Source organism: Cibotium barometz, chromosome 16 (assembly GCF_041138505.1).
Source record: "Cibotium barometz isolate CiBa-2024 chromosome 16, ASM4113850v1, whole genome shotgun sequence".
In the NCBI taxonomy this organism is placed as follows: domain Eukaryota; kingdom Viridiplantae; phylum Streptophyta; class Polypodiopsida; order Cyatheales; family Cibotiaceae; genus Cibotium; species Cibotium barometz.
The window spans coordinates 59,941,115-60,013,203 of NC_141061.1; positions in this window are offsets into that span (position 1 = coordinate 59,941,115).

A 72,089-nucleotide genomic window follows, 5' to 3' on the forward strand; every position below is an offset into this window, starting at 1 on the left:
TTTTGCAAGGGCTCCTTTGTTTATGGGTCCTAAGTTAGTGCATGTTGTACCTTTTGATCCTCTTTTTGATGTAAATAAAAGTTTGAAAGAGTCTATCATATGTGGGTTGTGCTTGTTGGTCTCTCTCCCTAGCTTCAACTGCTGGTGCTTGGGGATTTAGCCAAATCTTTGGGCCCGACTCTATACATTCCTAAAGAAGATGATTCCTCCCAATAGGCGAATAGTGTTTGCGTTTCTTGGAATACCAGGATTAAGACTCCTAAATCTATGGAGGTGTAAAATAGAACTAGCTTTAAAGTTTGATCCCTTTCCTAGTGGTTTTAAGTGTGGTGCCTCTGGCCATGTAGCCAGATTTTGTGGGAATGGGCCTCAGGAGAAAGCCTATGCTAAGGGAAAAGGGACTATTGACTCAGGGGGGAATGAAAGTAGACAAAGTAGTAACTGCTGATAATCAGAAGAAAGAAGATAAGGGGAAAGGTTTGTTGGACCCTTAGGGAAGTGGGACATATAGAAGTGCAGTGGACCAAGGTTATGGAGAAGACAAGGAATAAATCTAGTCTTAGACTAGTCAAGGAAGAAGCTAGGAGATCTCAAAATAAATCCTTAATTAAGGAGATGGGTGCTAACATTTCTCCTAGTGACCCTAGCCCTCTAATTTATTCCAACCCTTTTTAGTCCTCTTGGAAGAGTGGACAATGAGACTTCTTCTATGGAAAGATTTAACTGGTAGGTTGAGACTGCCTGGAAGAACTCCCAGAAACTAATGTGAAAGGTATCAAAGATAGGGAAAAAAAAGAAGTGGGAAGATCTTGGTGGGCAAGATGGGTCTTGTAGATGGGTGGAGCTTAGTGGATTGGGGAATGAACCCTGGACATACCTACTTCAGTTTACAATATTTTGGCTCCTCCTCCAAAATAGACAGGACCTTGTTTAGTCATCAAGCTACCTGGGTCCCTCACACCTTAAAGTTTGAAATTGATAATTCCTCCTCCCTCTCAGATCACATGCCCTTGAAATGGGAGTGGCATGTGAAGGATTGGGAGGAGGAAACGGTTGAGCCGGTTCCCCACTAGGAAATTGAGGGCCAATAATTCCCTGCTCAAAGATGAGCCGTTCATCATCAAGTATACTGAAGATGCAATCAACAGGAGAGGCAATATTCATGGAGCTTGGAGGTCCTTTGACAATGAAATGTAGGGTGTTATTATTAGAAGGGTGGGGAATTTGAGAGCACATGAGAGAAATCAGAGGAGGAAGAGTTGGAGTGAACAATTGGACGTACTACAAAAAAAAGGCAATTGGGAAAGCTTGGTGAGGATGGGATTAGTCTCTATACTAAATGCCAATTGGGAAAGCTTGGTGAGGATGGGATTAGTCTCTATACTAAATGCCAATTAAGCCTCAAAGAGGAAGATGACAAACTTTCAAACTTTAGTCTTGGGACCTTTAGAAGGAGAACCTTTGCCTCTAGAAAGAAGCATGATAGATACTTATTTAAATTAACTGAAGAAAAAGGAAGTAGGGAATTGGTAGGGCTTATTAGTGATGAAAATGGGCAGGAGCTGGGTGAGATTGAATAGGTGACTAGGAAATGGGTAGATTACTTGGGATCCACTTTAAAGCTTGAAAGAGAATGGGTCCAAAAGAAGGCTTTTTGCTGAAAATAACTTGCTAAACTTGGCTAAAAAGCTGGAGAGAGATGTGGAACTTGATGAATGTTGGCTAGCCCTCCTCAATTTGGGCAAGGAAAAATCTGCAAGATGGGATGGTCTCTCAGTGGAATTATTTATCTCCTTTTGGCCCTTCCTCAAGGACATAGTTTGGAACATTTGTAGAGAAGCCTTCAGCTCTGGGTTCTTGGACAAGGGCCTCAAGGAGGGTGTGGTGAAGCTCATCCCCAAGCAAGCGGCATGCATAGTAGGTTCAACCATTGGAGACCCATCACCTTGTTAACTGTTTTATACAAAATCCTTTCCAAAATCATTACCTTGAGGATTTCCCCTGTTCTTTAGGAAGTAGTTTCCAAGAAACAATATGGATTCATAAAGGGAAGATCCATTAATGATAGTATTCTAGCTTCTATGATAGGAAGGGATGTAGCCAAAAGAACTAATAAAAAATGTATCATGCTCCAGTTGGATGACCTGGAAAGGCTTATGATAGGATACATTGCTCCTTTGTGGCAAGGGTTATGGAAAAACTGGGCTTTTGTTTCAGAATAGCCTCTTGTATCTATACCCTCTCTCTTGGGGGATTCTCTAGTCTTCTTTTGAATGGCAGGCTAGTAGGGGGTTTTGAAATCAAAAGGTCAGTAAGACAGGGATGCCCTCTTGCCCCTTTGCTTTTTGCAATTGCTTCTCATCCCCTTATTTTTGGTCCTTGAAGAAGCCAGTGAAAAAGGGAGGATTGTTGGGGACTGAAGTTGAAGAGAGCAGGGAGAAATTGATAATTCAATGTTTTGCTGATGATTCTCTGTTGTTCTTAAGATCATATATTGATAAGGTTAGACAAGCCTTGTCCATAATCCAAGAATTTGCTGATGTCTCAGGTTCCAAATGTAACATTCTAAAATCTAGATTAATTAGCTGAAGACAATGACTTTGATTTGGAAAGATGGGGCTATGAGGTGGTCAGGAGAGGCCAAATTATTAGGCACTTGGGGGCCACCAACAAACAATTATTTGAGTGGGCTACAGAAATATTTCTTCAGAAATTAAAGAAGTGGGAAGGAGTAAGGGTCTCATTTCATGATAGATTAACTATATGTAATACTGTGTTGAATGCCCACATTATGTTTTTGTCTCCAGTCATCAACTTTGGTAAAGCTTAATGGAACAGAATCATAGGTTCTGTTAGGGACTTCTTATGGAGCAACAACAACAATAACAAGAGAGTGGCACCATGGTTAGCTTGGGACAAAGTAAGCTTACCAAAAAAGGATGGAGGCCTAGGGATTTTACATCTTCCTACTCATGTCCTTTCTAGAATTGCTCTTCTTCTCCCCAAATGTTTACTTCAGGAGGAAGTTTGGTTTAGAATGTTCAAAAATGTGGTGGAAGATTCTTTTGTCCCCTAGAAAGGCAGTTGGTTGGGACTTAATTAGAGAAATAAGCTATTCTCTTTTTCTCCCCTCAAGATCTCAAACTCCCCCTTTTGTAGCTTTTTAAGTGGAAAATGGAAGGAAATGTTATACGTGTCCTATTGGGATAGATGCCCCAAAGCCACTAGTAATTCCTTTCTTAGCTTGGGGATCTGGTGGTCCCATAACTTTAACACTCCTCTGGCCCTCCTTGATGTTCCTCTTACAAAGAAACTGAATAACAAAGGACTAAGGAGACTAGCTAACTATTAGGACTGGTCCTTGGCAAGTTGGAAAGAGCTGGATTAGTTAGTCACAGACTTTGGTTTACTATCCAGAGAAAGGCACCTAGCTGGAAAGATAATGGCAGAATTACACAAAGTATGGGTTTCCACTACTTTTGATAACTCATGCTGGATAAGGACTTGATGTGGTTTAATGGTGTGAAATTGGAGAAAGGGTCAGCGAAGGTCCTTTACTTAGAACTAAGGAAAACTGAACTAAACACATAAATACTACAATAGAGTTTGGAAAGTAAACTGGAGAGCAAGAACTTGGAGGAAGAGGTGGAAGCTCATTTGGGAGTCAAACATTCCCTTGAAATTTCAGGTTTTTCTATGGAGAATCTGCTTGCTAGCCCTTCCCATTGGGACTAAACTCCTTCAAAGGGACTTCACTTCAGGTTGTTACCCCAGATGTGCAGATCAGCTCTGGAAGATGAAAGGCATGCTTTTTGGGATTTCCCTGCTATCAGGGGTTTTTAGGCTAGAATTGGAAAATGGGTAGTTGAGTCCTTAGGTGTTCAGGGTCTTGGGTTATGGGAAATATGGGTATCTAGAAATAATATTGTGTTTCGAAAAGGGGGGAATACTAGTCTAAATGTGACTGAATTGATGTATAAATGTACTCATCTTTTCTGGTCTATATACTATGTTAACAAGCTAAATGATGTTAACATTTTCTAGGCAATATACTCTCTGCAGTCTGGGATCAGCTGATCTGGTCATCACTAGACCCTTGTACATACTAGGTTTCCTAATATTTGGTTGCATGCAGGATTACTCTAGATTGATGTGAATACCATGCTCCTAAATTTGGGCCAAAGACCAAAAGATGGTACCTCAAGCAAAAGCACCCCATCTTCACATTTATGGCTTTCATTGAGAACCCCCTGGGTACTAGATTTGTGGTCAAGGTGTGGACTAGTAGATCTGTATTGGAAAGGCTTCCCCCCAAAGGTTGCACCACTAAAGCCATGATGATTTCTTGCATGCAACATGGATATCATGTGTCTTGGAGCCAATCCTCATTTTTGTAGGAAGATGATACATGGGATATGTTATGTAAGCTGCTAAATTTCAATGTAAGAGAGTTGGAATAGTCTCTAGCTCTTAGACTTTGGCCCATGGTCTTTTGTACCTTTTGTAAAGTTTTCTGTGTTAATCTAATAACAATATCTTTCTCCCAAAAAAAAAGAAATCATTTGCTCAATGCTCCACCCTCATGTTGCCGATGTGGGTAACGAATGTACTCTATTTTGTAAGGCCCCCTATATGAGTCATTTGTAGTGAGGACCTGTGCAAGAAAGGGATGTAGGGAGAGAGAATGAGGGATGCACTCATTGGCTAGAGTAGCCACCATGGATCCACTCATCATAGCAAGTAGCACCTCGACATGACATTAGGCGAATTTTGGACTCAACTTTGGGCCTTTTTTCTCTAGAGTGAGAAAGGCTTTCGACCAATAGGAAGAGAGCCACCGTAACGGAACTTTTGATAATTAGACGTTTTTCATATATTCTTTATATGAATATATTGTTATTACAGAAATACGAAATGCATTTGACCACACTTTATAATGTCATTTCTTTAATATATACGAAAAATAGAGTGTTGTCAGCAACACCATATTGGGGAATATGGGAATTTCCCACAAGTTTGGGACACGTGATCAAAAGTTTGGATTAACCATAACTTGAACACCACTAATCCAAAATGAGCGCTTTATAGCTCTTTAGATTCCATTTTTCAAGCGCTTTCCAAGGATAGGTCATATGATAGGGTTTTGAGAAACTTACAAACATGTTATCCATGTCCCCCTTTTTTAAGTATTCAAAAATGGGAATTGGGAAATTCCCAAATTCACTAATATGGTGTTCAGCTCATTTAATAAATCTCAGCTCATTTAATGAATGGTTTTCAATCTAAAAATTTTCCTCATTTAGCTCATTTAATAAAAGTGCTTTTTTTCATCTAAAAATTTGAAATGTTCTCTTCAAAGTTCCTACGTCATTTAATGAATGTATTTCACTCTAAAAATTTCACACGTTTTGGAGGTTATCTCTTCTGACATCTCATCTTCTTCCATCTTCTTACATCTGCTTTTATTTTCTATTTTCTTCCATGGAAACCGAACGTCCTAGGCGTCCCTGCTCCTCTACTAGAGCTATTATAGTATACAACAGTTTTGATATGGATAATCAAAGGTGGATTCCTACCACAATCTCTATTGGTAGTTGGATTATGTTGCAGACTAGGAAGCAAAAAAAAACAAAGAATGAGTTCATCGACACTTACAAAGGCAGAGTTCAAGATTTCAAACTCTCTGACATAGGTAGGAGCATTAAGGAAGTCCTTATACAACATGCCTACATGCACTTAGAATTGCGTATGCAATGTTTGCCTGATGGAATCCCACTCCATAGACCAAACTGTAAGTAAATGTTTTTACAGTATGTTTATGTAATGTGTTTCATTTCTATACTTATGCTTCTCTTGTATTCGTGTGTATAGATATATATCCTTCAAACTTGGTTGACTGGCAGCCTATAGATAGTATTGTGGGAATCTTCGATGTTTTTCATGCATCTATTGGTGAGCAGCTATACAAAGAAACATCCAGCAGGTCTTTGGCAGAGAGAGGAGTTATCTTTTATAATGAATTTTATACGGCACCTCATAGTGTTACAAGTTATGGATCTTTGAAAGCATTACCACTGCTTTCATTCGATAGTCCAGAATGGCCCATACCAATAGCAGAAACAAGTGAGTGCTTTAGATTAAAGATATACCAAGACGTGCAAAGGTGTATAAGACCAAATGTAGCAAATCGTGAGGTGAAAATCATTGTCTTTACGCCATATACTTATACTAAAATTTGGAGAGGTTCGTATAACAGTGGTGGTAGGGGCGATGGAGGACGAGGAATTTGGAGTCTGTTGATGAGGGAGAGCCGCAGGAATCTGTACCATATTTTTCTGATGCTAGATTTTCATAGCCTCATTAGTTAAGTATTTGTTGTTGGAACTCTCGGTCAGCTTTCTCTCTACGGCATTGGTCTTCATCATATTTACGTGTGGCTTCCTTATCCCTTTGTTCCTCTGCATGTCTCAACTCTTTTTCTTCTTTTGCTTTTCTTTTTGCTTCTTCATCTTTTCTTCTTTGTTCTTCATGTTGATCTTCGTCTTTTCTTCTTTGTTCCTCCATATGAAGGACCTTTGCCAAATCTGAGATGCCTTCTTTGGGCTTCTCTTTTTCGGCGGCAAGCTGCATCTTCAGAGAATTTATTTTCTCCTCTCAAGAGCTCTTATGTGCTTGGCAGAAGTGTTTTTTCTATTTGGAAGCTTTGTACCTCCATCTCTTCTTGTTGGCTTTCTTCTTGATGTGATGTCTCTCCCGACATCATGGAGGCCAGGGTGTTTTTTCTGGACCGCAGTCTTACCATCCACCGGATGCTCTCACTTCTTTAGGTAGCCCAGTTGGGTTACCAACCTGATGCTTTGATACCAATGTTACATGCACTCATCTTGACCTTGATAATGCACAACTTGGCCTTCTTTATTCCTTTATGTGGTGAGAATCTTTAGCATCCAATTTAGGGTATATATATATATATATATATATATATATATATATATATATATATATATATATATATATAGAGAGAGAGAGAGAGAGAGAGAGAGAGAGAGAGAGAGAGAGAGAGAGAGAATGAGAATGAGAATGTAGAAGATGACACAGTATTGGGTCCCAATACCCATTGAAGGGCCCCCTACAAGTAGGAGCATTAGGGGAAGGTTGAGGTCTATAGGGGCCCTTTAAGCTGCCATATTATGATTTTAATGACTTTTTGTTAAAACGTTAAGTTTCTTTGACTTTAGATACCTTCTTGTTCTTCAAACGGCTAGAAGTTTGAATTTCAAAGTTTCTCGCCAAAATTGAATTTGAAATTGAGTGAGTAAAACTATATCATGTGACATGTCTATGGAAAGAGCTTGGCGAGTAGATTCTGGATATGTAATCTCCGACAAATTTTGAGCTCATATGTAGAAGTTATGGACGTTCGAAATTTCAAAAACTTTCCCCTCCACTTTTTGGAAATGAAAAGTACAAAAAGGCATCTTCTAGAGAATCTTTTGACCACCTTTAATCATCCAACATTTTTGTATACATGGCATCACACGATTGGCTCTTTTCCTTAATAACCTTTTAATCTCATGGCATCTTAAAGGGCCCCTATAGACCTCAACCTTCCCCTAATGTATTGGGACCTTTTCAATGCTTGAGAAACAAGCAATATGAATGCCCAATGCAAGGATGAGGAAGACCGTACATTGGCTGAGTATCCACATAGTCCGAGGCTCTGCTGAAGACTCTTCTGGCCATTGATGTAAGTCCAGATAGCTGTAGGACTGCGCATATGTTGGCTGAATGTGAAGAGGAGCTTCCTTGATGCTTGGAGTTGACTAGATCCTATCCAAGTTTTGCACTTTCTGTTGATTTACCTGAATGAATGATGTGGGATTGAGGCCATGCTTTTATATGACCTCCTGCAGAGCAGTTGGCTGCCTGTAAGGGCTATCAGCTTGCAAAAATATTCCCACGATTGCATGATGCCAGTGCGCTACATGAGAACCTGGTTGGGTGTTGGAAATGCCTTGTTGGCTGTAGAAAAAGCCCACGAGTGGCAACATGCACAATCGGCTGTTGTAATGCCCACCCAACGACTGGCAACAAAGCCCAGTTAGCGCCTTCTTGTAGGGCTGGTCGAGTGCTGGCCGACTGGCCCCCCAAGCCACAAGCGCTGGTCAAATGCACGGCAAAGGCTTGGATGCCTTTTGCAAGGCTAGCTCATGTTGGGCTACCTTGGGGCTCTAATAATGCCTACTCATGCAACTAAGACTATGGCAAACACCTAAATGCTTCTGTATGATGCTTTCTCCAAGTGGGTTAAGAGGATTGATATCTAACTGACCTCAGGCTCAAAGACTGATCTACGTAGCTCATGCGGCCTGACTATCCTTGGACTGAGGGCTCACAATGCGGTCATGGCGTACGACAAATAATCCTAAAAAAGGTTCTACTTTTGTACAAATGTTACACTGATGATCATGCGAGTGTGTTATTGTGTACCCCAGTGCAGGGTGCACGTGACAACAATAAACCAAGGTGCAGGTGCATACAACACTGGATTTTTCCAAAAAAGCACAAGAAAATCTCTTGCCCAAAAATTTATCCAGTGCCAAGATAAACATAGCACCAAAACGCCATCCGAAAAACTATCTCAAAGTAGTCCCATGAATCCGCTCATGAATAGTCCATAAAACAGCCCGGTATAGAGCCAAAAACACCCCCCCCCCCCCCCCCCGAACTATGCACCAAAATAACCCCAAAATGGAGCCTCAAATCAGCCCTAGAAGAGCTCTCAAAAATGTCTCATATTCTTGCAAAATAGCCCTAGAAGTGTGACTAGAAGATGACTCACGACGACGAAGAAGAAATACCAATAGCTACCATTGGCCAGTACCTGTGCAACCAACAGTGAGGCGAGCGAGAGAACCACGGATCATCAGCAGCCCACTTGTACGACCAACGCAAATTAGCCAGGAGAAGAAGGTAATTGTTGTACGGCTAGCAAGAGAGAGAGAGAGAGAGCAGCTATAGTTGGCTAGATGGTGAAACATCCCTCTCTTGCCTTTTAATAGAGTCGACCAGCCTAATATGAGCCCCATGCTTTTCCTTTAAGCGAAAAATAAGTGAGTTGGCCCAAGATATCAACTTTGTCCTTTTTCCTACCTTGATGCCCAACTTTCATCTAGGCGCCTCCTTCTGTCCAGGGATCCATGCCCAAAATAATAATAAGTCTAGCATGTCTTAACGATCTGTGCACACACTGACTTATAAACATTGTAAGTCACTTTATTGATAAAAAAACCATGGTGCTCATGCTGCATAGCCATCTTTCAGGCCAAAATTTGTTAGTAAATGCTTCAGCTTTCTTCTGTGAAAAAATCCCTGTTCACACCTTGGCTCTCCTCAATGTGTGAAACAATGGTCAAGATTGTTAAGGGACTAAATGGTGACGTCTGGCACCGGTTGTACCTCTTGTACCAGCTGTACACACTGTGATACTTGCAAAATATCCTATTGTACCTATTGTACCACTTGTACCAGCTGTACACACTATGGTACCCCCACTGAATATCCCACTATACCTACTGTACCAATTGCACTTGCAATGAATCAGCTCCGAGAGTACTTGTTTGAGTACTTGCTATTGGTTATCATGTGCTTGTACTTGTTCGTGTACTTGCACCTCTTTGTACACCTATACCTATATTCGTGTACTCGTATGCTTAAGGTCTGAACCATAATCTTTGTGAGGAGGTGAGCCAAGCTCTACTACAAGAGTGCCTATTTGTGCATGGTCTTGGAAGCGACAATTTTCCTTGAGGTGTATGAGACTAGTGGCTTGGCTACTTTGACTCTTTTGATGAGTCTTGCATCATCGACAGTCTACTCTAACACACTTTTGTTTGGGTAACTTGTCTTCATATTTGCACTGCATTGGATTGTTTGGCTAGAAAGCCCTTGGAACTTTGTACACATATTAAATACTCCAATAGTGTACTTCAATATTGAGAGGGGGTGGGTTGTCCCATTCACGGCCCTAGTGGTGGTGTATTGTGGAGATCTTTCCTTTTGCCATTTGCCCTGTGCGGTGATGTATCTTTCGGTTTTCTTGTGCATTTGTAGCTAGTACATTTTAAGTGTTGACAAGCATTTTGTTCACGAGACGGTGCCCACGGACATTCACACCTAGCCGGTGTAGTTACAGTGGTATCAGAGCGTGGTGTAGTTACAGTGGTATCAGAGCATGGTGTTTTCTCTCTTCTCAATGGGGAAACGGTCGATTATGGACAACCATGCACAGAGTGGGCAAGGGCCTAGTTCACATGGCCATCCAAGTGGTAGACATGCTTATGATGCTTTGGGTAAGAGGCATATGCATACAAGTTATGTGGAGAAGCAAACACACGTGGGACAACATTCTCAAAGCAAACAGGGGATGCATGAATGACCCAAATGTGTTGAAAGCCGAGATGGAACATCTAAAGAGGCAATTGAATGCCAAGGAGGAAGACATGAAGATGTTTCATGAGAACCCACAAGTTTATAAGCTAATGAAGGCCGCAAAGGCTGAGTCTATGATTGCACATACTATGAACTCTATGGCCAGGGAATTGGGTGTGAACCCTCGAGTCATAGCTCTCAACTATCTTATAAATAGTGCAGATGTGGTCAAAGGCAAAGCAGGTGAGCTTTCTTGTAGGGATAAGTCCTATGTACACAAGGATGAGGCTTCAATGATTTCCAAGCAAGCCTCCACCCCGCATGGGTCAGGAAAAGAAAGAGATGTATGTGGCAAAGAGAGTGGCACATAATGGAAATGTACATGTGATGCATGCTTCCCATGGGGAAAGTGATAGGCATGTTAGACGTTGTACTTTGCCTATGGAATTGGCTAGGGAAAGCCCCGCCATGGGTTGAAAGTTATGCAAAATGTTGGGACAGTCAAAGGTGAACATGTATTGCGTGTCGCTACTCATGCCATCAAGTATGCCCATGGTGAATGCATTTCATGCATGGATCCTTATGTGAATGCGAGTGCTCGAAGGTCGCCTTTGCATAGGTCACTGGCGCATAGGGTACATGCCTCCGTATTGCATTTTTCTCGCCATGATCCTTTGTATGCACCTATTGTTGCCTTGATGGATATGGGGAAGAGGAAGAAAGATGAGTAGGTTCACCATGCTAAGAGGCTTAAAGAATTCAAGGCAAGTGATAGGTCTATAAAGTTTGAAGCTTATCATGGTGATTATGATGCTAGTAGGGCAATGGCTTTCATAGCCCAATTTGATATTGCCTTTAGTGACGAGTTGTTCTTTGAGAAGTCCAAGATTTGCCATGTGAGCAGGTTTCTAAAGTGCTCATCACATTGGTGGATCACTAAAAAGCTTTCTAGCATCCCAGCTCAGACATGGGAGGACTTCAAAGAGAGGTTTCATGTACAGTTCTTGCCTCCCAAAGTTATGGAGAAGATCATGAGCACGTGGGACAAGATAAAGCAGAAAGATAATGAGTCTGTGTAGACATATGTGAACAAGTTTTGGAAGATCTATTTGGAGGTCTCTTCATTTTTGTTCATGGGTGAACCTCTAAGAAGAAGATTAATATCAAGTCTGGACTTCAACTAGTTTACAAATTGTGCCTTGATACGCATCACAATGCTACTTTACACAAGACTACACAGCAACTACTCTTGCCACCAAAGCATTTGGAACATAAATTGTAGTGTTCTGCAAAGGAGACCATGCAAAGAGATGGCTGGTCATAACATGCAAAAAGGTGGACAACATACTAAATATTTTGTGAAAGATGCCAAAAATGGAGGAAAGGGGAAAGGCTAAAAATATGCAGCCCAAAGATGTCTCTCAAAACACACACACCGAGATGTAAGGCTTGGGGAGGAGAGTGAGCTTGAGCTCTTGTAAACACACACACTCACACAACAATGGATAACACACACACCGAGATGTAAGGCTGAAATCTTCTTCTTTTCTCTCAAAAGAGTGAAACCCAACATAAGTACTAGAGTACAATGTACAAGTAGTCCATAATGTGATGGCAAAATAAGTATGTCATAACTCCACAGGTGGACTATGTAGGTGTGGTCCAGCACTAGAATCATTGGCAAAGATATGTCGTGTCGGCTACCAAATGCGCTAATGATGTAAATGCGGAATGATCACCCAAGCATGTCGTGAGTGTCAGCTCTAGTTGAGCTTGACATCTCAACACTCCCCCTTAAGCTTAATTCCATCTCCAAGACTCCAAGCATGCTACAGAATCTATGAAGCTTCTTAGCTCCCAACGCCTTGGTGAAAATGTCAACAACCTGCTCTTTTGTGAGATGACATACACATGAGATCAATATGTGTTACCAAGACCTCTCTAATGAAGTGATAGTGGATGTCTATGTGTTTGGTCTGCGCATGAAACATTAGGCTCCTGGCCAATTGTATGCTACTAAGATTGTCACAATAAATGATAACCTACCTGTCCACATGCAGCCCCAAATGTCCAATTAAGATGTGTAACCAAGCTACCTCACATGTTGCCATCGTAACACCCCTATACTCTGCCTCTGTATACTTGACAAGGCAAATGCTAGCTACTTCTTACTGATCCAAGTAACAACACCACTCCCAAAGGAAAACATAAATCCGCTAGTAGATCTTGTGTCCAAGATGCTACTAGCCCAATCTGCATCAGTGTATCAATACACCTGCAACTCTATATTAGCCTCATAGAAGAGACCATAATCCATTGTGCACCTCACGTAATGTAGTGTGCACCTCACACCATCCAAATGTGGTTCTGATCCAATGGTACCAAAATGGGCTTACAAGTAGCCATACCATATTTGGACAACATGTCCAATGCATAAGAAAGCATCTCAACTCACCCAGATCCTTTATGTCGAACTTCTTCTTGAAGAGACCCTCACATGCTTAACTTCTTGCTCATTGTCACTCTCCCAACAATCAAGTCATCTACATAGTAAATGTTAATGACCACAATCCCCTTATCACTCTTTTGCACATAGAGTGAATTATTTGCATCTGCCATATGAAAGCCAAGGGTGATGAGATACTCTGTGATTTTGTCATGCCATGCTCTCGACGGCTGTTTCTAACCATACAAGACTTTACGCAACCTCCTGCTGAGGATATCCCACATGAGGAGAGGACATGCACACTATGCATCATAGGAGCAGTAGAGGATGAGGCCCATTATATGCTCACAGTTGCCCGGCTTACTACTATGAGATATGAGGGAGATTCCATTTCCTCTTCCGAGAGGGGTTCGGACCACTCACATGGGTGATATAGTTTGAGGATCAGAGAAGCTTGGGATTTACTTGATGGAACTCAGATGACACAAGGATGTAGTGTTGAGGCAGCATGCTGAGAGAGACAGCCCTGACTCTGATAGGACACCTCACAGAGAGCCGAAACTGATTCTCAAGTGAAGTAGCTAGAGATAGGCCCCCTCTGAGTGTAGAAAACTCCTGTGGGAAGTAAAACACAGCCGAAACACTGCTATCCAACAAAAAATAGCACTCCATCACCAATAGAAGGCAAGGAACATGAAGAAACCGGGAAATTGAGTAGGCTAGGAACAAAACAAAGGTATAGATGCTCCAAAATCAGCAAAACGCTGACTGAAATCAGAAATTCAGAATCCTCCTCAAGTATCAAAGTGCCTCCAAAGCCACAATCCAAACAAGAAACCTCCTCTGCAAGTGATATGTGTCCACTAGAGAAGAAAATGCAGCCAAACAAGGGCTACAAACCTAAAAATTCATGCCAATGAGTGTCCACACCTCCTATGAGGAGAAATGCTTAAGAGGGAGTGAATGTCAGGCCTCTTTGATGGGAGTGTGTCATGTTAGCGAAGAACCTCACGAATCTGTCTCTGTGTGGTGGAGGGTCCTGATGCTCTAGGTCGGGGACGTCTGGCTCACAGAATGGATTGAGCTCTCTCACTAAGAACTCCTCTGGGGCATGGAGCTAGAGTGTGGGTACGGATGGTGGGCTCTGATGTTGTAGTAGAGGAACTGTTGTGGGCAGTGGATTGCGATGTGGATGTGTGTACCACAAAGAAATCTATGATGGCTCTCTGTGAGGTGTCCTCACCGTGTGAGTGGTCCGAATCCCTCTGAGAAGAGGCAGTGGAATCTCTCTTGTATCTCATAGTAAAATGGACAACTGAACATATAATGGGCCTCATCCTCTACTGCTCCTGTGATGCGTACTGTTGATGCGTACTGTGCATGTCCTCTCCTCATGTGGGATATCCTCCGCTCTGCCAATTTCTACTCTGAGGTGGTGAGAGGATACCCTGAGCTGGCCAATTGTGATACGCATAGCATGTGACATGTGTATGTGTATGTATCCTGGGATCACAAAGAATCCATCGTTGGAGAGTCTCAAGAAGTGATCTCTGTAGAACTCACACTTCTTACCAAGCTCTGATGGGGAGACACCCATGTCTGGTGTATGTGTATCCCGAGTAGATCTAACCGGATGATCCGATTAATCTCTTGTCATGAGAGATCAAGGTAGGGCGAATCCAAGCTATACTGAAACCGAGGGAGATGGTCCATCTGTATGCCATGTGCATGAAACCACTCGACTACCTTAGAGTACCATGCATGTGTCGGTAATGGTGGTGGCCGTGTCGCTGAGGAGGAGGGCAGTCCAGCTCTCTCAATTGCTCCCTCTCCCTCTTTTTGTATAATTGCATAGAGGACTCTAGTGCTAGTCGTGGGAGGTGATCTCTATCTCTAAAAAAGGGCATCTGTAAACGAGTGGGGCCACCCCAAACTCTGCATGTAGAATGTTATGTGGTACATATGGCTTACTCCTGATCATGTGTGACAATATCATCAAATGTAGCCTCTCTATTCTCCTCTAGTGATCCTTTCCTAGGCTTGGGCCCCAAGAGGCTGCACCATACATAGCCGCTGGTTGTCTTAGGGTATCAAAGAGCCAACACTTAGTGCTAGGTCCTTGGAAATGTGGCTGGAAACACTGTCTCTCCATATGGGCTAGGGAGGCGTGCCCCCTTATAAGTCAGTTAGTGGCAACTGTGGTCATGTAGAACAAAGGGCCTGTAAAAGTTACTCCTACATACACATACTTCTGCACAATCTCCATTGGGCCATCTCTGTATATGAAAGAAAATCATGAGGTGACTGCATAAGATGTTTTGAAAACCGTAACCTTGGTTTTGCCCAAATTGACCATAAGGTCTCTCCCTGCAAAATCTGTCCAATGCATTTAAGTGTTTTTGTAAACCCTCGGTTGAATTCAAGATCAAGACAATGTTGTCAGCATATAGCAATATGGGCACTATTGTCTGAGAGCCAATGGTGAACCTCTACCTCCAAAACTATCCACAAATACTATGATCTCATCAATGTATAGGCCAAAGAGTGTAGGTGAGAGTGGGAAGCCTTGCTTAACCCCAATAGTGGTACGTATATCTCAGTCGAGTACTGCATTGGATAGTGCCATCACACCCCATATCATCTCATGTGAACTAGAGCTCCTGCAAGCGTCCTATCAGACGAGATCAAGGGACGGAGTCAAAGGCCTTGCAGAAATCCACAAAGCAACAATACACATGTCTCTTTGAGGACCTCGCTTCCTCTCTGATAGCCCGTTAAGTAAAGATACGGTGCAACGTGGGGAAGTTTCTCCTGAAGCCTACCTAGCCTGATGCTTTGTTTCCCATCCTCTATGCCATAGAGCTCTCCCCCAGAGTCAGGATATGATACCCTTTACATTCGAGCACCTCATCAACTCTGCTACGACCCGAGTAAGCAGAGTGAAACTCGCACGTCATTTTGAGAGTCTTTACTTTCCTGACCCTATTGAGCGACGTCGGTATATGTGGTTCTTTGGAGGACAATGTATTAATGTCAGTACTAGTCAGCGTCAGAGGCTCAGGCAAAATATTTCCTTAGCCATGATTCTAATAAGGCTAGGGCTTGTTCAGCATGTTCAACTCTTTGATCATTCACCCAGGAACTTCATAATTTCATGCCGAGTTTTTAGGCTTCTTAGCCGCTTTATCCCTAGATGTAGAATTACAACACCTCTTTCTGTAATGAATCGTGTGTACCATGGTATGTTCCTTCGCAGTTTCTCTTCTTTATGCATACGCGATTGAGGCAGTGACTTTGGAGCTGTGATGCTCTATGTATATATCGAAAACTTTTGATAATAAATGATGTTTTGCAAAAAAATTCCAAATTATTTCCATGATTGTGAATATGGTTCATAAAATTATCAAAGTAAATCTTGTTTCATAAAGTATGATGAAATAATTATATGTTTAAAGAATAAATCGTAAAAATTAAATAATCATAAATGTGTTGTCAAAGTTAAGTTGACGAAAATCTCATTTTGTCAGAATCATGAGGCAGCGCGCGGCTCGTGCAAGGCAATTGGATCCTCTAACCGATGACAAAGAGTTAGATCCGGATGTTCGTAAAGCCTTGCACAGATCCCAACCTGGTCCCTTCAAGGGTGAAAGGGAGCAATTAGGTGAAGTAATGGAAAAGTGGATTGAGGCTATGGAAGAATACTTTGATGTAACTAGCTACAATGGAAAAGTGGATTGAGGCTATGGAAGAATACTTTGATGTAACTGGCTACAATAAGAGAAATAAGATGGCTCTCGCCAGGTTAAAGATTTTGGAAATGGCCAGGGTCTCTTGGAGGAATCACTGTGAGACTAACCGTCTTGACCGGAATACCCAGACTTGGACCGATCTTAAAGCTTACCTCAGAAAGAGGTTTTGTCCTCCGAGCTTCCTTGAAACTAAAATGAATGAGTTCTTGGAACTAAAGCAGGATAGCCAGACAATTGAAGAGTACCATCAAGCTTTTGCCCTTCTCCTCAAATATTCCCCGTAATTGGATGAAGAGTAGCTAATGGCCAGATTCATTCGAGGAATGAACGAGCCATTAGACACCTTAGTGAAGAATGCCAAACCTGTCTCAATGGCCGAAGCTGTAAGAATGGCAAAGGAATTTGCCAAAGCCTTTGTTGTTAAGGTCCCGCCGAAGCCTGCACGCGCCGAAGCCTGCACCCTCTAACTTTAAAAGATTCCAAACCCCAGGAGGTACTTCAAACTTTCCTCCCCCAAAGAGGCAGCAAGGCCCAAATCAGAATCAGGATACTCGGAGATTCAAATGTGAATGAAGACCCTTCCCACAGAACACTTTCTCAGGAGCCCCACCTCTTTCAAGGATTCAGAGGGATGATCTCAGAAGTGAGAACCGGTGTTTTGGATGTCAGGGTTTTGGTCACCAGCTGAAAGACTGCCCGACTCTTGCCATGTCAAGGGGACAGGGAAGTCAAGGACCGAGAGTGCAGAGACCAGCCCCTTCCTATCAGTTAAATCAGGGTCCATCTCGTCCAAATCAGGGCAATCCCAGGAGATTTCCAGCTCAGCCATCTGCCTCTGTGTCCAGAGTAGCCTCAAAACTCCTTCCCAGAACTGGGCAACAAAAGAGAAAGAGTTCCGTCTCAGATTGCAGCAGCCAGAACAGTCACAATAGCAGAAGTAGTGGAAGAGGAAAGAGGACAGATTTATGCAGCAATTGAAAACCAAGGGCCAAATCACCAATTCTCTGTCATTCATACTCCCGCTGAGTATCAGGGTAAGCCTTTTAAGTTTTTGATTGATTCACGCAGTACTCATTCTTTCATTTTCCCAGGATGCTTGCGTAAGCTAGTCTTAGAATAGAAATCAGGGAAACCTATGTAAGTTGAATTAGCCAGTGGGAAGATTCTTTTCACTCACCTTGAGACAGATTCAATTCAGTTCAATCCAGATGGGAATTTAATTGACTTTCAATTCAGAGTAATACCTTTGGGATTTTTCGACGGGATCCTTGGAATGGATTGGCTCCACAAAAATCAAGCTGACATTCACTGTCATAATGGAACCATTTCCTTCCGTGACCTTCACGGAAATAAAGTTCAAGGAACTGAAATTTCAGGATCCCCAAGTCTACAGTTAGTAAAGGCTTCTAAGTTACTGAAAGGACTTAGAAAGAAGCAACTCGTTTATGTTATCAAAATGAATCCAGTAGACTCAAAGTTAAAAGCTAAAGAACCTGAATGGTTAAGTGATTATGATGATTTATTCCTAGTAGAATTAACAAAGATGCCTCCAATTTCGGAAGTAGATCATGTAATAGAATTGACCCCCGGAGCTCAGCCACAGTAGCTCTGCGCACGTACAAAATGCCAGTTCCTAAAGCCATCGAACTCAAGGAACAACTTAGACACCTGTTAGAACAAGGGTTTGTAAGACCCAGTGTTTCACCTTGGGGTGCGCTAGTTCTCTTTCAGAAAAAGAAAGATGGAACGCCAAGACTCTGTGTGGACTACAGAGGCCTCAATCAGCTGAGAGTTAAGAATAAGTATCCTACCCCTAGAATTGATGAGCTTCTAGATAGGTTAAGTGGAGCCCAGATCTTTACAAAGATATATCTCAAATCAAGGTATTATCAGATCAGGATTAATGAGCAAGATATCCCTAAGATAGCCATCAATACTCGGTATGGGCATTATGAATTCACTGTCATGCCGTTTGGATTAACAAATGCCCTAGCTACATTCAATCGCTTAGTGCAAGACATTCTGAGAGATTACTTGCATGATTTTGTTTTTGTTTTCTTTGATGATATTTTGATTGACTCAAAGAATGCAGCTGACCATGAAGCTCATGTCGTCAGAAAAGTTCTTGAGATTCTAAGGAAGCACCAACTCTTTGCAAAAAATAGCAAATGCACTTTCTCTACCGACCATGTTGATTACTTGGGCTTTCTGGTATCCAAAGATGGAATTTCTTTAGATTCCACTAAAGTCCAAGCAGTCATAGATTGGCTTGAACCAAAAACAATGAAAGAAGTCAGGGGATTCTTGGGATTGACTGGTTGGTATAGAATTTTTATACCAAAGTATGCTCTCATAGCTTCCCCCCTGACTAATCTTCTCAAGAAGAATATTCCGTTTCAATGGTCTGCGAGGTGCCAAAGTGCTTTTGATGGTAACTAATCCCGTTCTAAAGCTGCCGGATTTCTCTCTACCCTTTGAGGTAGTAACTGTGATGCCATCGGCGGTTTTACCCTTGGAGGTGCACTCATGCAGGAAGGTCATGTAGTGGCCTATGAATCCTGAGAACGCAGAACGCATGAGAGAAATTATGCTGTCCAAGACCTGGAACTACTTTCAGTAGAATATGCCCTAAAGTTGTGGAGACATTACCTATTGGGTCAAAGATTTACTTTGATGATGACAGATCATCAGAGCTTAAAGTGGATCTTCAATCAGAAGGATCTCAACATGCGCCAAAGAAGGTGAATGCAGACTCTGTAGGAATTTGATTTTGAAATCAAGTACCGCCCAGGCAAAGAAAATGTGGTAGCAGATGCCCTCAGCAGAAAAGCCTCCTTGCTTGCAAATACTGTAGTGTCAAATCCTTTGATTATTGAAGCAAGAGAGAAGATCATGCAGGATAGATTCTTTGGCCCTATTGCTACCCTACTTATGCTGGAAAGCAAAACTCCACAGGACTTGAACCGAGTTCAAGGGTACACCCTGAATGATGGAATTATGTATTATAATCCCAGGCTATGCATTCCCAATGATAAGGGAACTAAGGGTCAAATTCTAAATGAAGCCCATGATAGCCTTATTGCAGGACATCCAGGTTTCATCAGAACTTACATGTCTATGAAGAAAAGCTTCTTTTGGCCTGGTCTAAAAAAGGATGTACTTAATCATGTACGTCAATGTCTGACCCGTCAGAAAGTCAAGGCCGCCGAGAGAGTAAAAATGCCTGGGAAGTTACATCCATTAGACATCCCCCCAGATGAAGTGGGAATGTATCAGTATGGATTTTATTACTAGATTACCTTCAGTGCAATCAAACTACAACTCCATAAAAGTATTACTTTCATCAAAATTGATTTTTATGCATAAATAGATGCATAAAAGAATTTTTTTATTATAAAAGTGTTACTTTCATCAAAATTGATTTTTATGCATAAATAGATGCATAAAAGAATTTTTATTATTATAAAAGTGTTACTTTCATCAAAATTGATTTTTATGCATAAAAGAATTTTTATTATTATTAAAGTATTACTTTCACCAATATTGATTTTTATGCATAAATAGATGCATAAAAGATTTTTTTTAATTATAAAAGTGTTACTTTTATCAAAATTGATTTTTATGCATAAATAGATGCATAAAAGAATTTTTTTATCATAAAAGTGTTACTTTCATCAAAATTGATTTTTATGCATAAAATGATGCATAAAAGAATTTTTTTAATTATTAAAGTATTACTTTCACTAATATTGATTTTTATGCATAAATAGATGCATAAAAGAGTTTTTTTATTATAAAAGTGTTACTTTCATCAAAATTGATTTTTATGCATAAAAGAATTTTTATTATTATAAAAGTGTTACTTTCATCAAAATTATTTTTTTATGCATAAATAGATGCATAAAAGGATTTTCTTTTATATAAAAGTGTTATTTCCATAGAAGTTGGATTTTATGCATAAATAGATGCATACAGAATTTTTATATCAAAATAAGAGTTCTCTTTAATCCTATGTTTAAATCCCATGAATATTGGTAAATGAATAAGTAAATACTTTGTGTGAGAGAAAATTCTACCGTTTTATATTCTCTAGGATGGTAATGAGAAAATTCAGAAAAACTATCGAAGTCAAAATTTTAGATAAATGATTAATTTATTCCTCATAGGAATTCATGATTAGTGTTAAATTCAGTTAAGCAAAATACTCAATGAATGAAATTTAGTAAAGTAGTAATTGAAATATTACCCTTCGAGAAAGTTAGTTCAGGGAGAACCTTTCCAGACTCAAACCCTGAATCAGACTATGACCAAGACTTAATCTCCTTCGTCAGTTTCAAGAAAAGACGATGTGACCAGTTCAGGAAAATTTCACTCAAATCACCCACCGAATTTGAAATCAAGTTAAGACCCTTGATTCTGATCTGAGGATCAAGGTTATAGAATTTAGGAAATTCTATTGGAATTTTAGACTTGTGATCTAGAAGTATTGGGATACGGATTTAAGATATACCCATTGTATTCAAAAGAAAATCACAACTGAAAACTTGCATAGAAACCCTGTTTTCTTAAAGGATTGTTTTACGCCAGAATGCTGGAGGGAGCATTTGGTATATGTGTTTTTCTAAGGGAAGTTCGGTTGCAATAGCTGGGGGCGGGGAGTGTTCAAAGGATGGCTCACACGACAAAAACCTGCCCAGTTCTTGACTAGCTTGGGTATGGTGAAAAATGGTGTGCTTTCGATACGATGGGCGAGGGCCGACGAAGCGGTCCCTGAGTGAAGTGCCAGGACACCTATGGAGGATCCAAGAGGGTTCTGACCAGGTGATGCACGGGCTCGTGGTGCTTAGGACACCCATGCATATGTCATGGAAGATATATATATGTATGATGACGAGAAAATTATTGTAATCTGTTACTGGATCTCGTTGCTTACCTGCTGGTCTCAACGGAGAGTCCAGAGTGATACTGTTTTGTGAGAAACAAGGATTGAATGGAAATTTTGAGTTATGACATCTGTAACCAATAATTGTTTATCAATGGATTATTTTAAAAGTTAAAGTTTAAAGAGGAGTGTGTGCATATCTGTATTCTAAAGCAAAAGTTAAGAAAGGCATTCAATTATGGGTGGGTGAGTACTTCTCTGGTTCTACTACGTCCAGTGATTGGGCGGTGGCTAACCCATGGGCCGGATGGGGTTAGGCTGGAATTAGTAGAATTTAAATTATAAAATTGTTTAATAGGAATACGCTTAGAACTCGAGTAGTTTAATAAAAGCCTCAAGACTTCTCTAATGAATAGATCAATGGCTGTGCTTGATTCAATTAGGAAAAAAGCATTGATTCCTTCAAGTTAAGTCTGTAATAGTTTCCCTTCTATCTGATTTAATCAGATGAAGGTTTGTTTTGTATCTTGACCTCATTAGAAAAACTTGTTAAGAAAATAAAAATGGTGGAATCGTCCCCATTTTTTGGGCATGGAAAATTTTCTCGGTTTCGGTTTTCGGAATGACCACCAGCTTAGTCTCGTGCCCAGACATTCGAGGGCGAGCCCCGAGTGGGAAACCCTGCCTCCCGCGCATGAGGGAGATACTTCCGGTGCTACCATTCGGGAATCCGGTGCGCAGAGGGGGCAGTGGGATCCCACAGGCAATCCAACTCGGCTACCTAAAGAAGTGACAACATCCGGTAAATGGTTAAACTGTTGTCCCAAAAAGAAACCCAGGCCTCCACCATGTCGGGAGAGACATCACATCAAGAAGAAAGCTAGCAAGAAGGAATGGATGCACAAAGCTTCCAAATAGAAATATGCTTCCGCCAAGCATAGAAGAGCTCCTGTATGTCAAGAACAGTATCTCACAACCTCTCTTCTCTTCTCCTCTCTCTTCTACACCACTTACACACCCAAGATGAAATTGCCTTTTACAGATTTAGTTGTCTTTAAAGCAGACTTGAAATGAAACAATAGTATTTCGAATCATAATCCTCCAAAATATCCAGATCCAATTTCCAACTTTTCCACTTTCGAACCATAAAAACCAATTTCATTCATTCCTTCCTTAGCGTACCTATGGCATCATCGACAACCAGAATGCTCATCACCTGCTCACTCAAGGGCCTTTTCAATAGTTCCTAGCCCATAGTGCCTAGGAGTTTAATCACATAAAAGCCATATGGACTCTCAGTTGGAGAACAGCAAGATCAACCAACAATATCCATGTAAAATAGCCATGAACTCATCCGTAAGACCAGCAAGGTCACAATCAACCAGATCCATGCCCGTGTTCAAAAAACACCACCGTCATATGCACCTCTCCAAATTTTATTAAGTATGATGGTAAGTGTGATCATGCTGCAATCACTCAATTTATTCATCAATTTGAAGCACATTTTCCATTAGCTAAAATCACAGATCCACAAGACAAAGTCCATGTGGCAGCACCCCAACTAATTGGGGAGGCCGTCACTTGGTGGCAGCATTGGTCAAAACCTTACACAGACCAGGCCAATTCTATTTTCATTGGAACACCTTTGTGGTTGACCTCAAAGCCCGTTTTCTTCCCCCACAGTACATGACCAAGCTTGAGGATGAGTTTTACAGACTCACTTAGGGTGGTTCCCCTGTTTTGACCTATTCCAATAAGGTCACTACTACAATGGCCCAGCAATTGGGCATATCAGAAGAAGATGAGCTCAAGCAGTTTATTTGAAGTTTAAACATGACCATTAGGTACCCTGTAAGGAATTTTGAGCCCTAGACTTTTGCACAAGCACTGACCCTCACTCAGAATTAGGAGTTGATACTGAATGGAGGTAAGCCCAAGCAGGTATAGTCTACCCCAAAGCCCCAACAACAGTCATCTACCCAGTAGTCATCTACCCACAGTAAGGTGGTTTAGAACATCAAAGACCAAAAGAAAAATTCTATGGGTCCATCGGGCAATAAGAAAGATTCTACGCCCAAGAAGACTCCTAAGGAAAAAGCTAAGGAGGGCATCATTGGAGGTTATCTACAGCCCGATGAATAGACACGGTACATGACACAGAACCGTTGTTTCTTCTGTCACACTGTGGGACACAATAAGAAAGATTGCACTAAGTTCACGGTTGAAAAGTCTGCTAAGGCATCCACTTCCATAGTAGCAACCATAGCATCATCTCATCCACATCTCCACCAGTAGCCTCAAATGCCGTTCAGCTTTTACCCTCTTTGAATTCAGTGCCACCAATGGTATTTGATGTGATAAGCAAGAGGGTGAGGTTGGTGAAAGATCCCTGCCCCCTTTGTGCAACGAATTCGGGGGTACTAGCAGAGCAGAAGTAGCACTTCTTGCATAGCCTCTCACTTGGGACCTCGTCCACGGATATCCGGACAAGAGACTAATCCCTTGGTTTATTCCAAAACCGAACCCAAAAAAACTTCCCTCGCCTAGAAAGCATGGGCGATTCCTCCATGATATTTTTATTCTAACGTAGTTAAGAGCCTTAACTAACCAAACTGATCCGACCAAACCAGTAAGTCACATGGTCAGATCAAGGAAGAGACTTGCACTTGGATCATAGAGACCAACACTTTTTTCTTCGTCAAGAGGCACAGCCCTTGATTCTTTTCCATAGAACAAGGACTATCCGGGATTTACTTCATCTATCGTAACATAATAGAATTGAGTCTCATTTAAGGGATCCATCAGTCCAGCCTAACCCCATCCAGTCCCACGGGTTAGCCAACCGAACCGCCCAACAATTGTAGTGATAGGATCCATTTAAGAATTTGGTTATGTTTTGTCCCGGGTACCAGGGAAAAGAATTCCGAGGCCCCCTAGCCAGCGCTTCAAGCAAACTTCAAGATAGTCACACCACTTACACACCCAATATGAAATTGCCTAATTCACAGATTGAGCTATCTTCAAAACAATCTTTTAATGAAACCATAGTATCATTGATCATAATCCTCCAAAATATCCAGGTTGAATTCTTATTTCCAATCATTCTTTCATCAGTGTACCTATGGCATCATTCGCAACCAGGCTCACCACTTGTTCACTCAGGGGCCTTTTCAATAGTTCCTAGCTCATAGTACCCAGAAATATATTCACTTATAAAAATCCAGATGGACTTTTTGTTGAAGATCAGCAAGATCAACCAACAGATCCATATAAAAGAGCCATGGACTCATCCGTTGACCAGTAAGGTCAATCAACCAAATCCATGCTCAAGTTCAGAAAACAACTCTTAACACCTTGTTCCATTTTCTTCCTCGATGCACGCGTGGGTATCTTTGGCGACCCAAAGCCCAAGCACCGTATGGTTAGCACCCTCTAGGATCCTTCGCAGGTCACCTAGCACTTCACTCATAGGCTGCTTCCTTGGTCCCTCATCCACCGTATCGGAAGCTCACCATTTAAATCGAACCGAGGCTAGTCAAAACCTTGACTGACCTTGCTACGTGGCGAGACGTCCTCCGTTGACTCTCCGTCAGCTATTGCAACTTTATCAATTTGGTCTCCCACGACCTCATGCACAAGATGGTAAAAATGCTTTCCCAACATTCTTGACATAAAACAGTCATTTAAAAACCGGTCATAAATACAGTTTCTATCGAACTCTCACCTTTCTACATTGTTCCACATCATTTCTCGTTATTCCACATTCTTCTACATCAATTCACATTACTTAATCCACATCCAATCATATGTATTCCCATCGTCCTTCACCCATTCTCATCTAGTCACATCATATTACATCTCATCACATCTATCCTCATCATTACATCTCATCCATTCACATCTACCCATATCTATATCACATCACATCACATCCATTCACATTGTATCTCATCCATTCACATCTATCCCGATTCACATCACATCACATCTCATCCATTCACATCTATCTCGATTCATATCACATCACATCACATCTCATTCATTCATATCTATCCCGATTCACATCACATCACATCGATTCACATCACATCTCATCCATTCACATCTATCCATATCCATATCCATATCCATATCACATCACATCACATCCATTCACATTGCATCTCATCCATTCACATCTATCCCGATTCACATCATATCACATCCATTCACATCACATCTCATCCATTCACATCTATTTACATCACATCACATTCACATCCATTCACATCTATTTACATCATATCACGTCATCCATTCACATCTCATCACATCCATTCACATCTCATCGCATCCATTCACATCCATCTCATTCATTACATCCACATCACATCACATACATCCCATCCACATTACATCACGTCCACATCTCATTCTCATCCATTTACATCACATCACATACATCCCATCCACATTACATCACGTCCACATCTCATTCTCATCCATTTACATCACATCCACATCTCATTCTCATCCATTTACATCACATCACTTCCTTTCACATTTCATCACATCTCAATCTCATCTCATCACATTCACATCCACATCCACATCCATTTATATCACATCACATCCCATCCACATCTCTTCACATCCACATCCACATTCATTTACATGACATCACATCACATCCCATCCACATCCATTTACATCACATTCACATCTTATCATATCCACTCTTATCTTATCACATCCACTCACATCCTATCACATTGCATTCACATCTTATCACATCGTATTCTCATCTTATTCACATCGTATTCACATCTATTCACATTTAGCAACATTTTCTACTTTCTCGATACCGATGGGACTTTTTCTAAATTTCTACCAATTGCTTGGCCTAGTTAAACGTACTTTTTCTCGATCGATATTTTCATATTCTTTCTCAAATTTCTCAAGTGAAATATATTCAATATTCTTATTTTAAGTAAAAGATTCATGGGATTTACAAAAATCAATTCTACCCATATTTCCCAATAATGCTCAAAATTTTACTTTTGATAAATACTCATAATTTGAATTATGCTAAAAATTTCTCTTTTTCCATTTAATTTCTTAGATCTCAAATATCATGGAAATTCCTCTTTTATCATAAAATAAATTTATCTAAAATTTCTATTTTCTTTAATAGAAATATCCATTATTTTAAATATGCCAAGAATTCCACTTTTACCATTTAAATGATTGAATTCCAATTGTCATGGGAATTCCTCTTTTATCATTTAAATTTTCTCATGCATAAAATAAATTTATCTAAAATTTCTCTTTAAATTAAATAATCATTATTTTAATATACCAAAATTTTTCTTTTTCCATTTAATTACATGGATCTCCATTATCATGGGAATTTCTCTTTTTGCATAAAAATAAAAATACCAAAAATTTCTCTTTTCTTTAATTAATTATTTATGCATAAATACTAAAAATGAGTTTCCCATGAATTTGATGAAAATCATTCTTTTAGCATAGGATGTCCAATCCTAGAATATGGTAGAAAGTCCTCTTTTCACATTATGCATAAAAATGAGTTATGTATTAGTTTCTAAAAATTTGACCATAGCTTCGGACTAGTTTAGACAAGATTTTTAGACTAGTTTTTAATATTTCTAGAAAAAATACAACTTTGTAATACAATTATGATAGAATACTATCCTTAGACTTAAATCCAATTTATGAAATTAAATCATAAGTTTACCATAATTTTATTAACATAAATGCATAAAAAAGCTATTTTCTTAGCTTAACAAGCTTAGAGATTGATTTTGAATTAAGAATCTATCAATGAGAAGCATTCATTTGCTAAAGAATTAGTCATAGGAATGACTATTCTTTTGGGAGAAAGAGATATATACATAAAAAGCATTATAATTAGGCATAAAGATTAACTTTTTTGTGATCAATCATTATAATTCTTATAGAAAGCTTGATTTGCATTGAAAACAATTAATTTGAAACTTCTCAAGCTTGAGAGGGGTTGAGAAATAAAATCATTGAGAATATTAATGTGAAAACCATGAAATTACTTCTTACCTCTAGATTTAGCTTGCTTCTTTATTTTAAGAAGGAAGCCCCTGACCAATCAATTGGTTTACTATGTTGAGAAGAAAGCTCCAAGAGTTGTTGAAGAGAGAGAGAAGCTCCAATCTCTCCAAAAGTAGAGGATTTTTAAAGGGATAATAGAAAATATCATTATTTTAATGTAATACTGGCATGGTATATTTCACACATTTTTTTACAAAAGACTAAGGATCTATTTATAGGTGAGGGACGCCACTAACCATGTCCAATTGGGTTCTAGAATTTTCCAGGTTTAGTTTGACTCAATTTGGACAAGATTTGGACTAGTTTAGCTCCCATTTTGATCCAGTTTGATCTAGGAGAGAGGAGAGATAAAAATATCACAATTTTTTTGAATTCTTATGTGAGCATTTACTCATTTTTGGGTATTTTCTTTTATTCTTTGGATTTATTCCCAACACTTGGATTAATCCTATTGGCCCATAGGAACCCTAATTGGACCATAATCCAGAAATTTCTAAAAATCTAGACCCTTAGACTAAGGCCTCTTATATCATTTTTAATTGATTCCTAATGCACATTGGAAAGTTCATTTTGAACTTCTGTTTCAGGGGAAACCATTTTAGACACTAGGAGGATTTTTATATCCAAAGATATCTCAATTTTGGATTACCTCTCTCTAGACATTTTCTCTCTCTAGGCCAAAACAGGGTAAAACAAGATCTTTCTTCTATTTTAGAGAGGGGAATAATTACAAGAACAGAAGGGGAGGTTCTTACACTTTTACACCTCAAAAGCTGGAGGGAGGAATCTTACAGGTTGAAGGCAAGACAAAGGCTCTCATCCGTGCTTATACACAGCAAAGGGACAATTGTTCATTGTCCTCTTTGACATGGGCAGTTCTTAGGATGCCATCTCTCCGCAATTGGCTACCAAGATGAGCTGTACCTTGGTTCCTTATGATTTAGATGTGGACTGGTTTACCCTTGGTCTAAACATCACTCACTCATAAAGCTCAGCAATTTGAGTTTCAAGTTCAGTGGGCCACATTCCAATGTGATTTCATTGTCTCCCCTCTTTTAGGGTGTGACATGATCCTCGGGATCTAGTGGTTTCGACAGTATGCACCCATTCCTAATTGGAGGCAGGACACTTTCACCATCATTGAAGGATTTCCTGAGCCTCTCATGATTCACGGGGATCGAAGCATTCCTAGTATTCCACTCATTTCCTACATTCAAGCCCAAAGAGCCATTAGAAAAGGTGCAAAGTGTGCATTGTTATATGTCCGCTCTCAATCTAATGCAATTTAAGTAGCACCCATAGGGGAGCAGTGGATAGCTGGTCTTTTGTCTCAACATAGCAACATCATTCTACAAGACAACCTCCCACCTACGCTCCCACCTAGTAGACCTGAGGACGGACAAATAAATTAAGTGTTTCCTGGTTCAGAACCTCCCAACAAGTTTCCCTACTGCCTTTCTTAGGCATTGGAGAGAGCGAGCTGGAGCGCAGTAATTAGCCCAACTCCTCGGGTCCGGATTTATCCAACCCTCTTCCTCACTTGTTGCCACTCTCATTCTGTTTGTCCAAAAGAAAGATAAGTCCGCATGCTTATGTGTGGATTACAGGGTGCTCAATAGTGAAGAATAGGTTTCCCATGCCTAGAATAGTGTACATCCTAGAACGACTCAATGGTGCACAAATTTTTTCTAAGATAGATCTTAAGAGTGGCTACCATCAGGTTTGGATCTTCAAGGCCGACATTCTAAAAATCTCTTTTAGGACCGAGTGTGGCCACTACGAATTTGTGGTGATGCCCTTTGGTCTCACCAATGCACGAGCGATGTTCAACAAAATGATGTCTCGGGTTTTTCGGGATCTCATTGGCAAATGCGTATGCATCTTCTTATATGACATTCTTATCTTCTCAGGGACTACAACGCAGCAGCATGAGCGAGATGTGGCACAGGCTTTGCAACTGTTGTAGGACAATAAGTTGTTTATCAATGCCAAGAAGAGTGAGTTTGGTGTCAAGTGTATCTTGCACTTGAATGCCATGTGGACATATTTGAACAAGAAGGTACATGACTTGGAGTGAAAAACTAGTCTCATGTGAGCCCAGTCTGGGACGAGTCAGCTAGGGTTGTATTCCATGCGTCCGAGGTTAGGTGTGCATTGTCTTGCACATGAAGTAGTGCCAGTTCGCACTGTGAGTCTCCCTAGCTTCTTCTGCCTCCTCATCTCAAAGTACATAATGTATTTCATGTAAGCCTACTTAAGAAGTATACTTAAGAAGTATGTACCAAACCCAAATCATGTGCTTAATGAGGAACTCTTAACTACTTTAACCCAAGGGCAGATGGAACTCCAACCTGAAGAAATCCTTGATGTTTGAGAGAAGGTTCTCAGGAACAGAATTCTGAGAGAATTATTAGTCAAATGGAAGTGCTATCCTTTTAAAGACGCCACCTGGGAGAAAGAAGCCGAACTGATGCGGGATTACTCCCAGCTTGCGAGATGAGGACATCTCACGTTTTTCAAGTGGGAGAGAGTGTAAGATTCCTCCCCACCCCCTCAAGATGTCCAGTTTCTTCCCTTGTAATCAATCCCCATTTCAGAATAATAAAAGATCTTGTTTCTACCTATTTTGACCTAGAGAGAGAAAATATTCTAGAGAGAGAAAATTCAGTTTTTAGATATCTTTGGATGGAAAAATATCCTTTCTTATTAAAATAAATTTCCTTGAAATAGAAGTTTAAAAAGAAATTCCTAAGGTGCATTAGAAATAAATTATAATCTGCTCTCAACAGACCTTAGCCTAAGGATCCAAATTTTTTGAAAATTTTGGATTAAGGTTTTGATGGGCCAATAAGATTAATCCAAATGTAGGGAGGAGATAAATTGAAGAATAAAAGAAAAACCCCCCAAAAATGAGTAAATGCTCTCATAAGATGAAGAGTGGACTAAGGACCAAAGAAAACATTTAAAAAAATGAATTTTGACACCTTAGAGAGTGGGGATTCCCCCTCATGAAGGAGATGCCTTTTTTCTCATCATTACCCCCCAATTTTAAATCAATTTAATGAGATATTTCATCTCTCCTCTCCCTTTGGCCTCTTTTCTTCATCAAGACAAGATTGAATGACTCCTTCGAGTGTGGGATTAGGTATGTTCTTCAGGGTGGTGACTAAGGTGGGGTACACCTTCTTGACTGCTTTTAGCAAAACAGCCCACTGCATCATCTTCATCCATTCTCGCATTCACTGATGCAAGTTGAGCCATAAGGCCCTTCAAGTGAGAGATGAAAGCTCCAATGCCATCTCCCTCTTTGAGTTCCAAGCTGAAAAATTCAATTTTGAGTGAGATCTTGGAATTCTTACCATGAGCTCCATAGAGCTTATCAAGCTCATCCCATTTCTCCTTTGCAGTCGGAAGCTAGTCCACATGGTGAATGAGAGCCTCATCAAGATGAAGCATGATGATGGCTTGTGCCCTCTCATCATCTTCAATATCTTCAGCCTTTGTTTGAATAGCCAAAAACCTTTGGACATCATCAATAACCTTAGTGCCGGAGATGAATAGCCAAAAACCTTTGGACATCATCTTGTACTTGACAAAGGACTTGCCAAGTGTGGAAGCCCTCTTCCGCGAACTTCTTGATTTGGGTGTTTTCCTTTGACATTGGGGTATTGAAGGAGGTTATTAGAAAGTAATGGGCTGATTTATGAAGAAGAAAAAACCAAAAATTTATAATATTTAGGCTTAATAAGAAAGAGAGAGGCTTATGAGAGTGCAACAACCCTAATCAAGTCAAGGATGTTGCATAAATAGGAGATTAAGATGGTAAATATATATGATTTAGCATTTAGGGTTTGTGTCCAACCATGAATACTGATTTAGAGAGCTTAATTAGTGTAAAGGAACACTTTCTTTGGTGATTAAAATCACCATTAGTGTTTAGCAACTCTATTAGTGCTTAAAAGCACATGATTAGTATCTAATGATACTTGTGTTGGTGATTAGATTCACCACCATTAGCATTCACGAACACACTTAGTGTTTAAAAAAACTCTTAAGAGGCTCTCCTTTGCTGGATTAATAGCATGATTAGTGTTAATCAACACACTTGTTGGTGTTTATAAACACTTTTGACAAAAGCTTGAGCAAGCTTCCATGGAAAAAACTGCAGCCGCCTGGTTTTTTCCTTCCCACGTCCGATTCACGCCTCCATTGCAACTAAAAATCAAGTTGTAGATAGGGGAGAGGGTGGGCTTCAAAAGCCCTAAGGCAATGTTGCCTCTAATGGCCTGTACGCAGTGAAAACATGTACGGCCAGCTGTGCTACAGAAAAAACAGCGCTGGGCTGAACCAGATAGAATGTCGCGGCGAAGAGAAGAGGAATCCATAAATTGATGCTACGAAATTGAACGCCCGGATGTCCTCCACAACTCCCTAGTTGAAAGCACCTCAAGTTATGGCCTCTTCGAATGGCTAGAAGTCCTCCACCAGCAGGGGGTTGAGCTCCACACAAGAGAAGATGAGGATTTTGACCTATTCTACACCACAAATGTGACCTACTCAACCAAAGCTCTAGATACCATGTTAATAAAATATGGTGCTCATGCTAGATCAAGTGTGTGGAGGAGAGGGACTCACAAAATACAAGAAAACTATCTTGCTTATTAAGTTGTTTATGAATACAACTAGGCCTTGCTCAATACAAAATGCCTCCTAGCTCCACCTTTAAATAGATGAGAAGTCCCTTCACACTCACAAGGCTACTCTTCCCCTTCTACATAACCTTAGTCTCTTAATAAGAATAATATAAGAAAATACTCCTGCTTGCAGGGAGGGCCCTTCAGTGGGTATTGGGACCCAATACTGTGTCATCTTCTACATTGTCATTCTTCTCTCTCTTCTCTCTAAAGTTGATGCTAAAGATTCTCACCACATAAAGGTATAAAGGAGGCCCTGTTGTGCGTTATCACAATCAATCTCAGTGCATGTAACAAGTAGCATTCAGGGCATAAACGTTGAGGAAGCCAACGTAGTCCTCACCAATCAGAATGGTAACCCACTGTGCACGTCCTAGAACTACGACTCCTGATCTTGTCTCACCGATAGCCATTCTCTGGCATAGAGGGTATGGAGTGGTAGAAGACTACACATATCCTAATAGGGTCTACAATCTCCTCAAACATATCTGTCCCTTCTGTTGGAAGACAACGGAAGAAACTATAATCCACAGGCTACCCTAAAATTCTCGGGGCCTGCCTGGAGACTCGGGTGGGAGAGCTCTCACTGGGGAGGCCTCAATGGTCATCTCAGCTGGATTTGAGAAGAAACGATGAATCAAGCGACGAACAGAACTCACCGGCCGCCTCCTCTCCAGATTGGGGGCTACAGGGGGCCGATGGGAGTGCTCTGGATAAAGGCACCCGGGGGGGGATGGTAGGCTTGGAAGAAGAGGAAGGGGCAGATGGAGCGGCTGCAAGTAGAGTTGGTGGTGGGGGGGGCGGTGAGGAGGAGTGGGGAGGCGCGAGAGGGACGATGCCGAGAGGCATCCATCAGAGAGGAAGGCTATTGGGGAAGGCTCGACGGAGAGAGGGTGGGGTCAACCCGCCCCACTGAAGGGCTGGAAGAGGAGGAGTCGGATGATGACGACGATGAATCGGCCACGCCAAATCGGTGGGGGGGATTGGATGGGGCCCGCCATCTATGGGTGGGTGCTGAGATAAGTGCTCATAACAGTTCTGTGAGACAGAACTGAATCCTCCTGCATGCTGCCAGCCAGGTGTGCACAGGCGACGAGGCTCAACCTTGGTGCTTGGCCGAGCAGGGGCCAATTGTCACCACTCTCCAGCTGGTGGGTCAGCCATGGTCAGTACCTGGTGCTCCGCTGCTTGTTGTTGGGAAACTACTCCTCCCTTGCCCCCTGGTGCGGATCTAAGTGTGAAGCTTGCGGGGGGGGGACATCGGGGGTGGTCTCCTAGAGTGACGCCAAGGGCTAGCTGACCCATCTGTCTGCAAAATGAAGCATTGGCCTCCTAGAAGGCCGGAATACTCCACTCGCCCCAAAATGGCGTCGCCCCAAAGGCTAGGAGTAGATATCATGTGAGGCATAGAATCCGGCGAGGCAACACACATGTGGAGAGATGGAATCCCGGTTTCTCCTGCGAGGGCTGTGGTGGCAGCGGTGGGGGAGGGATTCCATCACTCTCCTGATGGCACTACCAATCACTGAGAGAAGAGGAAAGTATTCCTTCCTAAGGCCTGGAAAGCAGACTGTCACGACGAGAAAGCCTGAAAATCTAGCTAGAGGGTCGAAGCCGTGCTACCACCATGCAAAGAAGGCATGGGCTGTACGCAATACAACAGGGCTCAGTTGCATGACAAGATCAAATGCCGCTGGTGAGTCAAAATCAACCTGGTAGTAGCCACGCCCCTGAATATCTGCGATCTTAGCAGGTGCACCTAGGAGGCTAGTATGAGTTGGCCACGCGTGGGGCGACTATCGACAATCTTGCATACCAAAGTGGAGGCCTCTACGGATGCAACAGTCATAGTGAGAAGCTGCAGGTCCGCTTCAGAAAATGAAAGGCAAGTACGGCGGCCTCGGTTGGGGGAGATGGAGCGGCTGCCATGGAGTCCTCCTGGGGGCAAAGATCAAAAGAGGCTGAAACTTGCTGAAAATAAAGAAAATCCCACAAGCTGAGGGCGCTACCGATGATGACGGAAGAAGGGGAGGCGACAAGACAAGAGGCAAGATGAGGAGAAAAAGGGGGGGTGAAAGAAGGTGGGAGTAGGGGGGGCAAATGGCCGAAAAAGGGGAGGGGGGCTACAGGCAGGAGTAGGGGAGGCATAGGTGGGAGTGAAGGCGAGGGCAGGGGGAAAGAAGGGGGGTGCAGCGGCGCAGGCAGGCAAGGGTGATGGCGAAAGCAGGGGCATAGGCGGGCAGACAGAGGGGGGCATACGTGCGACAAAGGGAAGGGGGTGCAGGCACGAGCAGATCGGCAAAGGGGGAAGGAGAGGGGGGCACAAGTAGTAACGACAAGCAGGGGGGAAGCACAGCTTTGCTATTCCTCAATAGTCTTCGTGCGATGAATGCTGACTACTGTCTATGACTGTATGCTACCTAGGAATGATGCCCTTTCTCCTCAGGCTAGAAACGCTGAGAATAAGAAGATGGTTGAATGAATGATGCGCTTTTTCTTTATATATATGAGATGATGCTACTGGTCGGGCATAACACTGTTGTCGGCCTATTTGACTGGATCCTCCACAACTCATATATGCCAAAAAAACCTCTTTATTTGTTGTCGACTAGTTCCACAGGCCCCGACCTAATGTGACAAATGTCCTAAATGTTTGGAATGCTTTATGAACTGCTATAGGTGCTATAACAATTGGATTAATGCTTGAATGCCAAGAGTGCTCTGCTTAATGCTTATGAATGCCTAGAATGCGATGTCACCTCCTGTACACCAAAACTAGGTGTGCACATGACACATCCCTTATGGGGTGGCAAAGGATACTGACTGGGGGGGTGGACCTTGAGTGACCTTACCAGTGTGGTTGTTAAGGCTTTATTATGTAATTCTTAGACCTTAGTCAAAGGGCTTGGGGGTTAGTTACGTGTGGATGTACCCTTTGGAATCTGAACCGAGTAGTTATTATCCTGACAGTTGTATCTAGGGATAAGAAGAATGGAACGTTGATTCTGATCGCTAATGAATGAAGGAGAAGATCTGCTATGTCTTTGCGCAGTGTTTTATTATATCTTTCTTGATGTTTGTGCAATCATTATGCTGTCACGATGAATCAGAGTCTGCGCTCTGATGTGCTCTGAGTGGTGTTGAGTGATGTATTATTTATTAATGCCTTGTACACAACCTTAGAGGGCCATGTACACATTGGCGATCCTGCGGGTTCGAATGCCCTAAGTTCTGGTGGGAGGATACGACTTATTCAGAGGACCGCTAGCCTTGGATGTCTGAAGATAATTCGGGGAATTCAAGAAGATATTATACAAGGTCAAGGGCCAGAGATGCTGACGCTGCTTTAACAGGCAGAAATGATGATGAAGAAGGTGATGATTATGATTCAGATTATGAAGTTCCTCCAAGAACAAGTGTAGCATTGGAAACTGTTTTGGAAGAAGATGTAGAGGAGGAAACATTGGATCAAGAAGCAGAGGAGATTGATGATGAGGAAGAAGTACATGATCAGTTTGTGGATGCTGCTCAAGGAGAAGGGATTCTGACAGGTTCGGTACAATCTGAATCTGATTTGGGTATTCCAATTTTAAATAATGATTCAAATGCTAATGCAGAAGCAAGAAGTGTTGAGGATGCTCAAAATCCACCAGTATTCTCAAGCACTTTCAGGACATTTCTTGGGGGAACCTTGTTGAATAGAGTTATTAGGGGAAGTACTAGGACAAGGTTGCAGTTTGAACCATTACCAGTCTTAGCAAGGAGGCCATTTAGAGGGGCAGCAATGAATCCTCAAAATCCACCAGCACAGAACCCAAAGGTGAGATCAACAAAGTTCAGGGGAAAACCCAAGGAGGACCCTGACTGCCATGTAGCCCAATACCAAACAAGGTGGGAGGCTAGTGGCTATGACACACTTTATGGGGGAGAGGTGAAGAAGAGGCAGTTTGCTGCTACCTTAGAAGGCTCAGCAATGGATTGGTTTAGCCAGTATGGTTTGGGACATTTTGGAAACTTCGATGCCTTGAGAGATAGTTTTCTTGCCAGGTTTAGAAGGGAGAAAACAGCCAATGACATCATAAATAAAATTAAAGATCTTCAACAAAAAGAAATGCAAGTAGAGGACTATGCTCAGAAGTTCAGGGTTCTCTCTCGAAGATTGGAAGGAGAAGGAGTGGGGAGCATTTGTGTTCACAGTAATGAGCTTTGGATTAAAAAATGGACCACCAGCTTTCTCAGAGGTGGCAAGTAGAGTGTTTGAGCCCTATTTGTCTTCTTTTATGAGAGTATTTATGGATGATTTCTATGTGTTTGGATCCAAAGAGATGCATTTGGAGCACTTGAGGAAAGGTTTTGAGAGATGCAGGAAGTATGGTATGTCATTGAATCCGTACAAATGTGCAATTGCAGTTAAAAGAGGAGTTTTGTTAGGCCACATAATTTCAGAGGAAGGTATACAGGTGGATCCAAGAAAAATTCAAAGCATCATAAAGTCCAAGAGCCCAGTGAATCTGAAGGAAACATCTAGGTTTGTGGGTCAGATCAAGCGGCACAGCAGACATTTAAGATATTTGTCAGATGTATGTGCACCCTTGTCACATTTAACCAAGAAAGGAGTAGAATTTAGGTGGTCAGAGACCCAAGAAAAGGCATTTCAGACTTTAAAGAAGATGATGGTGGTAGCTCCAATTTTACAGCCTCTTGATTGGTCTTTACCATTCCATGTATTTGTTGATGCTTCAGATATTGCAATAGGAGCTGTTCTTATGCAGGCAAAAATCAAAAATTGGTTCAGACCTGTCTACTATGCAAATAGAATGCTTACTTCAGCTGAGAGGAATTACTCAGTTACAGAGAGAGAAGCTTTGGGCATGGTGTTCTCTTTACAGAAATTTCGACATTATCTCTTTGCTAATAAAGTCTTCTTCCATGTTGACCATCAAGCTCTGTTATTTCTTGTGAAGAAACCACAGTTGACAAGAAGGTTAGCAAGATGGATGTTGTTGTTGCAAGAATTTGACTTTGTGATAGTACATACTCCAGGGAATCAGCATGTTGTGGCAGATTATTTAAGCAGACTTGAAAGTAAAGAAGATGGTGCAGGAGTTAATGATTATTTCCCTGACTCTGATCTGTTTGTTGTTCAGAGCTGGAGCTCTTACTCCTTTTATGATCAAATGTTGCTATTTCTCACTGATGGATTGTTACCAGAAGAGATGAGTGTGGACCAAAAAAGGAAGTTTGTGCTGAAAAGCAAACCATTTTTAGTCATTGCTGGAGCATTGTATAGAAAGGGGGATAGATCAGATAATAAGAAGATTTGTTCTTGATTTTGAACAAGCAGTAGTGGTACAAGAGGCACATGCAGGGTTGTCTGGAGGTCATTTCTCAGGGGAAATAATAGGCAAGAAGATAATCAGGTCTATGGTGGCCAACAGTTTTGAAGGATGCTCACACATATGCCAAGGAATGTTTGGTTTGTCAGCAAGTGGGCCAACTCAATTCTAAAGATAGGATGTCAGACCACCCTGTGCTACCTTTAGATCCATTTCAGAAATGGGGATTAGATTTTGTGGGTCCTATTAAGCCAAAAAGCAAGACAGGTAAGAGTTATGTTCTGGTGGCTACAGATTACTGTACTAAATGGGTGGAAGCAATGGCTCTCAGAGACAATAAAGCAACTAGTGTGGCCAAATTCTTGTATAGTAACATCATGACAAGGTTTGGATGTCCCATTAAGCTTGTCAGTGATCAGGGAACACACTTCTTGAATGATGTTATTAGAGAGCTGACTCAAACCCATATGATTTTGCATAAGAAGTCCACTCCCTATCATCCTCAGGCAAATGGACAGGCTGAGAGTTCAAACAAAATCCTGCTTAAAATCATCAAGAAGATTGTTCAGGACAACAAGTCTGATTAGGCTATGAAATTGGACTCAGCTTTATGGTCATTTCGAACAGCTTTATGGTCATTTCGAACAGCTTTTAAGTAACCACTGGAATGACTCCTTTTAGGCTTGTTTATGGGTTATAAGCAGTAGTACCCATGGAGTTTGTGGTGCCTAGCTTGAGAATTGCTGTAGAAAGTAGACTCCCACTCAGAGAATCTCTGATCTATAGACAGCACAATCTGAATCAGTTGGAGGAAGAAAGAGCAATGAGTGCTTATGTTTCAGAGATTATTCAAAAAAGGAGACAAGCTTGGGTAAATAGGAATGTCAAGTTCAAAGTCTTCAAAGTGGGAGATTGGGTCATGCTTTACAATTCCAAGTTAGGGCCACACCCAGGGAAGTTGAGGCTCAGGTACATTGGGCCCTACAGAATTGAAAAAGACATAGGGCTAGGAACTTTCATGCTTTCAGATGCCTTTGGAACATTGGTACCAAAGGGGGTAAATGGGTTTAGACTTAAGCCATTTGTGGGCACTCCCCCTGTAGTTCAGAGTACATGTTTAGATCAGGGCGGAGTAAAAGATCAGAGAACAGAGAAAATTTAGAGCTTGTGTGTGAATCAGAGTCCGCTTGGATTTTTAAATTTGAACGGTGGGGAATACATTTCGCACGAGTACTATCAATTGGCTTGATTTAACTTTTTGTCCGACATTATTTGCGGTAATGGCCGACATGATGCATGAGAATCCCTATAAACTCGCACCAGTGAGGGGACGGCATGCACGAATTCATCCTATCCGTTCTAGCAGTGTATGGAAGGGAAGATTGCGAGAGGTGACATCTACGTTTCAGAGGCGTCCATTCCAGAAGCCTCATTGTGCTGTGTACTGTGTGCCTCATTCTCCTTCTCTTTGTTCTCCTTATTCCCCTGCTCACATGCCCCGTAGTTCTACCACTAGGCCGGACCTTCTTGCTCTGAATACAATTAGGCAGAGGTTAGCCATGGTGAAGAGGGTAAGCAGCCTATGCAGCAAGGGCGACCTAAGGCAGAGACCATCAGTTCGACGGTCCCTGCGAGAGCATTCAACGCCAAGCAAAGAAGTGGAGCAATGTTTTAGCTCGAATTCTGAAGAGACGGAGCAACAGGAGGAGACTTCTATGAAGGATATTTATACTACTATGGGTAGCCTGATGGAGAACTTTGCACCTCTTAAGTACAGCATGGATTTGGAGAATAATGCAAACATTCAGTGGCTTACTTCAATTGGGTTGATCGAGTATGCAAAGTTAGCCTAGGCTGAGTGGCAAGACAATATATATGCTCCCACACAGCTAGCTTTGCTGAGAAAGACAGAGGGAGTACTCAAAGGAGGTACAAGGATAACCCCAGCTCTGATTTCTCAGGTATTTGAATTACCTTTTAACCCAGGTTTGGAAGCTTTGAATTTAGTTTCTGATGAGGATATGGAGAGAGAATTTGGGAATCCTGTGGGCTCCAAGCATTATTATCATTTGAAGATAGTAGAAGCTGCCAGGAAGCTGCAATTGCGTTGGTTTATGGAGCGTGTTCTTTTACTCCAAAAGGTTGATTATATGTCAAAAGAATCTTATACCCCTTTAGCTGCAGCAGAGGCAGGAGTAGATGTGGATTGGGCCACTGTGGTACATCAGAGGATTATGATTGAAGTGGGAGAGAAGGATAAAAGGAGAGCAGTTAGTAAGAGCAGGTTAGGCCCTTTCCTTAAGGCCTTATTTGATTATGATTCTTTTCAAATAGCTACCCTAGACTATCTTCACATACAGTGGCTCTGACTCTGAAGAGGAAACTTAGGGATAGACAGTTGACAGAGGAGGAGCAGAAAATAGTACGGTGTCTCTTGGAGGCAGGTTATAGTTTGGAAGAGGCTACAACTTATGTGTTGCAATCTAGGATAGATGATGATGATGAACCATTTTTAGGTACAAAAGTCTCTGGGATAGGGCAATCTTCGACTCTTTCTCAAACAAAGTTGGCAAAGACGATGCAGTTGGGTGAAAAGGAATATGTGGCAGGAGGCAGCAAAAGATCTGATCTTTTGAAGATGCAAGGGATGCCTCCAAAGGTGACTCCGCCGTTGGCAACTAAATCTGGTTCAGAGCAGTCTTGCACTGTCACTTCAGAAAATGTGGGAGATACTCTTTAAGTTCTGAAGAAGTTTTGTCTGTAGCAAGTTGAAAAGATTAGGGAATATCAAAATAGAGCTTATGTGGAAGAGAAGTTGTAGAAGGCTAATGATCAATTTAGACATGCTTGTAGAAAAAGCTCAAGAAGTTGAATTGTTGCAGAATCAGATTAAAACTTTGAATGCTGACATGGCTGAGTTGAAAGTTTCTTCAGCTAAGGAGCTTGAAATAGAGAATAGGATGCTTCTAAATAGATTGGAACCCTTAGAACAGATGAAGGAGCAAATATTAAGTGAGCATGAAGAACTGTCTGTAGGAGGTGTTCTCGTCTCTGAAGCAGATGTGGGGAGAATCAAATCAGAAATGATTCAACAGGGATCAGTGATATGGAAAGAGATCAGAGAAAGAATTGGGCAGTTTGTTTTCAAGCCTTATCAGAACCTCAAAGGCGTTGTGAACACAATGGAGCAAGAGGTGAATTTGAAGTGCATTGCTCAACTGGAAGCTGAGGTGGTACAGCTTGTAGCTGAAAGGTCCAAATTTCAGAGCAAGGTGGATGAAACAGAGGATATGCTAGAATATAAGACGCTGAGTGGTTTTGCTTTGAAAAGCACAATCAGACCAGAGGAGTCTCATATGATGGGGATAGAAAGTCCAAGTTCTAATCCTTTTAAGCTTGTTAAGTTGAAATCGTCTGGCAGGGAAGCTGAAGAAGATTAGAGCCCTTTTTCAGACACATGAAGAAGGAGTAGGTGCTGCTGAAGGACAAACATCTGGAGCTGTTGAGACAAAGAGCTCTGATGAGCACATGGGCTTGCTGATGGGTATGGATAAAGCTTTACCAGATGATGAAGACCCTGAGGTGGTGATCAAAATTGCAAAGGAGGTTCAAATGGATGTGGAAGCACAACAGGAGCAGGTCTTAGAGATTCAAACTGACCGATTGGGTCAGGCTTAGTGATGCTCGGAATGTTTCCACAGTGTTTTTCAACACTACTAAAAAAAACACACAAACACTAGGCATTTTCTTTTTTAGGGAAATTTTATTTTGTTCTAGACACTCTCTTTACATGATCAGAGGTCTACTGCAGAACTCAGATTTTGCTGATCAGGGATTGATGGGTTCATGTCAAATTTTTGGAAAAATTTTAGCCACCAGGCTGTGCCAAGTGTTAAGGCTTTATTATGTAATTCTTAGACCTTAGTCAAAGGGCTTGGGGGTTAGTTACGTGTGGATGTACCCTTTGGAATCTGAACCGAGTAGTTATTACCCTGACAGTTGTATCTAGGGATAAGAAGAATGGAACGTTGATTCTGATCCGCTAATGAATGAAGGAGAAGATCTGCTATGTCTTTGCGCAGTGTTTTATTATGTCTTTCTTGATGTTTGTGCAATCATTATGCTGTCACGATGAATAAGAGTCTGCGCTCTGATGTGCTCTGAGTGGTGTTGAGTGATGTATTATTTATTAATGCCTTGTACAGAACCTTTTAGAGGGCCATGTACAGTGGTATGCCACTCAGAAGATCTAGGCCAATTCGTACTAGTACCTTGTTCATAGTCACCAAAAAACCTGTTTTGGTTTAACAAAACTTGTGAAATGTTTTGTGACAAAGCGTTTCTACAAAACATTTTGTTCACTCTTAAAAAGTCAGTTTTGTTTTTGTTTTTTTTCTCCCAAAAAATGCGTGCGACTATCGACTACCCCCGATTTTCCCGTTTTGCGCGCTTCTGTCACCACCTCACCTTCGCAAAGTCTGTTGTGCACCCAAGCCCCACATCTCCCACACTGGAGACCCCAACGCCCCACATTTGTGCCCTCCTGTGCCCCTTGTTGTTGCTGACTGTTGTCCCCCTGTGCCCTCTAAAAGCAATGAGCACTTGCCACTGCTGCCCCCTTTTTTCCTCCTCCTCCTCCTCCCCCTCTTTGTCCTCCTTACCCCGATCTTCTCTTTCCTCTCTCTTCCCTCTACTATGTATATATAAATTAAAATTTCACACACACACACACACACACACACAGATATTTCCAAAACTTGCAGTTTTGTAGGTGATGGACGAAACCTTTTGAAAACAAAAACCTTCAAAACTCGAAAAACATTTCAAAACTTGAAACGTTTCTAGTGACTATGACCTTGTTGCTAGTTCCCTTGTGGGGAAGCTATAGAGTAGGTGTTGGAGTATTACCCCCTCTCGACCGCCAATTTGGGACATTGCTATCACCTTTGTTGTTGTGGCCATTCGAGTTGTTGGTGTTGGGGTGGGAATCTTTGTTTTCCCTAGCTTTGATGCTGCACTCATCATCAACATGTCCAGACATCTGACAATGAGTGTAGTATCTATTCTTTTTAGGAATATTCTACCCCAATAGGGAGTGGGTGCCAAGGCAGGGTTTGTGGGATCGGTGTTGTTGCCTTGTGGTTTGCCTTGATTACCTAGGTTGTTTTTCCCCTTCCGTTGTTGCCCTTTGTGGGTAGAGGTGGTATTGGAAACAAGGGCCCCCTCTTGGGTAGAGGAGGAAGAAGATGGCTTCTTGGGGTGAACTGGTCATGCAACTGGAGCGAAGAACAGGAGTTGGCACTTACACTCATACAGATTAGGCACAGGTTCTAAACTAACGGTTTGTGTGACAAAAGTAAAGAAACTAGGTGGCAACTTCTTTAATGTGATGACCTGGTCTTCTCAAGACTTGGTGGAGCCAGTGGTGGTGGCATGCTCCACGTTAAGGCACCGGTACTTAGCTACCTTGACTTTCAGGACATCCCTCTCTTTAATACAATGGGGTCACGCGACGTACGACAAATAATCCTAGAAAAGGTTCTACTTCTAAAAAATGTTGCACTGATGATCATGCCAGTGTGTCACTGTGTACCCTAGTGCAAGGTGCATGTGACACTCTCCCTCTGGAATGATGTCAGGTGATCTAAGTATCTGGTCTACGACCAGGTGTCGGACATCTGTGTCGGCATGTAGGTTGCATGTAAAGAAGTGGCCAGCCCATAGGGGCTACCCCAGATCAGATGTGTAGAGTTGTAGGAGTGGGCAAGGGGTAGCTTAGAGCCACCTGAAGGGGCTAGGAAGGCCCCACGTTATGCCCACCAGCCCTTGCTTGGGCTGGGCAGGCAGTCCACCATCTCTGTGGACCCTGGCCAAGCAACCGACAGGGTTATATGCCTTACCCAGCATGTCGGCCAGGTGTGGGGGGGCAGTCCCACACCCTTGCACAAGGCTGCCCAGTAGCCTGGGCACTGTCCTTAGCCTTTGCGTAGGATGGCCAGCCACTTATGTGGTGTGAAAACATTTAAAAGCATAATTTTGCAATTTGCTAGTCCATGAGCCTATTTGCTACTACTACTGGCAAACTCCAGTAGAGGTAGGCAACTAGAGGGCTAAGGGGGTACAAATACTCCAAATCCATTAATTCAATATGCCAAGAATTCCACTTTTACTATTTAAATGATTGAATTCCAAATGTCATGGGAATTCTTCTTTTATTATTTAAATATTTCTCATGCATAAAATAAATTTATCTAAAATTTTTCTTTGAATTTTAATAAAAATATCCATTAATTCAATATGCTAAGAATTCCACTTTTCCCATTTAAATGATTGAATTTAAAATTTCATGGGAATTCCTCTTTTATCATTTAAATAAAATTACCATAATTTTCTCTTTTCTTAATTATTTAATTATGCATAAACCTTAAAAATTAGTTTTCCATTGAATGTGATGAAAATCATTCTTTTAGGATAGGATGACCAATCCTAGAATATGGTGGGTATACGAACTTTTGAAAATCACGTTATACCCGTCGGTATATCCATCGGTATATCCATCGGTATATGCATCGGTATATCCATCGATATATCCATCGGTATATGCATCGATAAATCCATCGGTATATGCATCGGTATACCCGTCGATATAAGCGTCGGTATACGAACTTTTGAAAATCACATTATGCATAAGAATGAATTATGTATCAATTTCTTAAAAATTTTACCATAGCTCCGTTGCTATTACTGATAATTTTTAATATTTTTAAAAAGAATAAACTTAGTAATGCAATTATGATAGTATAACTATCTTCTAAACTGAAATCCAATTTATTGATTTAACACTACTAGAGGTTTAGGGCATACCGACGTTAGAACACCGACGCAAATGTCGAACGTCGGTATGTACGTCCTAAACTTGGAGGCGAAAAGTCGGTATGTACGTCCTAAACTTGGAGGCCAAAAGTCGGGTGGGTAATTTTCAAAAGTTCGTATACTGACGCTTATACCGACGGGTATACCGATGCATATACCGATGGATTTATCGATGCATATACCGATGGATATACCGATGGATATACTGATGCCTGTAAGTTTTTTACAGCCGAGAACCTATTGTTCTCTGTTTTGCACGACGTCGAACTGCATCCAGAGAAGGTATGCATCCATCTCCCTCAAGCGTTCACCTTCTTACATTCAACCCACTCTTGTTGTGTGTGTGTGTGTATGTGTGTGTGTGTGTGGAGAGACTTAGTGAAGTGTGTGTGTAGATCTCCCTCTCTCTCTCTCTCTCCTTGGGCGGTTTGCCTCTCCCCATCTCCTCATCTTCTTATGGCGTTTTGCCTCTCCCTCTCTCCTCATCTTCTTATGTGTGTGTGTGTGTGTGTGTGGAGAGATTAGGGTGAATGGAGATTAGGTTAAATGTGTGATGTGTGTGTATATCTCATTCCCCTCTCTCCATCCTTCTTCTTACCTTCTTAATTATGTATGGAGAGAAGATTTGTATGTGTGTGTTATGAGAGATGTAGAGAGTGAGAGAGCTTGTGTATGTGAATCTATTACTAATGTATGTAATGTGTGTGTAGGTTTGTTTCTTCCACATGTGTCCTATCTTGTAGATCTGCTTCGAACACACACTATCCAATCCACATTTGAGAGGTAAGCATATTACCAATTATGTTATTTTATTACTTCTCTTTTTGTTCTCAATTTGTAATTTTTAATTGAAATTGAGTATGCAAGCTTGTTGTTTTTAATTTGTTCTCAATTTGTAATTTTTAATTGAAATTGAGTATGCAAGCTTGTTGTTTTATGCACATATATGCTAATATTAGCATATATGTGAGTGCATAAGAAATTAATGTATGTGCTTATTTGTCTTTACACACACACACACACTTTGCAAGAGAGAGAGAGAGAGAGAGAGAGAGATTTTCTTTTTGGCGCATACCCAAGGCGTTTCGGTCTCTTTTTCAACTTGAAATCTAATGTCTAAGACATGCATGTGAACGCTATGTCTATATGTATATACTCTAATGTAATTGCCTAAAGCACATATCCATACGCTAATGTATATGCTAAACATCGCTAATGTATACTTGATCTCCCTCAACAACGGCTGGGGAAAAGAAGCCCGTTTGACGCTTTAAAAGTTATTTTTAAAATCTCCCTCAACGGCTGGGGAAAAGAAGCCCGTTTGATGCTTTAAATGTTATTTTTAAAATCTCCCTCAACGGCTGGGGAAAAGAAGCCCGTTTGACGCTTTAAATGTTATTTTTTGAATCTCCCTACGGCTGGGGAAAAGAAGCCCTGTTTTATGGTTTACATAATGCTTTGTGTAATGCATAACGATTTGCATTTAATGAGCTACATATACATGTTATCCTGCTAGATGGAGCCTCTCAATCTTGAAGAGAGAATAGCGTGTCCATGCATGCGATGTAAGTACCAAATATTTCAAAAATGAAGGATTTGCAAACCAGCATATTCATGACGCTGGCATATTTCCAATGGAGCGCTTACAAAATTTACGGTTTCAATTGTACAACCAAGCGTGCAACCGCATCTTGATAACATTGCGCCTATGAATTCTCGTCCCCAACAAAGGATGAGAATATTGAAGAAGGGAGTGACAGATGGAGCTCAATTAACAGCACCCGAGGGAATGGAAGAAGGTCAGGGAATGGAAGAAGGTCCAATGGAGGAAATGTTGGATGCCTTTATCGAGCAACAAGAAGGTGTCTTCGAGGAGCATGAACATGAAGATCATCAACCACGACATTCTCAACGGTCAAATTATGAACCAGAGGAAGAGGCCATGCGTAAACTTGCATGCCTTCACTATACAATGGTGCCAAGATATTTGTATTGCGTGCATCTCTTACGATGCTAAATTTACAGTCAATTTTTGGATGGTCTAATACAAGTGTCACTGAACTCTTCAAGTGGAGATTACACCTAATGTTGAAATGACAAATTTTTAACTTATATTTGACTAAATCTTAATAGTAACGATCAGATATTGCCATACTTGCAGGGTTTTGAAAGACCAGATATTGCCATACGGCAACGAGATGCCTCCATCTCGTGCAGATGCCAAGAAGTTATTGAAATCCATAGGCATGGATTACAAAAATATTCATGCTTGTCGCAATGATTGTTGCCTCTTCTGCCATGAATATGAGCATTTGCAAGAATGTCCCCATTGTGGCTCTAACAGATATAGAGAAGATGTTCAGGGGGAAGCTGTCCCGGTAAAGTTTCTTAGGCACTTTCCAATCATCCCAAGAATAAAAAGCATGTTCAGGTGCAAATCCATAGCAAGCTTGATGACATGGCATGCCACAACTCGATCCATAGATGAAGTGATGCGTGTGCCTGCTGATTCACTCGCATGGAGACACATTGAAGAGAAATGGCCAGCTTTTAGGGAAGATCCTCGTAACCTCCGTCTTGGCCTAGCAATGGATGGTGAAAACCCTTTTGGTTTAAGGTGCTCTTCATGGAGCACATGGCCTATTTGCCTTGTGAATTATAATCTTCTGCCATGGTTAGCAATAAAGAAAGGTCATTTGTTGCTCTCATTAATAGTTTCAGGAAAGTACAAGGTGAAGAACATGGATGTATATTTGGCACCACTTATTGATGAGTTACGCACCTTGTGGAACGGAATTGAAGTGAAGGACATGTCAAAGCAGCAGATTGGCCAAAGACTTGCAACTGTGCAAGGTATTCTCATGTGGACAATGCATGATTGGCCTGGCTATGGAGAATGCTCAGGTTTGTCTATATCGGGTTATAATGCATGTCCTCTATGTGGTCCTCGACTTGATTCAAGATACTCAAAAGCATTACGAAAGAATGTCTACCAAGGACATGTTAGGTATCTTCCAGAAAATCATGAATTGCAGGATGGTAATCTAGGAAGACCTCCTCCAAGTGCACTGAAGGCAAGCGATTGGAAGATCAAATGGGAGGAATGTGGCAACTTGGCATGTCCTGGGATGAAGAGGCTCTCTATCTTTCACCAACTCCCCTATTGGGGTGATCTTCTTATAAACCATTTGCTTGACCCGATGCATATTTTCAAGAATGTAGCTGACATTCTGTGGAAGACCATGACAGGAAAAAAGGAGACTAAAGGCCAAAGGGACGACTTAGAAGAGATAGGTTGCATGCAAGAGATAGGTTGCATGCAAGAGCTATGGGCTTGCACTAGACCCAATGGAAAGGTGCTACTTCCAAGAGCCCCATGGGTTTTTAGTAAGATGGAGGAACAACAAGTGAAGAGGACAATTTCAGAGTTTCGGACTCCTACAGGTTGTATGCATTGCTTGAAAAGTGCATTTACAAAGGATGATGATCTTAGTGGCCTCAAGAGTAATGATTGGCACAAGTTTCTACAATTTGTGCTCCCCATAGCAATAAAGGATTGCCTCACTGAAGACATTAGAGCTACTATCTATAAGATTAGCACATTGGTGCGTTGGATTTCTTCAAACAAGATAAAGAGAGACACTTTGGAGACAGCACGTTTAAACTCCATAGAGGCACTTTGCATGGTAGAGAAGTTTTTCCCCTACAAGTTTATTAACAATCCAGATGCATGTGCTAGTTCATGTTGTAGATGAGGTTGCAGTTGCTAGAATAGTCCATTCAAGATGGATGTTCTTTTTGGAGAGGTTTATGAAGACATTAAAGGGATTTGTTCGCCAAATGGCTCGCCCAGAGGGAAGTATGTCAGAAGGGTGGTTGATACAAGAGTCCCTTGTTTACATCACTGAATATTTAAGTTCTTCAGATCCAGAGATACCTCGACTATGGTCTCAAGAGTCTAACAGGCGAGTCATTGGTGAGGAACCTCAAGGCCAAGGCATTAAGAGAAAGATGGATAACAATTTGAGAAAAAAAATCAACAAATTTTGCATCTTGAACTCGCATGTAATGGAGAAGTGGATTGAGACATATGAAGCTCTCAAGCGACAGGGAGTACAAGATCGTTTAAGTTTCAGAAGGAATCGCACTACAAGAAATCTCCCATATCCAGAAGGTCTGCAAGCTCTTCCGGACTTTCCCATAGGTAGATGGCTAGAAGCTACAATTTTAGAAGCCAAACGTGCTGGTTTAACTATAATAGAGGAGGAGGAAGAGCTTACAAAAGGATGCGATTGGCATGTAAGTGTTTAAGTTCTACATGTCTCTCTTTTTTTTCTCTACATGTCTCAGTTTTTGTTTGTCCATTAACAATCTTTATGTGCTATTTGTAGTATCACAAATATGGGGCGTTTTGGTCACATGGACGTCATTTTCGAGTAGAACGAATAGACCAAAGAAGAGCAACCTTTGATTGTGGTGTCACAACACAGTTTGTTCAAGAAAGTCGTGCAAGTGCAAGTGATGATAACACAATTAGTGGAATGCTTGATTACTTTGGAACCATTCAAGACATATTAAAGGTTGGCTTTAGAAGTTTTGAGTTGTTTATCTTTGATGTGAAGTGGTTCAAGGTAATCACAAATGGACCACATGCAACTGTACGTAGAGACAAGAGTGGCCTCATCCAAGTGGACTCCACAAAGGTATGGACCGATTAGCAAGATACTTTTATGCGCCTAGAGCATTGTGAGCAGGTTGTCGTTAAAGCGGATCCAAAAGATCCACGCTGGCTATTTGTGGTTCAAGTCGCCCCCGCAGTAAGCAAATTTGTGAAGAATTAGAGCTACAATAGGGTGATGTGGATTCACAGGGTGGTGGGGAGCAACAAGAATAAGCCGATATCACAATGAAGAGAAGCAAGCAAATGAAGGGGAGCAACTAGAGCAAGATCCAAATGAAGAGGTGCAAACCAATGCAGCTGGAAAACCTGTTGAGGAAGAAGACATAGATGATGAGGACATCCTTCATCAAGGGACTTTTAATGATGAGGATGCTGAAATGTACATAGACATAGATCTCTTTGGGGCTACTGATCTTAATGAGGATGATAGAATAGATAATGATTTTTAAAATGATGTATCTTAATGATTATGCAAATAGTTATGACATATTTGTAATGATTTTATGACATTGAAGGTGCAAAGTGATATGGTTTACCATTGTTGTTTAGGGAAGTTAATGTTTGTCATATGGTCCTTTCATTGTTTACCATTGTTAATGTTTACCGTCATAATCACTAGTGCAGGTACAAAGTGATATGGTTTACCATTGTTATTTATCATTGTTAATGTTTGTCATATGGTTCTTTCATTGTTTACCATGTAATTTTCGTTTCGCACAAGTTTGTCATATGGTTTTTTGTCCAACACGCCATGGGTGATGACTCACCGCCGCTCAACTACAGTCCTAATTTCTCATTTAACCCTACACCTCAGGGCATGAGTCCCGAGCAGTTATATGGTTTTTTCTCTTCCATGACTCCAGAGCAGAGAGCCATGGCTCAGACTTATTGGGGTTCTAGAGCAGGGACATCTGCCTCACCATCTGGCTTCACGACGGCAGTTCCCACACCTGTAGGTACGACAGCAGTTCCCACACCTCATACCACACAGCCTTCCACTCCTCTTACAGCTCGATCTACCACCTCTTCACATAGACGTCGCTCACGTAGTAGGTCTTCAGGGGGGAGGTTGTTGTGGTGGTAGTGCCATAGATGCTGTGACACCACCACCACGTGAGCGTCGTCCTTCGCTTTCATCTGTTGATAACACACCCATAGGTTCACCTTCCACTCCTTGGGGTGCACATGACCGTGACAACAACAAGATATACACAATTAGGGATGGGGCACCTATAATGAATAGTGCAGGGAAGGCAATGAAGACACGAATTTGACAATTGTGTACTATACAATTTCACAACTCTGTTATGACTTTATGGGATCAGCAAGATCAGGAGAAGAAAAATTACATAAATACAAAGATAAAGCAAGAGTTTCAGCCATCTGACCCTATGAATGTCGTCTCTAATGAGTGGATACAATATACAGCTCGCATTTTGATGGGGCATCATAGGTCAGAGGCGAGGGATGCATTTAGAGAGGGGAAAGAGAAACCTGTTTGGCTAGATGATAGGGAGTGGAAAGCCATAGCTCAGGAGCTCACAGAGACACCAGAGAGGTTTCAACAACAAAGAGAGGTGGCAAGACTCCAAACAGTAGGGGCTTCTCATCTTGGGAGTGGTGGTTACGAAGCCATGCGCCATGAATTCATAAGTATTTGTAGCAGTTTTGTTTATCTAAATGTATGTATGTGGGCTAAATGTTGATTTCTAAAAGTTGTAATTGTTAATCGTTTATGTAGGAGTTGGCCATGAATCTCGCCCACCAAGTAGGCGAGAAGAGAAGTACGCTCACAAATATGGCCATGTGGCCTTATTTGAGATGCTTGAAGCAGAAGGAGAGACCATCAACAATTGGGAGGCATTACCATAATGTAAGACCTTCAAACTATTGGTATATGATCAAAATATTCATGATGAGTAATGTTTAATTTCTTGTTTATCTGAAAAATAAAAAAACGAGCATGGTTGTCTTTTGTGCTCTATTTTGGACAGAATGGTGCTGTCTGTTTACTGCTATTGAGTCCTGTTGACTGCAGGCAGTCAAGCAACACCATTCTATCTAAAAAAAATTCTGCTATGGCGTCAGTATATTCCCCGGTATAGGTGCCGGTATACCCGCCGGTATATTCGCCGGTAAATCTGTATATCTGTCGGTATTGTCACTGGTATATCTGTCGATATACACACTGGTATATTTACCGATATTAAGGCCGGTATTTTCGTCGGTATACGCGCCGGTATGGGCACCGGTATGTACGTCGGTATAGGCGCTGATATTAATGCTCGACACAAATACCGACGTCATGGTTACGGCATAGATATCGGGGTTTATACCGATGACGGGGCTTTTTTAGACCCCGTTTAAAGACGTCGGTATAAGCGCCAGTATTAGGCTATCATGTAGTAATGTAAATCAAAAGATTATCATAATTTTAGAAGCATAAAAGTATAAAAAGTCCTTTCTTAACCTCTAGCTTCACAAGCCTAGAGTTTGATTTGTGAATTGAGAATTTATCAATGAGAGGCATCATTTGAATAGAGAATTGGTCATAGGAATGACCATTCTTTTGGGGAGAGAGAGATATATATAAAAAACATCCTAAATTAAGCATAAAGATAAACTTTTTGTAATTATTCATTACAACTCTTAAGAAAAGCTTGATTTGCATTATAAACACTTAGTTAGTACTTCTCAAGCTTGAGAGGGGTTGAGAAGTGAAAACATTGAGAATAGTAAGAAAAACCATAAAATTACACTTTACCTCTTGTTTTTGCTTGCTTCTCTATCTTAGAAGAAGCCCCCAACCAATCAATTGGCTAGTGTGTTGAGAGGAAAGCTCCAAGGAAGGTTGAAGAGAGAGAGAAGCTCCAATCTCTCTAAAATGTAGAGGATTTTTAAAGGATAATAGAAAATATCATTATTTTAATGTAATACTGGCATGGTGTAGCTCACAGATGAGAATACAAAAGAATGAGGGTCTATTTATAGGTGAGGGAGGCCACTAACTGAGTCCAACTAAGTTCTAGAATTTTCCAGCTTCAGTTTGGCTGAATTTGAACAAGATTTGGATCAGTTTGGCTCCCTTTTTGATTTGGTTTGATCCAGGAGAGAGGAGAGATAAAAATATCTTAATATTTTTTATTTAAAAACTCATTCACATGTGTGAAATAGGCACCTCCTTAAATTCTCCCCCCTCCTTACCAAGGTGTCAAAAATGTATCATTATACCAAAATATCTCATTTTTTTAGTAATATCTCATAGTTTTTAACTAATAAACCTTGTACTCAGTCAACTGTTCATCTTATGTTAGCATTTTTGGTCTTTGGATTTATCTCATCCCCACACTTGGATTAATCCAATTGGTACTCCATAGGAACCTTAATTGGACCATAATCCAAAAATTTCTAAAAATCTTGACCCTTAGGCTAAGGTCCTTTATACACATTTTCAATTGATTCCAAATGCACATTGGAAAGTTCTTTTTGAAATTCTGTTTTAGGGAAAAACATTTTAGACACTAGGAGGATTTTTATATCCAAAAATATCTCAATTTTGGATTACCTCTCTCTAGATATTTTCTCTCTCCAGGTCAAAACAAGATAAAACAAGATCTTTCTTTTATTCCAGAGAGGGGAATAATTTCAAGAACAGAAGGGGAGGTTCTTACTGCTTTACACCTCAAAAGCTAGAGGCAGGAATCTTACAACCAAAATCACCAAGAAGCTAGTTGGACATTCAGTCAAATGATGGGTAGATTACCCTGATGAGAGATCAAGGATTCTCATTAAGAAAATATGGATTAAGGAAAAAGGGTTTTGTGGAACCAATCTCAAACCGGGAATTTTACTTGCATAGAACCTCTGCTTTCTTTTAAAGGACTGTTTTACACTAGAATGCTGGAGGAAGCATTTGGTATGTGTCTAACTAAGAAGAGGTAACAGCTGGCAGGGAGTCGTCGAGGGACGTCGCTCGAAAGCCTACCGATGTCTTGACCAGCCTTGGTATGGTTAAAATGGTGCGCTTTCGGTACGATGGGCGAGGACCGACGAAGCGGTCCCTGAGTGAAGTGCTAGGACATCTAAGTAGGATCCTAGAGGGTTCTGACCAGGTGATGCACGGGCTCGCGGTTTCTAGGACACCCATGCGTACGTCGAGGAAGATTCGGATAAACTGAGAAGAATGACTTTTGTGAACTGAATATGATATTGGATCTCGTTGGTTGACCAGCTGGTCTCCAACAGAGAGTCCAGATGATATATTTTGTAATACAATGGACTCAATATTTTGGAGGATTATGTTCAGTAATACTATGATTCTCATTGAAAGATTGTTTTAAAGATAGCTGAATCTGTTATAATGGCAATTTCATACTGTGTGTAAGTGGTATGCCTACTTTAAATTTTTCTTGACGTGCCGGCTAGGGGGCCTGGGAAGTCTTTTCCTCGGTACCCGAGCAAAACATAACCAAATTTTTATAAAGGAATCTCACCAATACAGTGGTTAGGCGGTTGGCTAACCCATGGGCAGTAGGCTAGATCAGGTGATTCCTGTGATACAAATAAGTTACAACTAGTTACATTATCTAGATTAAGTCCTAGGAAGACCCTTGTTCTGTGTGGGAGGGAATCAGCAGACTGTGCCTCGTTAAAGGAGGAAAAAAGCGGTGATTCTATGGACCAAGTGCAAGTCTCTTCTTTGATCTGATCATGTGACTTTTGAGTTTGGTCAGATCAGTTTAGATAGTTAAGACTTTTTCTCGTTAGATCAATTCCCTCGTTAGATCAATTCCCTCGTTAGAAGATTTTCCTGGTGGAATCGCCCGTACCTTCCGGGCGAGGAAAGTTTTTCCTGGCTCGGTTTCGGAGGATCTGCCGGGCTAGTTTCTTGTTCGGATATCCGTGTGGGCGAGGCCCCGAGTGTGGATCCCTGCCCCGCGCGAGAGGTTGACGCTGCTTCCGTCGCTGCCAGCACCCTTGGAGGGGCCGCGGTCTCACAACGACCAAGTGCCAGACATCTGTGTAGGCATGTAGGTTGCATGTAAAGAAGGGGCGGGCTACCCCGGGTCAGATGATGTGTAGAGCTGTAGCAGTGGGCAAGGGGTAGCTTAGAGCCACCCCAAGGGGCCAAGAAGGCCCCACGCTGTGCCCACCAAGGCCCCACCCTTGCTTGGACTGGGCAAGTTGTCGGCAAGCTCTCTGGGCCCTGGCTAGGCAGTCGACATGGCTATATGCCTTACCCAGCATGTTGGCCAGGTGTGGGGGGAAGTCCCACACCCTTGCAGAGGGTTTCCCAGCAGGCCAGCCACTTATGTGGTGTCAAAACATTTAAAAGCATAATTTTGCTGTTTTGCTAGTCGTGAGCCTATTTGTTGGGCCGACTCCAATACAGGCAGCCGACTAGAGGGTTGAGGGGGTATAAATACTCTAGCCAAGAAAACGATTGATTCATCTTATAATTCACAAGAGGTTGATGCTTCCAAGGGCTAGGACAGTAGAGGAAGACTTCAACCAACGTGGAAAGTGCAGGTCAAGACTTTTTCTCTTTATTTTTTTGATTCACATCATTCTAATAAAGCAAATACACCATTCATGGTGGGGGCCCTGTAGAGGGTATTTGGGACCCCCCAATATTGTGTTCTTCTCTCTCTCTCTCTCTCTCTCTCTCTCTCTCTCTCTCTCTCTCTCTCTCTCTCTCTCTCTCTCTCTCTCTCTCTCTCTCTCTCTCTCGGGATCACTTTTGCTAGACCTCAGTTCTTGATGCGGAAGGCGGCCGAAGCTAGATTGATGAGGGGATATGCAGCCCTTGGGTCACTAGAGAGGCAATGCTCACAGATACAGTTTCACGAGCCGAGGAAGCTTTGGCTATTTGATACTCTAGTTACACATACACTACTATATGGTGCCCCCATCTGGGGTCCTAGCTTATACCACAGGAAGAGACGACAGAGGAGAGAGTCAGCCAAGACAGATACAGAAGAGGTATATGATGGGTGGAAGCCGATGGAGAGGCCCCTAGCGATGATGATCTCATGCATGATTAGAAGTAAGCCATCAGTGCCACATGAGATTGTGCCGGCAGAGATGGGGGCTACACCGATAAATAGTGACAAAGGCTCTATTCCAGACAGTGACATACTGGCACAGGCTATGGGAGCTTCCACCACTTGATAGATACCCCCGGCTAGCCCTGGAGTCCTCAAGATAGTTTACATAGATGGATACCCTGAATCTATCTGGCATTCCTGACTCTAGTATAGCCCCGAAGATTTTGGCCATTGTGTGACCAATCATGATAGTCCTGTAGTTACCTGGGTCCGTGGGGTCTCTTGCTTTGTGGATGGAGACAATGGTGTTGGTAGTCCAGGAGGGTGGGAAGCCTTTACAGAGTGCTATGTTAAAAAGACTGGCGTGGTGCCCGTGGGCAAAATGTTCCGTGTGTAGATCCTCATGATCTTTTTCTCTCCCATTATGTAGCTTTTTAAGAGCCCTAGTGACATTGGGGGAATCTAAAAATTTCCAATTCAATTTATGAGTTTTCAATTTTTGAAGTTCATTCAATATAATATTAACAAGTGAAAACATTATTTCCTACATTTACTTTAAAATTTTAAGCAATTTTTGCTGTTGTTACGTAAATTTACAACAGTGCTCTGATACCAACTCTGGGATCCCACTGCCCCCTCTACGCACCGAATTCTTGGATGGTAGCAACAAAAGTAGCTCCCTCATGCGCGAGGCAAGGTTTCCCACTCAGGGCCTCGCCCTCGAATGTCCGGGCACGAGACTAAGCTGGTGGTCATTCCGAAAATCGAAACCAAGAAAATTTCCCATGCCCGGACGATTCCACCATTTTTATTTTCTTAACAAATTTTTCTAACGAGGTCAAGATACTGAACTAACCTTCATCGAGTTAAATAAGATAGAAGGGAAACTACTTGAGTTCTAAGCATATTCCTATTAAACAATTTTATTATTAAAACTCTACTGATTCTAGCCTAACCCCATCTGGCCCATGGGTTAGCCACCACCCAGCCCCACTGGAATTAGTAGAACCAGAGAAGTACTCACCCACCCATAATTGAATGCCTTTCTTAACTTTTGCTTTAGAATACAGATACGCACACACTCCTCTTTAAACTTTAACTTTTAAAACAATCCATTGACAAACAATTATTGGTTACAGATGTCATAACTTAAAATTTTCATTCAATCCTTGTTTCTCACAAAACAGTATCACTCTGGACTCTCCGTTGAGACCAGCAGGTCAGCAACAACGAGATCCAGATTACAATAATTTTCTCGTCACTCATCATACATATATATATATATCTTCCACGACATACGCATGGGTGTCCTAAGCACCGCGAGCCGGTGCATCGCTTGGTCAGAACCCTCCAGGATCCTCCTTAGGTGTCCTGACACTTCACTCAAGGACCACTTCATCGGCCCTCGCCCATCATACCGGAAGCACATCATTTTTCACCATACCCAAGCTGGTCAAGACCTAGGCAGGTTTTTGTCGCGTGAGCCGTCCTTTGAACACTCCCCGCCAGTTGTTGCAACTGAACTTCCCTTAGAAAAACACATATACCAAATGCTCCCTCCAGCATTCTGGCGCATAAAACAATCCTTTAAGAAAATAGGGTTTCTATGCAAGTTTTCAGTTTTGATTTTCTTTTGAATACAATGGGTATATCTTAAATCCGTATCCCAATACTTCTAGATCACAGGTCTAAAATTATAACAGAATTTCCTGAATTCTGTTACCTTGATCCTCAGATCAAAATCAAGGGTCTTAACTTGATTTCAAATTCGGTGGGTGATTTGAGTGAAATTTTCCTGAACTGGTCACATCGTCTTTTCTTGAAACTGACGAAGGAGATTAGGTCTTGGTCATAGTCTGATTCAGGGTTTGAGTCTGGAAAGGTTCTCCCTGAACTAACTTTCTCGAAGGGTAATATTTCAATTACTACTTTACTGAATTTTATTCATTGCAGTATTTTACTTAACTGAATTTAAAACTAATCATGAATTCCTATGAGGAATAAATTAATCATTTATCTAAAATTTTGACTTCGATAGTTTTTTTGAATTTTCTCATTACCGTCCTAGAGAATATGAAATGGTAGAATTTTCTCTCACAAAGTATTTACTTATTCATTTACCAATATTCATGGGATTTAAACATAGGATTAAAGAGAACTCTTATTTTGATGTAAAAATTCTGTATGCATCTATTTATGCATAAAATCCAACTTCTATGGAAATAACACTTTTATATAAAAGAAAATCCTTTTATGCATCTATTTATGCATAAAAAATCAATTTTGATGAAAGTAACACTTTTATAAAAAAATTCTTTTATGCATATATTTATGCATAAAATTCAATTTTGATGAAAGTAACACTTTTTAAAAAAATCTTTTATGCATCTATTTATGCATAAAAATCAATGTTGGTGAAAGTAATACTTTAATAATAATAATAATCTTTTTATGCATCATTTTATGCATAAAAATCAATTTTGATGAAAGTAACACTTTTATAAAATAAATTCTTTTATGCATCATTTTATGCATAAAAATCAATATTGATGAAAGTAACACTTTTGTAATAAAAAAATTATTTTCAATATGCATCTTTCTTTGCATAGAATTTAAATCTAATGAAAATCACTCTTTTATAATAATAAAAAATAACCAACCTAGAATTTTCCAGATCAGTTTGGTCAATTTTTGACCATTTTTGGGTCAGTTTAGCTTACTTTTTGAAACTAGCCTTGAATTCGGAGAGAGAAGAGATGAAATATCTCAATATTTGAGAATTTTAAACTCCACCACACATGTTAAATAGGCGCCTCCTTCATGAGGGGGATTCCCCACTCTGAGGTGTCAAAAATTTATTTTTTTAGTATTTCCTTTGGTCCTTAGTCCACTCTTCATCTTATGTGAGTATCTACTCATTTTTGGGAGGATTTTCTTTATTTCTTCAATTTATCTCCTCCATACATTTGGATGAATCTGATTGGCCCCTCAGAACCTTAATTTAAAATTTTCAAAAAATCTGGACCCTTAGGATAAGGCCTTTTCAACAGATTATAATTTATTTCTAATGCACCTTCTGAAAAACTTTTTGAACTTCTGTTTCTAGGGAATTTATTTTAATAAGAAGAGATATTTTTCCATCCAAAAATATCTAAAATCTGAATAACCTCTCTCTAGAATATTTTCTCTCTCTAAGCCAAAATAGGTAGAAACAAGATCTTTTATTATTCTGAAGAAGGAATTGATTATAGGGGGAAGATACTTGACATTTTGAGGGGTTGGGGAGGAATCTTACAACCAACCTCATGCTCTGATAACAATGTTACATGCACTGAGGTTGATCTTGATAACGCACAACAGGGCCTTCTTTATACCTTTATGTGGTGAGAATCTTTAGCATCAACTTTAGAGAGCAGAGAGAGAAGAATGAGAATGTAGAAGACGACACAGTATTGGGTCCCATTACCCACAGAAGGGGGGCCCCTGCAAGCTGGAGTATTTGCTTATATTATTCTTTGGAGAAATGTTATACAATGCTGAGCACAAAAATGATATGAATGCCCAATGCAAGGACGAGGAAGGCCGTACGTCGATTGAGTATCCAATTATCGTGAGGCTCTACTGAAGACTCTCCTTGGCCCACTGATGCAAGTCCTGATGCAAGTCCAACCTACATGGGCGGTGATTTCAATATGATAGAGGCAGCAAAACGGATAGACTTGGAGGTGGCACAGCCATAGTCTCAACGGAACACTCTGCCTAGGAGGAGATGATACTGATTCTAAGGGGAGAGGACCAATGGAATCTCCCAAAGTTTGTGGACGTAGCCCTGGGAGTCTTAGCTTCTCTCTCGATCGGATAGGAAGGAGTACTGGCCCCAGCCTCTCTCGGCTGGACAGGTTCTACGTCGATGAGTGGGCTTGCAGCTATGGGGGCATGATTGGTATCTTGGCAGGCACTACTTTTTCAGATCATGCCCCAGTCAGCTTTTCCCTAGAGGACACATGGAGGCATGACAGGCATGCAAGCCCCAAGGTACCAGATAGCCTCATTCAAGACCCCGAGATCTGTAGCCGGATTGAGCAAATATGGGCAGGACTAGACTTTTCCTCGGGCTTTGTAGCGTGCACTTTGGATGGTGGCCTGGGGGGAGATCAGTGTTTTCTTTACAGGAGGCAACCCATAGTAGATTGGAGGGATTTCGGGAGCAGGAGAGGAGTCTGAGGAGGGGCCTAGCCTCTTTACAGCGTCTTCAAGAGAGTTCCCCAGACAGCCCATGGATAGAGAGTCAGCTTGCTGCCACCCGCATGGAGATTCGGTCCATTGAGGAGAGGAGGGTGGAGTACAGATACCAAAAAAAACAACGTGACTCTTGATAGCCTCAAATGAAGACCATAAGGATTTCTAGAGTTGGCTCCCCTTTGTAGAGCAAGGTTAGAGGTTACATATAGCTGATTTTTCAACCTAGGATCCCTCAAAGGTTTGATTGTTTCAAAGTTTCTGGGGAGTGCAGAAAGACCATTTTACCTTAGCTATCCTTCTTTTTATGGGAGTGCCACCCCACTCCCAAAGGTATAACTCTGAACTGACAGTCAGTTAAATTCCCATCTAGATTAAACTAAATACGATCCGTCTCAAGGTGAGTGAAAAGAATCTTCCCACTGGCCAATTCAACTTGCATAGGTTTCCCTGATTTCTGATCTAAGACTAGCTTACGCAAGCATCTAGGAGAAATGAAAGAATGAGTACTACCTGAATCAATCAAAAGCTTAAAAGGCTTACCCTGATACTCAGCTGGAGTACGGATGACTGAGAGTTGACGGTTTGGCCTTGGTTTTCAATTGCTGCATAAATCTGTCCTCTTTCCTCTCCACTACTTCTGCTATTGTGACTACTTTGGCTACTGCAATCTGAGGTGGAACTCTTTCTCTTTGGTTGCCCTAGTTCTGGGAAGGAGTTCTGAGGCTACTCTGGACAGAGGCGGATGGCTAAGCTGGAGTTCTCCTAGGCAATGATAGATGTTAATAAGAAAAACAATAAAAAGACCAAGGTGAGCTTAGCCTTAATATTAAAATACAAAGAATTACAAATTGTTCATAGAAATTGGTACTATAGACTTGAGGGGCTTCAAAATGTTGGGACGTACTGAAAAGGGCCTAAATTTCATTCCTTTAAAGAAGCAAAGAAAAGAAGAGACTCTCTATCAAGTTAACATCCACACAACCAAGATAACATTTGAGTAGGCAAGAAGAAAATGCTCGAGTACATGACACCGTAAACAAAGAGGACAAGGAGTGGGAGGAAGCTGTAAATGGCCCAAGTGTACTTCTACAAAAGAAATTTTGGGCATTTTAAGAACCAAAGCAGCTACAACAGACAAGTATTTTCAGTGATGCTCCTAATTATACCAAGTGACTGAGCCAAATAAGGTAATGTTGATTGACAGTATAGAGGAAGTTCTTTGACTTCAACCCAGACAGGGCATTTCATTGTATTTTGCTTAAGTGAATTTAAAACTAATCAACATGAATTCTTATGAGGAATAAATTAATCATTTATCTAAAATTCCGACTTCGATAGTTTTTCTGAATTTTCTCATTACCATCCTAGAGAATATTAAACGGTAGAATTTTCTCTCACAGAGTATTTACTTATTCATTTACCAATATTCATGGGATTTAAACATAGGATTAAAGAGAACTCTTATTTTGATATAAAAATTATGTATGCATCTATTTATGCATAAAATCCAACTTCTATGGAAATAACACTTTTATATAAAAGAAAATAATTTTATGCATCTATTTATGTTAAAAAATTAATTTTGATGAAAGTAACACTTTTATAATTTAAAAAAAATTCTTTTATGCATCATTTTATGCATAAAAATCAATATTGGTGAAAGTAATATTTTTATAATAAAAAACTTCTTTTATGCATCATTTTATGCATAAAAATCAATATTGGTGAAAGTAACACTTTTATAATAATAAAAATTCTTTTATGTATCATTTTATGCATAAAAATCAATATTGGTGAATGTAACACTTTTATAATAAAAAATAATTTTATGCATAAAAATCAATATTTGTGAAAGTAACACTTTAATAATAAGAAAATTCTTTTATGCATCATTTTATGCATAAAAATCAATATTGATGAAAGTAACACTTTTTTAATTAAAAAATTTATTTTCAATATGCATCTTTCTATGCGTAGAATTTAAATCTAATGAAAATCACTCTTTTATATAAAAAAATAACCAATATGCATCTTTCTATGCATAGAATTTAAATCTAATGAAAATCACTCTTTTATAATAATAAAAAATAACCAATATACATCTTTCTATGCATAGAATTTAAATCTAATAAAAATCACTCTTTTATAATAATAAAAAATAACCAATATGCATCTTTCTATGCATAGAGTTTAAATTTAATGAAAATAACACTTTTATAATAAAAATATTTATACTATGCATTTTTCTATGCCTAGAATGAAAATAACACTTTTAGAATACACAAATGGTGGGGATTAGTCTTTTTGAATAATAAAAGATAAAACTTATTTCACAAAATTATTTAAAAAAATTTTACCATAACCTCCTTTGTATGGTTGACCATTTTTCAATTTTTTCTATCCTCAAGTTACTTAAAAATTATCTTAAAAGATTTAAAGCATTCTAAACTAATCAAATTCTACTTTGAAAAGAGAAACAATATGAAAAGTTTAATTCTAACAATTTGATTACTTATCTAGGATAAAGAAAGGCTGAATTTAAGAATGAAGAGAGGGAGAAAGCCTTTCTAACAAGCAATAACATCATTTTTTTTATTTTAAAGAAAATAAAAATTAGAAAACCATTAAAAGGAATAAAGAAAAAGTAGGATTTCTAGCTTACTTGAATTTATGTGAGCTTTCCTTTGGCTTGATGGTTTGAGGGATCTACTCTTGTTTGTAACAAGAGTGGCCACCAATTATTTTGAAGAGGGAAAGGTCAAAAACTAATGAATTATCAATAAATTCACTATTTTTGGCTCTGGGGTGGAGTAGAGTAACAGTGCATAAAACACTATTAAGCTTCTACAAAGGGGGAGACTTCTATTTATAGAAAAAAGTGAGCTTCTAACCAAGCAAAGTGATTCTAGACTTTTCCAGATCAGTTTGGTCAATTTTTGACCATTTTTGGGTCAGTTTAGCTTATTTTTTGGAACTAGACTTGAATTAGGAGAGAGGAGAGAGATGAAATATCTCAATATTTGAGAATTTAAAACTCCACCACACATGTGAAATAGGCGCCTCCTTCATGAGGGAGAATCCCCACTCTGAGGTGTCAAAAATTCATTTCTTTAGTATTTCCTTTGGTCCTTAGTCCACTCTTCATCTTATGTGAGTATTTACTCATTTTTGGGGGGATTTTCTTTATTCCTTTAATTTATCTCCTCCATACATTTGGATGAATCTGAATGGTCCCTCAAAACCTTAATTTAAAATTTTCAAAAAATCGAGACCCTTAGGATAAGGCCTTTTGAACAGATTATAATTTATTTCTAATGCACCTTTTGAAAATCTTTTTGAACTTCTGTTTCGGGGGAACTTATTTTAATAAGAAGAGATATTTTTCCATCCAAAAATATCTAAAATTTGAATAACTTCTCTCTAGAACATTTTCTCTCTCTAGGCCAAAATAGATAGAAACAAGATCTTTTATTATTCTGAAGAGGGAATTGATTACAAGGGAAGATACTGGACATCTTGAGGGGCTGGGGAGGAATCTTACATTCTCTCCCACTTGAAAAACGTGAGATGTCCTCATCTCACAAATTGGGGGTAATCCCGCAACAGTTTGGCTTCTTTCTCCCAGGTGGCATCTTAAAAGGATAGAACTTCCATCTAACCAATAATTCTCTCAGAATTCTATTCCTGAGAACCTTTTCTCGAACATCAAGGATTTCTTCAGGTTGGAGTTCCATCTGCCCTTGGGTTATTGAAGAAGTTAAGATTTCACATCATTAAGCACATGATTTGGGCTTGGTATATACTTTTTAAGAAGGCTGACATGAAATACATTATGTACTTTAAGATGAGGAGGCAGAAGAAGCTCGTAGGCTAAGTCACCTACTTTATTTGTAATCAGATATGGTCCACAATATCTTGGGGATAACTTCTTGTACTTCCCAAGAGATAGAGAACTTCTTTTGGGGCGTACTTGAATGAAGACCATATCTTGTAATCAGATATGGTCCACAATATCTTGGGGATAACTTCTTGTACTTCCCAAGAGATAGAGAACTTCTTTTGGGGCGTATCTTGGGGATAACTTCTTGTACTTCCCAAGAGATAGAGAACTTCTTTTGGGGTGTACTTGAATGAAGACCATATCTGCTTCTTCGAATTTTCTGTCTGTCCTCTTCTTATCTGCATACTGCTTTTGTCTATCCTGGACAGCTTTATATATTTACGAATTGACTGCATCTGCTGCTCCATGTCGTCAAGTATCTGTCTAGACATCTCGACCTTAATCAATGGGTCCGACCAAGTTAATGGAGTTAAGCAATCTTGTCCATACAGAGCTTTGAAAGGGCTCATCCCAATACTTCGGTGATAAGAAGCATTGTAGGCAAACTCGACTAAGTGCAGATAGCTTAGCCACTTCTTGGGTTTCCTGCGCAGCATGACCGAAGTATATCTTCGATTACTTGGTTCACCCTTTCAGTTTGACCATCGGTCTCGGGGTGGTAAGCTATGTTGAGATCCAAAAAAGTTCCTACTGCTTCGTAAAATGCAGTCCAGAATCTTGACGTGAACTTGGGATCTCGATCACTTACTATTCTCCTTGGTAGGCCATGCAATCTGAAGATTTCCTTGAGGAACACTCTGGCCACATCCACTGCAGTTTAGGTTTCTTTTACTGGAATCAGATGGGCAACTTTGGTTAGTCTATCAACTACCACGAAGATGGAGTTGTAACCTGATTGCACTGAAGGTAATCCAGTAATAAAATCCATACTGATACATTCCCACTTCATCTGGGGGATGTCTAATGGATGTAACTTCCCATGCATTTTTACTCTCTCGACCTTGACTTTTTGACAGGTCAGACATTGACATACATGATTAAGTACATCCTTTTTTAGACCAGGCCAAAAGAAGCTTTTCTTCACAGACATGTAGGTTTTGATGAAACCTCGATTTCTTGCAGTAAGGCTATCATGGGCTTCATTTAGAATTTGACCCTTAGTTCCCTCATCATTGGGAATGCATAGCCTGCGATTATAGTACATAATTCCATCATCCAGGCTGTACCCTTGAACTCAGTTCAATTCCTGTGGAGTTTTGCTTTCCTGCATAAGTAGGGTAGCAATAGGGCCAAAGAATCTATACTGCATGATCTTCTCTCTTGCTTCAATAATCAAAGGATTTGACACTACAATAATTGCAAGCAAGGAGGCTTTTCTGCTGAGGGCATCTGCTACCACATTTTCTTTGCCTGGGCGGTACTTGATTTCAAAATCAAATTCCTGCAGGGTCTTCATCCACCTTCTTTGGCACATGTTGAGATCCTTCTGAGTGAAGATCCACTTTAAGCTTTGATGATCTGTCATCAAAGTGAATCTTTATGTCTCCACAACTTCAGGGCATATACTATTGAAAGTAGTTTGAGGTTGTGGGACTGCATAATTTCTCTCATGCGTTCTGAGTTTTTGGGATTTAAAGGCCATTGCATGGCCTTCCGGCATGAGTGCACCTCCTAGGGCAAAACCACTGGCATCAGTTACTACCTCAAAGGAGGGTAGAGAGAAATTTGGCAACTTCAGAACGGGATTGGTTAACCAAGGCGGTCTTCAGCTTATCAAAAGCACTCTGGCACCTCGCAGACCATTGAAACGGGATATTCTTCTTGAGAAGATTAGTCCCGGGGGGAAGCTATGAGAGCATACTTTGGTTTAAAAATTCTATACCAACCAGTCAATCCCAAGAATCCTCTGAGTTCTTTCACTATCTTTGGTTCAGGCCAATCTATGATTGCTTGGACTTTTGCAGAATCTGTAGAAATTCCATCTTTGGATACTAGAAAGCCCAAGTATTCAACCCTGTTTTCTTAAAGGACTGTCTTATGCCAGAATGCTGGAGGGAGCATTTAGTATATGTGTTTTTCTAAGGGAAGTCGATTGTAATAGCTGACGGGGAGTGTTCAAAGGACGGCTCACGCGGCAAAAACCTGGGTATAGTGAAAAATGGTGTGCTTCCGGGGTACGATGGGCAAGGGCCGACGAAGCGGTCCCTGAGTGAAGTGCCAGGTCACCTAAGGAGGATCGTGGAGGGTTCTGACCAGGTGATGCACGGGCTTGCGGTGCTTAGGACACTCATGCGTATGTCGTGGAAGATATATATATGTATGATGACGAGAAAATTATTGTAATCTGTTTACTAGTTCTCGTTGTTGCTGACCTGCTGGTCTCAACGAAGAGTCTAGAGTGATACTGTTTTGTGAGAAACAAGGATTGAATGGAAATTTTGAGTTGACCATATCTTGTAATCAGATATGGTCCACAATATCTTGGGGATAACTTCTTGTACTTCCCAAGAGATAGAGAACTTCTTTTGGGGCGTATCTTGGGGATAACTTCTTGTACTTCCCAAGAGATAGAGAACTTCTTTTGGGGCGTACTTGAATGAAGACCATATCTGCTTCTTCGAATTTTCTGTCTGTCCTCTTCTTATCTGCATACTGCTTTTGTCTATCCTGGACAGCTTTATATATTTACGAATTGACTGCATCTGCTGCTCCATGTCGTCAAGTATCTGTCTAGACATCTCGACCTTAATCAATGGGTCGGACCAAGTTCATGGAGTTAAGCAATCTTGTCCATACAGAGCTTTGAAAGGGCTCATCCCAATACTTCGGTGATAAGAAGCATTGTAGGCAAACTCGACTAAGTGCAGATAGCTTAGCCACTTCTTGGGTTTCCTGCGCAGCATGACCGAAGTATATCTTCGATTACTTGGTTCACCCTTTCAGTTTGACCATCGGTCTCGGGGTGGTAAGCTATGTTGAGATCCAAAAAAGTTCCTACTGCTTCGTAAAATGCAGTCCAGAATCTTGACGTGAACTTGGGATCTCGATCACTTACTATTCTCCTTGGTAGGCCATGCAATCTGAAGATTTCCTTGAGGAACACTCTGGCCACATCCACTGCAGTTTAGGTTTCTTTTACTGGAATCAGATGGGCAACTTTGGTTAGTCTATCAACTACCACGAAGATGGAGTTGTAACCTGATTGCACTGAAGGTAATCCAGTAATAAAATCCATACTGATACATTCCCACTTCATCTGGGGGATGTCTAATGGATGTAACTTCCCATGCATTTTTACTCTCTCGACCTTGACTTTTTGACAGGTCAGACATTGACATACATGATTAAGTACATCTTTTTTTAGACCAGGCCAAAAGAAGCTTTTCTTCACAGACATGTAGGTTTTGATGAAACCTCGATTTCTTGCAGTAAGGCTATCATGGGCTTCATTTAGAATTTGACCCTTAGTTCCCTCATCATTGGGAATGCATAGCTTGCGATTATAGTACATAATTCCATCATCCAGGGTGTACCCTTGAACTCAGTTCAATTCCTGTGGAGTTTTGCTTTCCTGCATAAGTAGGGTAGCAATAGGGCCAAAGAATCTATACTGCATGATCTTCTCTCTTGCTTCAATAATCAAAGGATTTGACACTACAATAATTGCAAGCAAGGAGGCTTTTCTGCTGAGGGCATCTGCTACCACATTTTCTTTGCCTGGGCGGTACTTGATTTCAAAATCAAATTCCTGCAGGGTCTTCATCCACCTTCTTTGGCACATGTTGAGATCCTTCTGAGTGAAGATCCACTTTAAGCTTTGATGATCTGTCATCAAAGTGAATCTTTATGTCTCCACAACTTCAGGGCATATACTATTGAAAGTAGTTTGAGGTTGTGGGACTGCATAATTTCTCTCATGCGTTCTGAGTTTTTGGGATTTAAAGGCCATTGCATGGCCTTCCGGCATGAGTGCACCTCCTAGGGCAAAACCACTGGCATCAGTTACTACCTCAAAGGAGGGTAGAGAGAAATTTGGCAACTTCAGAACGGGATTGGTTAACCAAGGCGGTCTTCAGCTTATCAAAAGCACTCTGGCACCTTGCAGACCATTGAAACGGGATATTCTTCTTGAGAAGATTAGTCCCGGGGGGAAGCTATGAGAGCATACTTTGGTTTAAAAATTCTATACCAACCAGTCAATCCCAAGAATCCTCTGAGTTCTTTCACTATCTTTGGTTCAGGTCAATCTATGATTGCTTGGACTTTTGCAGAATCTGTAGAAATTCCATCTTTGGATACTAGAAAGCCCAAGTATTCAACCCTGTTTTCTTAAAGGACTGTCTTATGCCAGAATGCTAGAGGGAGCATTTAGTATATGTGTTTTTCTAAGGGAAGTCGATTGTAATAGCTGACGGGGAGTGTTCAAAGGACGGCTCACGCGGCAAAAACTTGGGTATAGTGAAAAATGGTGTGCTTCCGGGGTACGATGGGCGAGGGCCGACGAAGCGGTCCCTGAGTGAAGTGCCAGGTCACCTAAGGAGGATCGTGGAGGGTTCTGACCAGGTGATGCACGGGCTTGCGGTGCTTAGGACACTCATGCGTATGTCGTGGAAGATATATATATGTATGATGACGAGAAAATTATTGTAATCTGTTTACTAGTTCTCGTTGTTGCTGACCTGCTGGTCTCAACGAAGAGTCTAGAGTGATACTGTTTTGTGAGAAACAAGGATTGAATGGAAATTTTGAGTTATGACATCTCTAACCAATAATTGTTTGTCAATGGATTATTTTAAAAGTTAAAGTTTAAAGAGGAGTGTGTGCGTATCTGTATTCTAAACCAAAAGCTAAGAAAGGCATTCAATTATGGGTGGGTGAGTACTTGTCTGGTTCTACCAATTCTAGTGGTTGGGCGGTGGCTAACCCATAGGCTGGAATCAATAGAGTTTTAATTATAAAATTGACTAATAAGAATACGTTTAGAACTCGAGTAGTTAAATAAAAGCCTGAAGACTTCTCTAATGAATAGATCAACGGCTGTGCCTGATTCAATTAGGAAAAAAGCATTGATCCCTTCAAGTTAAGTCTATAATAGTTTCCCTTCTATCTGGTTTATTCAGATAAACGTTAGTTCAGTATCTTGACCTCGTTGGAAAAATTCGTTAAGAAATTCAAAATGGTGGAATCGTCCCCGTTTTTTGGGCATGGAAAATTTCTCGATTTCGGTTTTCGGAATGACCACCAGCTTAGTCTCGTGCTGCCCAGACATTCGAGGGCGAGGCCCTGAGTGGGAAACCCTGTCCCGCATATGAGGGAGCTGCTTCCGCTGCCAACTACCGGGAATCTGGTGTGCGGAGGGGGCAGTGGGATCCTACAGTTGGTATCAGAACGCTGTTGTAAATTTACATAACAGCAACAAAAATTGCTTAAAATTTTAAAGTAAATCTGGGAAATAATGTTTTCACTTGTTAATATTATGTTGAATGAACTTCAAAAATTGATAGCCTTTGCATTCGAGCACCTCATCAACTCTGCTATGACCCGAGTAAGCAGAGTGAGACTCGCACGTCATTCTGAGAGTCTTTACTTTCCTGATCCTATTGAGCGACGTCGGTATATGTGGTTCTTTGGAGGACGATGTATTAATATCAGTACTAGTCAGCGTCAGAGGCTCAGGCAAAATATTTCCTTAGCCATGATTCTGACAAGGCTAGGACTTGTTGTTCAGCATGTTCAACTCTTTGATCATTCACCCACCAGGAACTTCAAAATTTCATGCCGAGTTTTTAGGCTTCTTAGCTGCTTTATCCCTACTAGAAGTAGAATTACCGCACCTCTTTCAGTAATGAATGGTGTGTACCATGGTATGTCTCCTTCTTCGCAGTTTCGCTTCTTTATGCATATGCGATTGAGGCAGTGATTTTGGGAGCCATGATGCTCTATGTATATATCGAAAACTTTTGATAATAAACGATGTTTTGTAAAAAATTTCCAAATTGTTTTCATGATTGTGAATATGGTTAGTAAAATTATCAGAGTAAATTTTGTTTCATGAAGTATGATGAAATAATTATCTGTTTAAAGAATAAATCGTAAAAATTAAATAATCATAAATCTGTTGTCAAAGTTAAGTTAATGAAAATCTCGTTTTGTCATAATCATGAGGCGTGCGGCCCATGCAAGGCAACCGAATCCTCTAACCAATGACGAAGAGTTAGATCCAGATGTTCAAAAAGCCCTGCACAGATCCCAACCTGGTCCCTTCAAGGGTTGAAGGGGAGCAGTTAGGTGAAGTAGTGGAGAAGTGGATTGAGGCTATGGAAGAATACTTTGATGTAACTGGCTACAATGAGAGAAGCAAGATGGCTCTCGCCAGGTTAAAGATTGTGAAAACGGCCAGGGTCGCTTGGAGGAATCACTGCGAGACTAACCGTCTCGACCGAAATACCCAGACCTGGTGGACCGATCTTAAAGCTTACCTCAAAAAGAGGTTTTGTCCTCTAGGCTTCCTTGAAACTAAAATGAATGAGTTCTTGGAACTAAAGCAGGATGGCTGGACAATTGAAGAGTACCATCAAGCTTTTGCCCTTCTCCTCAAATATTCCCCACAATTAGATAACGAGCAGCTAATGGCCAGATTCATTCGAGGAATGAATGAGCCATTGGACACCTTAGTGAACAATGTCAAACCTATCTCAATGGCCGAAACTCTAAGAATGACAAAGGACTTTGCCAAAGCTTTTGTTGTTAAGGTCCCGCCAAAGCATGCACCCTCTAACTTTAAAAGATTCCAAACCCCGGGAAGTACTTCAAACTTTCCTCCCCCAAAGAGACAGCAAGGCCCAAATCAAAATCAGGATACTAGGAGATTCAGAAGCGAAGGAAGACCCTTCCCATAGAACACTTTCTCAGGAGCCCCACCTCTTTCAAGGATTCAAAGGGATGAACTCAGAAGTCAGAACCGGTGTTTTGGATGTCAGGGTTTTGGTCACTAGCTGAAAGACTACCCAACTCCTGCCATGTCAAGGGGACAGGGAAGTCAACCGAGAGTGCAGAGACCAGCCCCTTCCTATCAGTCGGTCCATCTCGTGCGTCAAAATCAGGGCAATCCCAAGAGAACTCCAGCTCAGCCATCCGCCTCTGTCTAGAGTAGCCTCAGAACTCCTTCCCAGAACTAGGGCAACCAAAGAGAAAGAATTCTGCCTCAGACTGAAGTAGCCAGAGCAGTCACAATAGCAGAAATAGTGGAAGAGGAAAGAGGACAGATTTATGGAGCAATTGAAAACCAAGGGCCAAACCGTCAATTCTCAGTCATCCATACTCCAGCTGAGTATCAGGGTAAGCCTTTTAAGCTTTTGATTGATTCAGGTAGTACTCATTCTTTCATTTCCCCTAGATGCTTGCGTAAGCTAGTCTTAGATCAGAAATCAGGGAAACCTATGCAAGTTGAATTGGCCAGTGGGAAGATTCTTTTCACTCACCTTGAGACAGATCGTATTTAGTTCAATCTAGATGAGAATTTAACTAACTGTCAGTTCAAAGTTATACCTTTGGGAGTTTTCGACGGGATCCTTGGAATGGATTGGCTCCACAAAAATCAAGCTGACATTCACTGTCATAATGGAACCATTTCCTTGCGTGACCTTCACGAAAATAAAGTTCAAGGAACCGGAATTTCAGGATCTCAACTCTGCAATTAGTAAAAGCTTTTAAGTTACTAAAAGGACTTTGAAAGAAGCAGCTCATTTATGTTGTCACAATGAATCCACTAGACACAAAGTTAAAAGCTAAAGAACCTGAATGGTTAAGTGATTATGATGATTTATTCCCAGCAGAATTAACAGAGATGCCTCCGATTCGAGAAGTAGATCATGTGATAGAATTGACCCCCGGAGCTCAGCCAATAGCCTTGCGCACGTACAAAATGCCAGTTCTCGAAGCCATCGAACTCAACGAACAGCTTAGACAGCTGTTAGAACAAGGGTTTGTAAGTCACCTTGGGGTGGTGCGCCAGTTCTCTTTCAGAAAAAGAAAGATGGAACGCTAAGACTCTGTGTGGACTACAGAGGTCTCAATCAACTGACAGTTAAGAAGAAGTATCCTATCCCCAGAATTGATGAGCTTCTGGACAGGGTAAGTGGAGCCCAGATCTTCACAAAGATAGATCTCAAATCAGGGTATTATCAAATCAGGATTAATGAGCAAGATATCCCAAAGATACTCCGTATGGGCATTATGAATTCACTGTCATGCCGTTTGGATTGACAAATGCCCCACCTACATTCAATCGCCTAATGCAGGACATTCTCAAAGAATACTTGGATGATTTTGTTCTTGTTGTTTTCTTTGATGATATTCTGATTTACTCAAAGAATGCAGCTGACCATGAAGCTCATGTCAGAAAAGTTCTTGAGATTCTAAGGAAGCACCAACTCTTTGCAAAAAAGAGCAAATGCACTTTCTCTGTCGACCATGTTGAATACTTGGGCTTTCTGGTATCCAAAGATGGAATTTTTCCAGATTCCGCAAAAGTCCAAGCAGTCATAGACTGTCTTTGGCCTGAACCAAAGACAGTGAAAGAAGTCAGAGGATTCTTGGGATTGACTGGCTGGTATAGAATTTTTAAACCAAAGTATGCTCTCATAGCGTCCCCCCTGACTAATCTTCTCAAGAAGAATATCCCGTTTCAATGGTCTGCCAGGTGCTAGAGTGCTTTTGATAAGCTGAAGACCGCCTTGGTAACCAATCCTGTTCTCTGAAGTTGCGAGATTTCTCTCTACCCT